At 42.6% G+C, this 72,089-nt stretch overlaps 1 protein-coding gene across 1 annotated transcript; it reads right to left on the bottom strand.

The window, feature by feature from the left end:
• Positions 1 to 29,592: 29,592 nt before the first annotated feature.
• Positions 29,593 to 43,953, bottom strand: LOC116522045. The gene is made up of 7 exons (XM_032236631.1): positions 43,800 to 43,953; positions 42,080 to 42,400; positions 36,308 to 36,334; positions 32,056 to 32,385; positions 31,674 to 31,787; positions 31,352 to 31,461; positions 29,593 to 29,876 (listed from the first exon to the last, which is right to left on the bottom strand). The coding sequence occupies exons 1-7, from the start codon at positions 43,951 to 43,953 to the stop codon at positions 29,721 to 29,723; spliced, it is 1,212 nt and encodes a 403-aa protein (XP_032092522.1). The 3' UTR covers positions 29,593 to 29,720.
• Positions 43,954 to 72,089: the final 28,136 nt, after the last annotated feature.

Raw genomic sequence — 72,089 nt, 5'->3', positions numbered from 1 at the left:
CCTTCCTCCCCTTTCTCCTCCTCCTTTCTCCCTTCCCTCTCCTTCCCCTCATCTCCTTTCTCCTCCTCCTCCAAATTATGATTACTGTTAATTTTAATTTGAATTCTTTTTAAAAAAAATGTCATTGTCAATTTTAATTGGGTTTGGATATCTATTTAATTTCTTTTTAACTTTTGTATTATATGTGTTTCTTTTAATGTTGTACGTTGCCCTGAGTCCTTGGGAGAAGGGCGGCATATAAACCTAAACCTAGACCTCCTCCTTCCCTTCCTTCTCTCTCTTCTTCTTCTTCCCCTCATCCCCTTTCTTCCTCCTCCTTTTTCTTCTCTTTCCCCTCTTCCTTTTTCTTCCTTCCTTCTTTCCTTCCTCCTCCTCCTCCTCTTCCCTCTCCCTCTCCTTCCCCACATCCCCTTTCTCCTCCTCCTCCTTCCCTTCCCCCTCTCTCTTTTCCCCATCCCCTTTTCTACTCCTACTCCTTCTTCCTTTCCCTCTTCCTTTCCTTTCCTCCTCCCCTTTCTCTTCCTCTTCCCTTTCCCTCTTCCTTTCCTTCCCTCCTCCCCTTTCTCCTCCTCCTCCTCCTCCTCCTCCTCCTCCTGACTCCTAACAACTAACTAGCCATGCTTCTGTAGTTTTCTTGACATGAATTTTGGGGTTCCCATTGCTTTCTTTCCAGGGCTGGGAGAGAGTGACTGGCCCAAGGTCACCCACTCGGTTTTGCACCTAGGACTCAAACTCACAGGCTTCCATTCTAGCTTGACACCCTAACCACTAAACTAAACCGATTCCCTTCTTTTCTCTTATACCGATCTCTTTTTATAGGGTCATTTTAATGGGATGGGAGGATGGAGCGAGGAACGCTATACCTGCATTTCCCCCACCAAATTACTCTGAGTCACGCTCGGCTGGATTCAAAGTATATTTGTCCTTTTGAACAATGGCATTTCTCTAAAACTGGCCAAGTCCCTAAACACCTTTTGCAAAAAAAAAAATGAAGAAGAAAAGTTGCCTATCAAAGTCACATATCGTTGCCTTTGGATGCAATCAGTATGCTGTGGGTTTCCTAGCTGTTTGTGGAAAGAGAAGATCGCTGTATAAGAGTGTCCCTTCTTCCTCTGGTGGGAGGTAGTCCTCTATCACTGGCCCAGGCAAAGATGGACTGGAGGAGATCCGACAGAGGCTGTAGATGACCTCTGATTCCTGGGGAAAAGAGAGAAAAACAGAGGGAGTTGCTTACAAATGTGCCTGTGGGGTCCTTAGGGCAATCTTGAGAGACCGCCTACTGCCAATTACCTCCACTAGGCCAATAAAATCCCATAGATTAGGCCTCCTCCGAATTCCATCAGCCGGCCAATGTCGGCTGGCAACTACCTGGAGGAGAGCCTTCTCGGTGGCTGCTCCGACCCTCTGGAATGAACTCCCCGTGGAGATTCGTACCCTCACCACCCTCCAGACCTTCTGCGTATCCCTTAAGTCCTGGCTGTCCCGACAGGCCTGGGGCTAAAGATTTTAACCCCACTCGAATAGTATGACTGTTGTGCTCTTTTAATGATGTATTGTTTTCGTGTTTGTAACTTGTTTGTCCTCCCTCCCCTGAATTGTGAGCCGCCCTGAGTCCCCTCAGGGAAAAGGGCAGCATACAAATAAAGTATCTATCTAAATCTAAATCTTCTAAAGAAAATTAAAAAAAACAAAACCTCACCAGATGGAACACTTTCGCTTCTCTTTCTGGAGCCGTCTCCAACTATGTCAGCCCGGGGCGGGCTGCCTGTTTGCTGCCGGTTGGAAGCGCTTCCCTTGAGTCAATCAGGGACTTTGCGATGTCCCTGTGACCAGCAAGGTCTTGTCTTCCCAATCACCGTCTCTTCGGGATGGTTTAGGTCCTGCCGGACCGTCCAGGGACAAAAGTGTCATCGGCGGATTCGGACCGTCGAGTCCGCACGATGTAACGTTGCGACGTTGGCTCCTCCTTCTCTGCCTGTGGGGTCCTTGGTGCTCTCTGAGCTTGGTGGTTTTCTTGCAGACGTTTCATAACCCCACTAGGGAATTTCATCAGTGCTAGAAATGCAAAGCCCACTCCCTTCTAGCATTGATGGTATTATCTAATTGGGTAGTGAAATGTCTGCAAGAAAACCACCAAGCTCAGAGAGCAACATGGACCCCGCAGTTGTCGTCATCGTCGTCGTCGTCCTCCTCCTCCTCCACTGGCTGTCCACACCCTTCCCTCCCTTATAACTGATAAGGTTCCCTCGCTGGGTCGTGAAATGTCTGCAAGAAAACTACCAAGCGCAGGGGGCACCAAGGATCGCACAGTCATCATCGCCCTCTTCCCCTTCCACAAACACCACTCCTTTCTAGCACTAGGACTGAATTACGCCTCTATGAATCTCATGAATGGTACCTTGGCAGGTGTTGTAACTGCTTGACGGTGCTTCCTCCCATGGTCCTTTCCTTCTTCTTCGCGTTCCTTGGCTCCCAGACCTTGGAAGGGCAATTAGCAACGGCAAATCGGATGGCAATTAGCAAGACAGCCATGGAAAGAGGAAAGAAAAAAGGAAGAGGAAGATGGTGAGGCTTCATCCCATCGTTTCTGCCCCATCATTTCAAACCCAGCACCCCAAAAGATCTCTCAGTCGAGGACTCCAGGCACAAGAAGCCACCTCTGAGTCCAGGTAAGATGGCTCAAGGTAAGAGAGTTAAACTAACTCTCTAACTCTCTTTTTACATAGTTTCCAAAACACCCGAAGGCAGGACGAGAAACAACAGATGGGAACTCATCCAGGAGAGAAGCAATTAAGGAGAAACTTCCTGAAGGTGAGGACAATTAACCAGTGGAACAGCTTGCCACCAGACGTTGCGGGTGCTCCAACAGTGGAGGTTTTGAAGAAGAGACTGGATATCTATTTGTCCGGAATGGTATATACCGTATTTCCCTGAAAATAAGACAGGTGTCAGGCCTGCAATTATATTCCTTTTAGAATTTTGGCCTGCCACATTTTCTCATATTTCATTATGCTGTTTCATTAGTATAGTTGATGGGAGGGGGGAATAGAAAGGAGTAGGATTGTGGAATGTGTTGTTTTCATTCTTTACTAGAAGCCAAGGTTGTCTTTTGTCTCCACACTTTTACACCTGACTGGAAGCAGCTGGGTGTGGATGCCAGCGTGGAAGAAGAAGATTAGACCATGTGATGGATTGTGGGTGTGGGGACAAGATCATGAACTTTTAACTGGGTGGGATTCTCATGTCATTTCCAGAATTGGGATTAACACAGATGTGCTAAGTTGTCTGCTTTATTAAATTGGAACTTTAAGGATCGTTTTGCCTTGGACTCTGATTAATTCTACATGATACTTGGAACGCTGACAACAGGGTCTTATTTTCTTCTGATGCACGAAATAAGTGCTTGGCCTCATTTTGGGGGAGGGTCTCATTATTTTTGGGCTGCAGGAGGCCCCTTAACCTTGGCTCGCAGATCAGCTGATCCAGAGAGGGCCAGAAGTTCTGTCCCTGTTTCTGGCACATTCTTGCCAGCCCTAGCATCACTGGGCCCGCCGCTCTGTTTTGCGGCCGCCACTAAGAGATGGGCGCAGTAGCTAGGGTTTGTGGGAGCGGCCTCTGCATGGATGGCAGGTGCTTGTGGGGTGCGTGGCGCATGTTTCCCCCCTTCACCCCGCCAGGAAATGGTGGTGACTGGCTGCGCATGCGTTTAAATATTTTAGGAGGGGGCTTATTTTAGCACATGCACTCAAAAGCCCGATTGGGCTTCTTATCCAGGGAGGTCTTATTTTTGAGAAAACAGGGTAGGCTCTCCTGCTGAAGCAGGGGGCTTGACTAGAAGACCTCCAAGGTCCCTTTCAGCTCTATTCTGACTGGCATCAATCTATTTTACAAAGTCATATCAATTGTGGGGTGAGTGAGTGGAGGAAGGAATGTTAGACACACACTTGTTCCAGCAAAATACAGGTGCTTCTTGATTTAACAGACATTCATTTAGTGCTGGTGAAGTTACAGCAGCACTGAAAAAAGTGACTTATGTCTGTTTTCACACTTACGACCATTGCAGAATCCCCATAGTCACGGGATCAAAATTTGGATACCACGAATGGCAGAAGACATGAGACTGTTTTGCTACTGGAAAGATACAGGTTGATAGATGGAAGTGTACAATTTAAAACTAGTTAAACTTAGGGAAATTTAGCGACAATAGATATAGTCAAATTAATAATTGATAATGATAATAATGTATACAATGTGTATTGTTATGATAAGTAATAATTGGGTATGAATATTGAATGGTACCCATCAAAGGAAGATTAGAAATCCTTTGGATTATATATAAAGTTTAATAAAAAATAATTAAGTTAGATTCAGTTAAATCTTGATTATTAGGGGGGGAAAATGTTATGATACAGGATACAGTCAAATAAAGAAGGGATAATGATAATAACGTGTGTGTGTGTGTGTGTGTGTGTGTGTGAGAGAGAGAGAGAGACAACATAAGGAAACTGGACGTAAATTGTAAACAGTGATTTGGAAAGGAGGATTAGACATTTTTGTTACTAAATATTATGGATGTTTAGCTAGAAGAGGCCATAAGGATTCAGTGTTATTGGAGGATTTTAGAAATATTAAATGAAATGCCAGTATGTGGTTATGTATTAAATTTCTGTATATTTTATGATGAAGGACGTTTAAATAATTATAATCAAATATAAGTGGAGGTATAAGGGTAACATGTATAAATATTTGAGTTAAAATACTTGAATTGATATGAATTATGCTTGATGACTGTGGAAGAGACGCACGGAAGTCTTTTGTAACCAACTGATACACTTTCTACAGTATGTAAGGAAGGAGGATTCTCTGTTTTGAAAATTGAAAATAAAAAAAAACTTTTTACAAAAAAAGATTTGGATGCTTGGCAATGGACTCACATTTATGACGGTTGACAGGTGATCCCCCTTTGCGGCCTTCTGAGGAGCAAAGTCAACGGGGAATAGCAATAGCAATAGCAGTTAGACTTATATACCGCTTCATAAGCGGTTTACAGAGTCAGCACATCGCCCCCACAGTCTGGGTCCTCATTTCACCCACCTCGGAAGGATGGAAGGCTGAGTCAACCTTGAGCCGGTGAGATTAGAACCGCTGAACTGCAGATAACAGTCAGCTGAAGTGGCCTGCAGTACTGCACCCTAACCACTGCGCCACCTCGGGAAGCTGGATTTATTGAAAAGCCGTGTTACTTACTTAACAACTGCGGTGATTCACTTAACCATGGTGGCCAGGAAGATCGTCAAATGGGGGCAGAACTCACTGAACCACTGTCTTGCTTAGCAACTGAAATTCTGGCGGTTGTAAGTCAAGAACTGCCTGTAGCCTTAGTCCCATGTGCCTGGATTATTTCACTTACTGTTCCTCTTCGTCTTCTTCCAGCAATAAACGGCAAACGGAACCAGCAGGATGACCAAAAGAATCGCACTCCAGGCATATCGTCCCACAAGATGTGAATCTTTGGTCCAAGCTGGCTCAACAAATGAAGAAAAAGGATGATTAGGTATTTCTGGACAGAACATCTTAGCCTGCTTTTTTCTTCAAGATTTAGATCCTTAGATTTTAGAAAATTAGCTGTTAACCGAATTTTGGGAAGCTTCTTCTTGGCTAACATTGCATTGCAAGCTAGGCCATACAAAACCTTTGCCAGACCAATTCTCGAATACAGCTCGTCTGCGATTGTGGGTGCACCCCGGTACACCCACATTACACCTATCCTCCGCGAGCTGCACTGGCTGCCTATTGGACTCCGGATGCGTTTCAAGGTGCTAGTCGTTACTTTTAAAGCCCTACATGGTATCGGACCTGGGTACTTGAGAGACCACCTCCTGCCAATTACCTCCCTTCGACCAATCAGATCCCACAGATTAGGCCTCCTCCGGATACCATCAGCCAGCCAATGTCGACTGGCAACTCCCCGGGGGAGGGCCTTTTCTATGGCTGCTCCAGCCCTTTGGAACGATCTCCCCATGGAGATTCGGACCCTCACCACCCTTCAGGCTTTCCGCAAAGCCGTTAAGACCTGGCTGTTCCGGGGACTGATGAGTTCCCAGCCCCACTCGAATTGCTGATTGTTGTGTAGTTTTAACTTGTCTTTGTATCCTGTCTTGTTCCGTTGTTTTTGTATCCCCCCCTTCCCCATATGTCTGTTTGCCACCCTGAGTCCCTCCGGGAATAGTCTAATTAATGGAATGGAATGCTTGAAATCCACACCGCATATCAGATATTAATACAATTAAACAGGTCCAGAACCGTGGTGAAATTCAAATTAGTTACTGTGGGCGAAGCTTGGTGGGCATGGCAGGGGAAGGATATTGCGAAATCTCCATTCCCACCCCACTCTGGGGCCAGCCAGAGTTGGCATTTGCCGGTGTTCTGAACTACCGTATTTTTGGGAGTATAAGACGCACCTTTTCCCCTCAAAAAAGAGGCTGGAAATCTGGGTGCGTCTTATACACCGAATACAGCATTTTTGGCCTCCCGAAGCCCTGCCCCCTTCACCAAAATGGCCGTGCATAGCCTTATGGAGGCTTTCAGAGAGCTTCTGGGGGCTGGGGAGGGCAGAAATGAACAAAAAAAGGCTGTTTTTTGCCGCCCCAGCCCCCAGCAGCACTCTATAAGCCTCCATAAGGCTATGCATGCAATTCTTTTGACAAAAAACAGTCCCGTTTTCTGCTTGTCTTTGGCTCCCCCCACCCCCCCAGGAGCACTCTGCAAGACCTCCCCCCCCCCAAGGGTATTCATGCCTTTTTTTAAAAAAAAATGGGCACATTTTCCCGAAAAACGGGCCATTTTTGGGAGGTTTGCAGAGTGGAAAAACTTTTTTTTTCCTTTTGGGAAGCTCTTTAACTGCTTGATGAGAATTAGATTGATCAAGTGCTGTGCCAGGAGAAACAAAGTCTTAGGTGCTGCAGATTGTCAGCGATTTCCTTCTCCAGCACATGGATAAATACACCTGGAAACATCTACCTACCTTCCTACTCTCTCTCCCTACCTACTTACTGTATTTCTCTCCCTCTATCTACCTATGTACCTACCTAGTCTCCCTTTCCCTAACTATCTACTGTATTTCTCTCTTTTTTTCTATTTCTCTCACTATCCCTCTACATATCTACTTACCTACACACACTCTCTCTCCCTCCCTACCTACTGTATTTCTCTCTCTCTCTATTTCTCTCTCTATATATATCCCTTTATCTACCGACCTACCGAACTGCTCTCTTTCTCTCCCTACCTTCCTACTGTACTTCTCTCCCTTTCTCTCCCTCTCTATCCCTCTATCTATCTACCTACTTTTTAAAAAAATGCCTCTTCAAAACCTTGGTGTGTCTTATACTCCAGTGCGTCTTATACTCTGAAAAATACGGTGCTCACAATTTCCACTACTGGTTCTCTGAATTACTCAAAATTTCATCTACTGGTTCCCCAGAACCTGTCAGAACCTGCTGGATTTCACCCCAGGTCCAGAGGTATTTCACGAGAAGAGTACTCCACTCCTCTGCTCACGATAGAATCCCTTATGCCACCAGGGTGGACAACTGCGCTGCTCCAAGCCACATAAGTTCTGTGACTGTAAATTCTCCCTGGAAAGGATGTGAAATGAGCAGAAATCGCAGTCAATTCATAAAAGGGTTTTTTTGTCGGGAACTAGGAGTTTTCTTCCTGCTCTCGGGAAGCCTTGGTCAGAACATTCTTGGTCCAAGAATTAAACACACCCAAATGTCCCCCAACTGGCTCACCTGTGACATTCAGACCATGGCTCCAAGAAGACATGATCCATCGGTTGCTTCTCTTTTCTTCATAACTGCAAGCAAATCCCCCACTGTGGTTGAACGAGGCAAGTAGGATTCTCAGAGAGCCACTTTGAAGAAGATCTGCACGTTCACTGGAACTCTTCAGAAGACACTCCTGGCTGGAGTGAATCTCCACCCCATTCTTGTAGAAATGGAACTTCTTCTCGGTGAGGCTTCCTTCAGCTGAGCAAAGGAGGACCAAGCAGTCTTCTTCCTTCACCCTCTGGGACAAAGGATCCAATTTTAGCAGTGGGGGCGGAGGGATATCTGCAGGGAAGATTCACAAGGATAAGGGACCAAGGAACATCATGAGTGATGAAGCAGCGTAGATTTTGTTCAAATAGATCTATGTCGTGGTCAAGAACAGATATGTGGATGTCAACAGAATTAATAGCCCAAAACACACGAGATTGATATAGAAATGAGTACATGGGCAGATCACGATCCAATAATAACGACATGGAAGGGGCAGAGAAAAAGAATGAGATGGACTTTAAGCCAAACATTATTAGATGAAAAGAACTCTCAGCAGTATAAGGAAAAATGATTGACCTTTTTTTCTTTAAAGGAAACAAGAAAGAGGATGCAGCGTTACAAAATGTGTGGGACACTAGCAAATATACATTAGAGGCCTGGCAATGACACATTTAGGGAAATGGAACAAACAGAATAGACAAACACGAAAGAAACTGGAGGAGGAAGACAAGAAGTTAGAGACAGAGTCGAAAATCGGCCCTACGGACAAACTGGAAGTCACCATTCCCGAACTTCCAGGTTCCCCAGAGGTCCATATTTCACCCTCCGGAGCCTTCAGGGGCCTTCAGGAGGTTTCCCTGAAGGCTCCGGAGGGCGAGAAATGGCCTCAAAAGAAGGCCAAATTCAGCTGGCCAGAACTGTAGGGGTGTTCCATAGGTTGGCCATCACAGATATAGGGTCTCCTGCCTGAGCAGGGAATTGGACTAGAAGACCTCCAAGGTCCCTTCTAGCTCTGTTATTCATTTTACTCTGTTTTGGACTGGACTTCACAACTAACAACTACAACAAGAATAGAATGGAATGGAATGGAATGGAATGGAATGGAATGGAACGGAATAGAATAGAATAGAATAGAATGGAATGGAATGGAATGGAGTAGAGTAGAATAGAATAGAATAGCCTTTGAACGATGATGCTGGAGAAGACTCCCGGAGTCCTACGGGATTGGGTGGCATATAAATCTATTAAAAGTTAAAGTTAAAGTTAAAGACTCCTGCGAGTCCCTTGGACTGCAAGGCGAGCCAATTGGCCAGTCCTAGAAGAGATCAACCCTGACTGCTCTTTAGAAAGCCAGATCCTGAAGTGGAAACTCAAATACTTTGGCCACCTAACGAGAAGGAGGGACTCACTGGAGAAGACCCTAATACTGGGAACGATGGAGGGGAGAAGAAGAGGAGGAGGACAGAGAAGAAGGTGGCACGATGGAGTCACCGAAGCAGTCGGCGTGAGCTTCAATGGACTCCGCAGGATGGTAGAGGACAGGAAGGCCTGGAGGAACGTTGTCCGTAGGGTTGCGATGGGTCGGACCCGACTTTGCAACTGACAACAACAACAAGAATAGAATAGAATAGACTAGACTAGAATATAGGGAAGGGAAGGGAAGAGAAGAGAAGAGAAGATGGAAGGGACCTTGGAGGTCTTCTAGTCCAGCCCCCTGCTCAAGCAGGAGAACCTATACCATCTCAGACAAGTGACTGTCCAGTCTCTTGTTAAAAACCTCTAGTGATGGAGGCCCCACGATTTCTGAAGGCCAGCTGTTCCACTGGTTAGTGATAGCATGTTCATGATGTATTAAACAATGAATTCTAGCTATAACTCTCTTACCGACAACCAAGAACTCCATGGAATTACTTTGCGGAGAAAAGGACAATGTTCTCCCAATGACGGTTTTTGACCAGCAGCTGCAAACAACTTTCCGGGTTTCATTCAGATGTGCAGTGTTGATATTCAAAGTATTTCTTTCCTGCGCTTTTTCCAGGATGGGAAAACCTGACTCATTTTTACAATGGAAAATGAAAATTTGTGGCTGATATCTGTCTGGGACCAAACAATTCAAGGTCACCTCCTCTCCTTGGGAAAAAATGCTGTGTGGGGGAGACAAGGAGAGTCTTGAAGATGCATCTGTCTGTGAACCTGCGATGGAGATAGAAATCGTTTAAACCAGAGGTGAAATGCTACCGGTTCCACCCAGTTTGGCTGAGCCGGTAGTAAAACAAATGCTTTAAAAAGTAAAAAAAAATAGTTCTGACGATCATCTGTGCGATAATCAGCTGTGACTTTAAAAGTTTTTAAACTTTTTTTTAGCATTTTTTTACTATCTATTCTCCCGAACCGGTAGTTTAAAAAATAGTTTTAAAAGTTCTTTAAAAGTTGTGCGACAATCAGCTGTGCCTGATTGTCTGTGAAGTTCCTGCTTGTTGTGTGAAGTCCAGCTGCTTTTACATTGTGTGTGAGTCACTTATGCAGCCACACTGCCCACCCGGTCACATGACCACCAAGCCACGCCCACCAAGCCCCGCCCACAGAAGCGGTAGGGAAACTTTTTTTAATTCCGCCACTAGTTTAGACCTCCTTTTTCATCCTCTCCTGGAATCCGTTTTCCACATTTTCACTCAAACCTTCTGGAGACTTCTTAGAAATACTGTCCTTGACTTGCGACCGTTCGTTCAGGGACCGTTCGAAGTGACGACAGCACTGAAAAAGGTGACTTACGACCATTTTTCACACTTACGCCTGTTGCAGCATCCCCACCGTCACCTGATCAAAATCCGGACTGCCGGGTTCTTCTGCTACCTGTGAAGCCGGAGCTCTTGGCCTCCTCCTCACCCCCATCTCCCTTTTCCCTTCTCTTGTGGACAGAAGCCGTTGTGCAAGGCTTGTGCAGATGCCTCTCTGCCCCCAAGGACTGGAGGGCCTGAGGGGGATTTCCTTTCTTTTGGGTCTTTAGTGATGGGCCTCCATAACGGAAAGCACCTCCAAAGGGTGGACTTTCAAGATGTTCAAATGCATCTGTAATCTCCAGCAGTGGTCTATTTCTCTGTCTCTCTGTCTCTGTCTCTCTCTCTCTATTTCTGTGTCTATCTATCCGTCTCTGTCTGTGACCCTGCCTGCCTCCATCCATCCATCCATCTATCCATCCATCCATCCATCCATCCATCCATCCATCCATCCATCCCCTTCTCCTCTACCTACCTACCTACCTACCTACCAATCAATCTATCCCTCCCTCCCCTCCCCTCTATCTATCTATTTGTCTATCATCTATCTATCTATCTATCTATCTATCTATCTATCTATCTATCTATCTATCTATCTATCTATCTATCCCATCTATCTATCTATCTATCTATCTATCTATCTATCTATCTATCTCTGTCATCTATCTATCCATCCATCTATCCCCTTTCCTGTATCTATCAATCTATCTATGATCTATCTATCTATCTATCTATCTATCTATCTATCTATCTATCTATCTATCTATCTATCTATCTATCCCTTCCCTCCTCTATCAATCTATCATCTGACTATCTATCTATCTTCTATCTATCATATTATCTATCATATTATCTGTCTGCCAATCTACTTGACTGTCTGTCTATCATATCATATCATATCATTTATTTGTTTGTTTGTTTATTATTTTTACAAATAACTCAAGAAGGTAAACACACCCGTCTTCCTCCTCCTATTTTTTCTGCAACAACAACCTTGTGAGGTGGACTGGACAGAGAGGGGGGGAGGGGGGAGGAAGAGAGAGACACACAGAGAGAGAGAGACTGGTCCAAAGTCACCCAGATGGCTTTTGAACCGAAGGTGGGATTAGAACTCACCGTCTCCTGGTGATTGGCCCAAAGTCACCCAGCCAGCTTTCATGGCTAAGGCACAGCTAGAACTCCCCATCTTCCACTTTCTAACCTAGTCCCTAAACCACCGGACAAAATGGCTTTCTGGAGACTATGGGACTATGCCCACAACAAGCAATAACAAAAGAGATCCCAAATGCAGAAGGGGACAAGTTTCCCCTTGTGCGTTTATATTTTGGCTTTGGGTACGGCAATATTTTGTGTAAAGCATTAGAAACAGGTCTATATTAAACTATAGCAATAGCAGTTAGATTTATATAGCAATAGCAGTTAGATTTATATACCGCTTCATAGGGCTTTCAGCCCTCTCTAAGCGGTTTACAGAGTCAGCATATTGCCCCCAACAACAATCCAGGTCCTCATTTTACCCACCTCGGAAGGATGGAAGGCTGAGTCTACCCTGAGCCGGTGAGATTTGAACAGCCGAACTGCAGAACTGCAGTCAGCTGAAGTAGCCTGCAGTGCTGCATTTAACCACTGCGCCACCTCGGCTCTAAACTGATTTGTTGCTAAAAACCCCTGCATGAGAATCTTCTCAACTAACTGCCAGGCCTGCAGCCATCTTTTCTTTTGGATCTTTGGCCTGCCACACTTTCTATTATTCCATTATGCATCTTCTATGGTAGGAAAATGGATTGTACGGAGTTAGATGATATGTAGCCATAACAACATTCTTTCTAGAAAGCCAAGGTCATCCTTTGTCTCTGCACCTGACCGGAACTGGATGGGTGGAATCTGCAGCAGTGGGAGATTGGACCATGGGATGGACTTGTGGGTGTGGGGGAAAGATCTTGAACTTCCAACTAGGTGGGAAAACTGGGAAGTTTTCCTATTCAGGTTTTCCCAAATGTGCCAATGTGGCTCTCTGAATAAATGGGAACTTTAAGGAATACTTTGCCTTGGACTCGGATTTAATTTTGGGTGCTATTTGGAAACCTGACCCTAAGAGACAGCACTCGGTTAGAGTTAGATAAGGGCCAACAGCACTCAAGGAAGGTTGGGATTAGTTTGCTTGTAGCTATGTAGGGATTCTAGTCCAGTAGCCTTTTTAACTCCCCTTCCAGGTTCTGCCATTCCTTCTCCTACATTTTCACCTCTCCTTCACACACAGGTGGCAACCCTCACAATCCAGCATTGTGTGGTTGCAGAGGAAGTCTTACCTGCTCCCAGGTTCATCCACAAAAGAACTGAAAGAGAAACAAAACGAAAGTGGTTTCAACGGAATACAAAAAAAAAAAAAAAATCCCCAACCCCTCAGATCTCTGCGCAAAACTGGTAGTTTCTATTTCTGTAAGAGCGTAGAAGAAACAACAACAGGAAGAAGAAATTTAAAAAGCCAAAAGGAAGATTGAAGGGGAAGACATGATGCAGGGAGACCTTGAAAACAGGACTAAAAGCCAGTAAATTTTGAAGGAAAAGAAGATAGGTTTTACATTTCCTATAAATGCGACACTTTTTAAAAGGAAACCCTCCACTTTCAAAACTGGGGAAAAATATTTTCATACCCCATACATTAAATTCATGTAAATTAAAGAAGTCCCTTTGAGAGACAACCAGCTTTGGTTCTCGATGCAATTACATAACAAGGAGATCCACTTTCCCCCAGTAAGTTGCAATTTGTCTGAATTTGTCTGAAAAAGTATAGGGTCTCCTGCTTGAGCAGGGGGTGGACTACAAGACCTCCAAGGCCCTTCCAATTCTATTTTTCTGCATTCTGTAGGAGCAGAAGGTGGAAATAGGACAACTCCTACCCACAATACTATATTCACTGCAAGAGATAGGATGATGGCTTTCTTGATGGGTCCTTGGTGCTCTCTGAGCTCGGTTGTTTTCTTGCATTATTCATCGTTTTCTTGCATCATTTCATCATCCAAATTAAGCAACATCATCTGTGCTCGAGGCTTCCTCAAACTCCACTCCCATCCACCACTGATAATGTTCCCGAATTGGGTTATGAAATGCCTGGAAGAAAACCAACAAGCTCAGGGAGCACCAAGGAGCTCTCCTTTCAATCCCGAGCTACAAATATTCTCCTTTATAGATAGAATTCAGCTTCATCTAAGAAGGAGGCTGTTAGTGGTAAAAGGAAACCGGGCCACCAAAAAAACAGCAATGGCTGGACACCATCAAACTACGGACCAACTCAAAAGAAACAGAGCAATATTGAAAGATGTGGAGAGACCCGGTCCATAAAACCACCAAAAGTCGGACAGGAGTGAATGGATAACATCACCAACGTCATCATCGTAATAGAAAGCTACAGAAGGTTATCATCAAGATAACTTTCCTTGCTTGCAGAAAAGCTGCATCTAACCCTATTTTCCTTGTGACTTCTACCTAGGAGGAGATGATTGATCCAAGCAATAACTCTGAAGGAAGGGCTGAATTTTTGAGGAGCGTCTACAAGAAGAAAAGGATGTGAGTGGAGCATGACCTTGGGCGCAGGAAAGAAGAATGGTTGGATTTAGATGGGAGTGAGGAAGAAGGAGAAGGAGGAGGAGGCCCCAAACCTGTCATCCAAGGGATGGTCCCCATCTTCACTTCAGGATTCCTGGGAAGCTGGTCTTGGACTCTCCGTCGCTGTCTTCTACCTTCCCCAGAGAGACGAAGAGCGGCAACTTCTCTTGAGTCAGTCCTCCACCTCAACGGCCAGAGGAGGAACTGCGTCATCCCCACCAAGGACAACACACCCACGCCTTCCAGCTCAAGACGCAGCTTGGCTCCCCAGCCTTATTCACCACACCAAAATCTTTTTCTCTGCAGCAGCTCAGTGTGCCCACCTCCCTGGCCTCTCTTTACCCAAAGAGAATGAAAAAAAAAGTAGCTATCCGGTGAGGTGGAGGTGTGAAAGCCATATCGTTCTTCCCTTTTGCAAGGCCTAAACCCCTCTCTGGGTGCCCGACCTGATCAGCTGCGTTATTCCTCTTAAACCACACATTTCCATAGTGGAGCCGCAGACGGATAGAATGAAAGAACATGTAATCGATTACTTATGAAAAGTTTAATTCTGGGGGGGGGGGGGGGAAATCAGTGACTTCTCCTAAAACAGTTCTGAAAATTACTGGCTGCGTCTCAAACACCAGAATGATTATCCTAATGGTGATGTGTTTGAAGTGTACCCAAACCACCATCCCAATTCAATAAAGAATTAAAGTTTGTTCCTATTATCTCTATATTATGTATCTCTACGAACTTTGGAATTGGAGGACAAAAATATCCCGGACTACTAAATAAAAAGCAAGTAAATGCAACATTAACCTGAGACAAGTATATTCGCCTTCGTTCGTGAGTCTTTAAAATGATTTTTGTTGGAGGAATGGGGTGTTCCCAAAACCGTTCTGGATTAAATCCGTGAATCTGCTCTTGAGTTACTCTTTGGATTTATATTAATATGAAGAAAGGACCCAACAAACCATTTTGAGCAGAATACAGGCAGTCCTCATTTAAGGACCGCGATTAGGGCTCAGCCGCTGAGCAAGGCAAAGTGAAAATTTGTTTAAGGTGTAACTTCTGCTTTGCTTTGTGGAAGGTTTTAAATGAGGGGATTGGTTGCAAAGTTCCTTTTTTTCACCGTCGTAAGTGTGAACCATTGCTATCCGAGTCAGGTACTGAACAAGTATATTATTACTCTATTCCTCCAGAGTAACGGACGGTCCAATTTGCGTTGTGGCCCCCTCTTTCTTCCAACTGGGTGGCCATGAGGCAGTGCCTCGAGATGATACAGCTCATACTTCCATTTCCCCAGGAATTGGCCCCTCCCCACAGTTCATGGCAGTCGGCCCCAGATAGTAGTGAAGTCTAAGTATAAGATGGCTGCTCACACAGACAAAGCAGTTGAGATTACTTTTCCCCAGTATATTAAAGTATCAGTTCTGAAGGAGACTAAACCATGTTTTGTCTTTGGCTTCTATTAGGGGTTTTTGGCTGGAACAAGGATGGAATGGAAAGATCCCAGCGGTTGAGATACAAACAAACCACTCAATCAAGATCCATTGGACCACGTAGGGGAATGATTAGATTTCCCCTAGAGATGAAAACACCAATTATGAAGATTTTTTAAATGTATGTTATGAAGAGAAGACATTGTAACAGAAATCTTGCCAGCAGGTTCAAGTCTACACCGAGATAGAAGTGAGATTCTGTTAAGATATTTAAATTAATAGCTGGAGCTGTGCGGTTGGGTAGGGAGCCAAAGACCTGGTTGTAGCTGATTGGTTAAAGAATGCTGGCTCCTGCATGAGGCAATCTGTGCTGTGATTGGTTCCTGGGATATTTTTTTTGTCGGGGGGGGGGAGGTTCCATTTTCCCGCCTTTTTCTTCTATGAGCTCTGTGATTTACCTCACGAAGATCCTGTTGAGCCTGACTAAATTTTTTGCTCTATATATTCAGGGAGTCCTCAACTTTCAACCACACATTTCTGTTGCTAGGTGAGACATTTGTCAAGTGAATTTTGCCCTGTTTTACGACCGCTCTTGCCACATTTGTTAAGGGAATGGCTTCAGTTGTTAATTTAGTGACAGGGAAGTTAAGTGAATCTGGCTTCCCCATTGGCTTTGCTTGTCAGAAGGTCGCAAAAGGGGGGTCATATGACCTCGGGACACTGCAACTGTCATAAGTATGAGTCAGTTGCCAAGAGTCTGAATTTTGATCAGGTGACCATGGGAATGACCAACGGTTATAAGCGTGGAAAATGGTCATGAATCTATTTTTCAGAGCTGTTGTGGCTGCAAACGGTCACTAAATAACCTGTTGTAAGTCAAGTACTACCAGTAGTTGTAAAAGATATTTATTTATATAAAACTACAAGTTTGTGTCAGCGTCTCTGACTCCATTTGGACACCAGCTGCGCAATTCCCTGGCAGACTGCTAGAATAATGTTATGCCCAGGATTTCCCCCTATTTGATGTGTTTTCTCTTCTGCCCTAAACTGAAGCTCAGCTGCACCTCATCATTTCTTCACCACTTGCTTCAATCAGGGATGACTTTGTTGTCTCCTTTTGGGTTGGAACACAATATCACTGTACAATATCCTCTCCTCTTCCTGTCGTGGAAGAAGGTTCTTCCTTGTTGGTCCAGGAGGAGACAGAGTGAAGGAGACCTGGATGGAGCTGTAGGTGACCTCAGAGTCCTGGGAAAGAGAGCGAAACAGGGGACGTTGCTCAAACATTCAATCTCCGTACAACTCAGGAATCTTCGGAGAACAAGGGATTTCTCCATCTTTTTGCAACATTTTTAGAAATAAGTAAGTTTAACGTGTCTGCTGCTGCCTAGGAAGATTGCCAAGCCACCACGTCAAAGAAGAAGGATTGACCTTCGGCATCAGATCTGACCAAGCCAAATTTCCCATCTCAGATTCCTGAGGATGATGAGATGCTTCTAAGAAGAAACTCAGAGGAACCTTCCCTAAAACTTTGTCTCCAGCACTTATTTAGAGGAATGTTGAATACCTACTAAGGTACTTCTTATTCTCAACTACATCTTTCATTTTGTAGGTTTGTGTGAGATTTAAGGCCAATAAAATATCTTGGGCAACCCATGGTTTGTTAAATTGAAAGCAAAAAAGAGAAATACCCTTCCCCATCTTTGAAAGAAATATCTAGGGGTACAACAGTGCCTACAGTAAATTCTCTGGTTGAAACCCAAAAAGCAAAGAAACAAAGAGTAGATGTTAACAGAGATCAAGGCAAGTGGATCTTCAGAAGCTAAATTCTTCTTGAATTGAAGGGCTGGAGTTCAGCTGTCTACTAACATTACACCAATATGTCTCAGGCACTCTAAGATACAACTGCATCACGCTTGTCTCTACACAATGAGAGTTGGATGACTCCAGAGGACACAAAAAGTCATCAGAGGGGATTCCATGAACCTGGTTTCACTCTCCAGTGTAAACAGAACTCTCATGTGGACGCTGATCAAAGTCACCCATGAATCCCACCAGCTACCTTGACAGACGAAGACGTAGCTGCTGCTGTTGCTTGAGGTTCCATCATTCCAAGAACTTCCTCTTCCACCAGCTGAAGTGGCTCATGGGATGGAGATACTTCCAAGACGGCAATAAAAGTAAAAAAGAAAGATTAATCATTCCACCCTCCTCCCAGATTGTCTGCCCATGTCTCTCAAATCCAGATCTGGCTCCCCTTTGCTGCCTCCCCAGAGGGTCTCTCTGTCCACATCTCCAACCACATCAGGAGCCACATCTAGGACTCCAGGTAAGGGAACCCTTGAACCAAAACCCTTCACTTACTTCTCTTCCTCTTCCAGCAATAAAAGGCAAGTGGAACCAGCAGGATTATAAGCATTATTACAGGAATCGCCATCCAGGAATATCTCCAAATAGGATTTGTATCTTGGGTATCAACTGGTTTGAGTAACAAAAAAAAATGATTTAGTATTTCTCGTCGGAACATTTTTACTTTGCCTGTTCTTGAAGGTTTAAATTCTATTAAATCTATAAATGAAATAGATCCCCCTTTTTTTATCAAGTTGAGTTCTGGATTTTTCATGGACCTCTCTGTGGAGTTTACTTAAAAGCCCCACAGAAACCATTTGCCTTTCTCCACATCTTCCTTTGCCCTTCCTAGTCCGGCCTGTGGTGCAGTGGTGGGATTCAAATTTTTTTACTACTGGTTCTGTGGGCATGACTCGGTGGACGTGGCCTGGTGCGTGTGGCAGGGGAAGGATACTGCAAAATCCCCATTCCCTCCCGATCAGCTGGGATTTGGGAGGTAGAGAATAGATGGGGGCGGGGCCAGCCAAAGGTAGTATTTACCAGTTCTCTGAACTACTCAAAATTTCCGCTCCTGATTCTCCAGAACTGGTCAGAACCTGCTGAAAACCACCTCTGCTGTGGTGGTAGGATTTCCTGATAGTCTCACATCCAAGAATTCATCCCATCCATCCTTCTCCCAATGGGCTCACCTGTGACCTTCACTCCCTGACTCCAAGAAGTCATGACCCAGCGCCCATTTATATTTTCCTCATAATTGCAAGCAAATTCCCCACTGTGCTTGAAGGTGGCATGCAGGATTCTCAGAGAGCCATTTTGAAGAGGATCTGAGAGATCGCTGGAATCCTTCCTCAGACTTTCATAGCTGCTGGTGATCTCCACCCCATCTTTGTAGAAATGGAACTTCTTCTCTGCGTTTTCTCCTTCCGTTGAGCAGAGGAAGATCAAGGGGTCACCTTCCTTCACCCTCTGGGACAACGGATCCACTCTCAGCACAGGGGAAGGGAGGCTACCTGCGCAAAATGTTCACAAGGGAGATAAATTAATGTCTACTGTGAAGCAGATAAATTTCCTGCAATCATCCACATCCTTGAAACTATGACACCATTTCCCCCAACTTTTATTTATACATACATACATACATACGTACGTACATACATATGTTTGTGTGTTGTATTTGTGCTTCAACAAAGGCAACAGTAAAAATATTGGGTTTCTGTCTGGATGGTCTCTTGTGACGAGCCGATGAACAAGGAATGGAAGTAGTAAAGTTCCTCCCATATTTGGCCATACCAGGGGTTGTGACTTTACTTATATATATCTTACTCGCCCTCGTCCAAAAAGCCAAAAACACCAGCCTGAAGATGGTGAGTGAGATTATATATATATGTGTGTGTGTGTGTGTGTGTGTGTGTGTGTATGTGTGTGTGTGTGTGTGTGTATACTTATTTTAATACAAGTACTTAAATCTTCACATATCTATGAGTATAACATTTCTCTTTTTAATTTATTAAATGTTATAATACATTATTTTCATCTTTATTCTCTAACCATTGGTAAAATAGCTCCTATATATTATAATAATCAGATTCTTCCTTTCCTTTAATTGCAAGTGTTAATCTATTCATTTCTGCACATTTTAATATTATAAAATATAATTTTATGTTATAAAATATGACACCATTTTTATGAGGCAAAGCAGTGATAATTTTTTAAAAAAAAATGGAATTTAAAATGGAAAATAAGAGAATTTTACTTTAGTGTAAAGTGAAAATAGTTCCAAAAACTCCCTGCCTCTTTTCATGCAAGAGAGACTGGACTGAACAATCATTACCTCTATCTACCCTCAACTGATGTTTTTCAGTATTCAAATCTTTAAATTAAAGAAAAGCAAATATCTTTAATGTGGTGCCAAGAAGATGAAGTAGCTAAGTATTTAGGAAAGTATATGAGAGATGAAGATAATGTTGTTTTTGTAAATGCTCTCACAATGTTGTCCCAAGCACAGTATTTTACTACTGGCTCACTCATGTGCACGTGCACATATGCGCTCGTGTGACATTTCTGTGCATGCGCAGAAGCGTCCAGGTGGGTGGGCGGAGCCTCCCACCGCTGCGACTACTGCCACACCCAATCTGAGGCAAACCAGCAGAAACCCACCTCTATCCCAAGCACAATATCCTATTTGGAAGATATATTTACCATTAAAAGAAGGTTCTTGAATTATCTGTTCACCAATAGATTTGCTTGTTTGGGGTTTTGTTGGCTGAATTAATTTTTGAAAGGTGTAATGTGCATTTTCATATTTTAAGCACTAGCGCTGCCTTTGACGTTAATCCTTCCAGGTAATGAATATTCATCTTACCATTGACGGAGAAGACCAGCTGGTTACTTTTAAGAGAAAGAATGAATCCTCCAGGTGATTCACGGAACCAGCAGATACATTTTATCTCTGTTTGATCTGAATCCAGATCTGCAGTCCTGAATTCGAAAGTATTGTTATTGAGCTGTTCATACGTGACTGTTAAATTGGATTGATCCTTGCAGTAGAAAATGAAAGAATCTGCCCAAAATTTTTTTGGGAGGGTGCATTTCAAAGCTATCTCTTCTCCTTTAATAATGACGGTGTGTGAAAGTGACGAAGAGAGTATGGGAGCTGGAACCCATGAATCTGTCCATGAACCCAAAGGAAAAAAGAGAAGTCATTCAGCTCTTCCTTCTGATCAACTCTTGGAACCAAATATTTACACCAGAAACCGCAACCAGAAGTGGTATTCAGCCGGAAAACCGGTACCTCCGACAATCAGCTGGCCCCTGCCCACCTGCCCCTGCCCCAGCCTGTCCTTTATTTCCTGCTTTCTAGCTCATCTCAATCTCAAATATTCATCTTACCAACAAAGGTGAAGACCAGTTGGTTACTTTGAGGTGAAGTGTCCCATCCTCCAACTCTTTCAATGAACCTACATGTACATTTTATGAGGTTTGGGTTGAGATCTGCAGTTCTGAGATTGAGGGTATTTTTATCGAGATTTTCATTCGTGATTGTTAAATTGGATTGATCTTTGCAATAGAAAACGAAGGATTCTGCCTGAGATTCTTCTGGGGGAGAGCATTTCAAGGGGATCTCCTCCCCTTTAATAATGGCACGATGTTGAAGATCTGAGGACAGGCTGGGGGCCGATAGCCTTGAATCTGCCTGTGAACCTAAGGAAAGAAAGAGAAGCCACTGAGTTCTTCCTTCTGATCAACTCCTGGAACCAGATCTCTGCACCAGAACATCCACCACCGATCCCCAGAATGGCTCCCATGATCCATAAACTGCTTTGGGAATCCTTGCAAGGAGAGAACATGGAGAAAAAGGAACCAACGCTATAAATGAAATTGTCTCCAACATTTGATTGAACAGCCAGAAGAAGGAGCCCTGTTTGACCTTCAACCTGGATATACCCATGTTTCACTCCGACAGGACGTGACTCTTTTCTCCAATATCCACTGTCAAGGTCACAAATAATACATCCGCAACATTGAGAACTCCGAGCATATTCCTCAAAGAACATTTTATTGGGACATATCAAGTTGGCACAAACTTGGTGGAAAACTGGCTCTAAGTTCTCACCGGTGTTACACCCCACTGAAAATAAAACTTTGTCACTTCCCTCCAGAGTCACCAGTTACGTGGTCCAATCAGCATAGAGTCCAGTTGCTAAGTGACTTCAGTCTCCATCTTTCGAACACCTGCACAAACGTCCTTGATTCCCCGGGGAAATTTTATTTTGGCTACGACACCCCAGTTATCTCCACACCCCCATCCCTGCCCCTTAGCTGCACGTTGTGTCAGCCCTGAAGCAATGTGAAAAGAAAGCTTCTTTGAGGAAAGCTACAGAAAAGAAAATGGCTACAGCTGGGCCCTCTTCAGCGTTGACATCCACTTGATGATTGGGTGCTCAATGTCCTTAGTGTTGGATGGTTTTTTTCTTGCATTGCAAGATCTGATCAGAGCCAGCATGACAAGCTGCTGTGCTTCAAGAACCAGCACTGACGATGGGACCAAGTAATGCAAGAAAACCATCAATTTTGGAGAACACCAGCCACCTGACACTCCAGCTCCAACTGAGCTACACGCTTTCTCTGCAATCCCGTTATTAAGCACACCAAGACTCACCAATGCTTCTCTGGTGTCATTTCCCCTTTTACCTCCCAATTTATATCATTCCTCTGCTCCTTAATTCAGATTTTTTTTCCTCATCTGCCTGGAAAAACGAATGCTGTTCTTCTCAATATCTGAACCGATCCTCTCCTGCGCTGTAATATTTATTGGTTTGCTTATTTACTTACTTATTTATCTATTTATTAGAATTTGTCAAACAAAAACGAAAACAAGAATAAAAGAAAAAAAATACAATGACAGGGACGATAGTCACGATTGTGCACTTATGCACAACCCCCTCTACTGACCACTTAAGTATGAAGTAAGGTCGACGGAATTCAATTTGCAACTGAAACTGTGAAAATTTGTAGCTGAGACAATTGGATCAGGTAGAGCATTCCAGACATTGAAAACTCTATTGCAGAAATCATATTTTTGACAGTCAAGTTTCGAATGATATATATTGAGTTTAAAGTGGTTGTTTGTACATGTATTATTGCGATTAAAAGAAAACATGTTGTTCACCGGTAAAGCATTATTACATATAATTTTGTATGCAGTGCCACAGTTCTACGTTATCCAAACCGAGGATTTTGAGCCTAGTAGTAGCCTAGGGAATTCTATTGTGTACAAAAGAGGGCAAAACTTTTCCCTCGAAGTACTGCTGAGCCCGCTCGATTGTACTGATGTCGATATATGGTGAGATTCCAAACAGTTGAGCAATACTCTAAGATTGGTCTAGCATAGGTTCTATGAGCTTTAATTAGCAATATGATGCTTTGAACTTCTATAAGGGCTGCAATCTCTACAGCTTCTCCTCAAGATACATTTTGCAATTCCTAAGAGCGATTACATTCCTCTTTCCATCAAACCTTCAGCCTCCTCTCAACCATTTTAAAAAATTAAACCACTAGTTTGTCAGTCCTCTCTTAGAAGCATCTTGGGTTGACCTTGTTGTCTTGGGCTTCCAGCTGTTGGCTTGGATGAAGGTCCATCCAAATTTCATCCCTCCCTGGTCCTTCAGGACTACTTTTCTGTTTGCTCTCTGGGGTTGGTGGACCATGCTTCATGTTATACCAGGGAGGAGAAGAAATGGAGGTGGCCCTTTTTGCACAAGGCAACTTCTTAGATTCACCAGGATCATGGCCATCCGCAGATCCCTTCTGAAGAAGCAATGAGAATTGGATTCACCCTTTGCACCAACTCAAGTGGGAAAGAACGGCCAATCAGCTACATGAACAGAGATGGGTTTTTCTCCTTCAGCATCTCTCCATGGGCTTTCGGTTTCATTTGACCTTCTCTCTCCTCCCGATACCATAACACAGTCTATCTTTTTATGAACACAAAGCAAAGTCTGCGTGAGGGTCTCTTACCTGCTCCCAGGAGGATCCATGAAAGGACTGAAAGAGAGAAGGAGGGAAGGTGGAGTTAAGAGAAGGAGAGATGATCCCAGGCTCTGCAAGACTTTCATCCCCACCATCTCAATGGACTCTTCTTTCCTGATTGGATGCAGCAGGTGGGATGCTGCCCTGAAGGAGGAGGAGGAGAAAGGGGTCTTTTCCCACCCCTGTTCTAGCTATTGGTGGGTTGGATCATAAGAGTTCCCAAACCTTATTAAGACTGGAATGAAGAGCTGATAGGGAGACCTTCGAGGCCCAGACATGATTTTTTCTCCAAAGTCCAGCTGTTCTGATGTCCTCAGTTCTCAACCATTTCAGAGCATCAGGATGGAGAAAAGGGAGGCTCCTTGTACTCAACACGGTTCACTGCAACTCACAGAATGACCCCTTTCCTTGCTTATCCATTCATCTCTCTATTTCATTCACAGTGAAACTGCGGTTTTGGGTCTCCTTCTGGGTGTTTCTAATGGGAGGAAGAGAGACTGCTCTGTGTCCCCCCCAAACCCCCTTCAGTTGAGATGGGCTCTGAATCATGAGCCCTGGGGGCAGATGAAATGAGGAGGAGGGGCAGGAATAGTGCCCCATTGCACAAATGAGTCCACACCGAGGAAGAAGAAAACTCACATTTCCCGAGAAAGATCTAGAATAAGAAAAGAGGAAAGCAAAAATGTCTTTGGGGAGGAGAAGAGTCAGATTGAGATGGGAAGGAGAAGGGGAAGGAGGTCCCAAACCTATCATCCAAGCTATGGTTTCCATCTTCAGGATTCTTGGAAAGCTGGTCTTGGCCTCTCCGTCACTCTCTTCTTCCTTCCCCCAAAGAGATTAAAAGCTGCAACGTCTTTTGAGTCTGTCCCCTTAACACAATGACCAAGGCAGGAACTGCGTCATTCTTCCAGCCCATCTCACCTCCCAGGCCTTCTTTACCACACCAAAGCCTTCCTCTCTGCAGTTGCTCACAGTGCCCATCCTCCTGGCCTCTCTTGCACCCAAAGAGAATTTAAAATAAAATATAAAATGTTCTGCTATTTTCGGAGGCCTAAACGTCATCTCTGTGTTTCTGGCTTGATCAGCTCCACTTCTCGTCCTAAGCCACGCATAGTGGATCCACCGGCAGATAGAATAAAATAAAAGGCAGAAGCGTTAATTACAGGGAAAAAACAGATTTGCAAAGAGCAGTATGCCCTGAAAAAACATTAAGACTGTGGTTTGTGTCGAAAACACCAGAATTATTATCCTCTTTGTGATGAGTCTGAAGGGCACCCAAACTACCATCTCATTTCATCAAATTTGTTCCCAGGAGGTATATTATATATATCTCCAAGAGCTTTGGAGTTGAGGCACAAAATATCCTAGACTAGTAAATCAAAAGGATTATAGTTTTTAAAAATGGTTTTACCCAGAGTAGAGGGAATGTGGGGATCAGAAACTATGCTGGATTAAAAAAAAAAAAACAACCTCTGAATCTGCTCTTGAATTAGATTCTAGATTTTACAATGATGGGAAGAAGGGAGCCCCTGGAGACCCTCCTTCTCCATCATGGACTCATCCACAACCAGACCAGGAAGTGGACTCAGAAATGCAGAAATTGAGGCTTTCCCCCAGTGCATCTCTACTTTCGTTTTTAATTTGCTTCTTTCTCTGACATTTAGCTCCACTGGAGATCCCAACTCCATGCAACGTGGAGTCATTGAAAGTATTTATAGGGAGAAAAAAGGGATTGTGGACTTTGTGAAAGGAAATGTGTTGGTGGCGTCATCAGTTAGGAGAAACACCCCACAAGCAAAGAGCCTGGATCTTCCCTCCCTATTCAGAGAGTCCGATGTGAAACCTCCACAGGACGAAGTCTTTCCTATGAGTAAGAGATGCTTCAGGGCAGAATATGGTCCTTGGTCTAATCCTCCCTGCATTTGTCTGATGCATCAGATCTCTCTCTCTCTCTCTGTCCACATTAAAGTCTCTTTCTTTGGCTGTTTCTATTAGGGGTTTTCTGACTGAAACATGGACCAGGATGGCACTCAAAGACCTCAACAGCCAAGATCCAGACAAATCAATCAATCAAGATCCGTTGGACCGTATGATAAATTAGATTTCCCTTTATAGATTAAAATAGCCATTATGAGGAAGATCAAAAAAAAGTATGTTATGAACAGAAGAAATGATAATTGAAATCTTCCCAGCAGGCTCAATTCTATCCTGAGATACAAGAGACTTTGTTCAGATATTAAAATTTCATAGCTGGAGCTGTGGGGTTATGCAGAGAGAAGGTGCCGTTATGGCTTTGAGTGGAGATGGCTGGCACTTGCGTGAGGCAATCTGTGCTGTGATTGGTTCCTGGAGTGTGGAGGGGGAGGTCCCCCTTTTTTCCCGCCTTTTTCTTCTGTGTGCTCTGGAATTTACCTCACGATGCTCCTGTTGAGCCTGACTGACTTTTTTGCTGTGTATATTCAGGGAGGCCTCAAGTTTTGAGCACAATGGAGCCCGGAATTTCTGTTGCTAAGCGAGGCACCCGTAAAAGGGAATTTTTCCGGGGTCACGGCAGGGGTCTTATCACAGCCTGATTGGTCTGTTACACTGAGCGAAAACTTCTTCGCCTTCAGCTATCCCATTGTGTCCCAGTTTCCTCCCAGCCTTTCAGGTCCTAGGACTGTTGATTTGGCGCTCTAGGCAGGAAACGTTTTTACTAGCGAGATTTCTACATTTCCTTGCTTTAATTCGTGTTATTGGCTATTCTAAATTGTCTAAATTGAGCCAATTCGGCTGCGCCCAGATAGGCCAGTCCTTGCTGGCCTAAAACGGCGGGGAAGGCCCGTAGGGCAGCTCCTCTTTCCCTCCGTGGGCCAGGCTCCCTGTGCTGATCCCCGGGGCCGTTTGCAGCCACGGAAGAGGCCACAGCACGGGCTGGATTTGGAGGCTTTTTGGCGCGAAAGAGGCGAGGGGGCGCCGAGCGCATGGCGCGCGCTGAGGCGACCTCCTGGAGCTTACCAGCAACCCAGCCGAGCCTAAGAGAGAATTTCCAGGCACTCGTTCGTTGCAGGCTCCCTCCGAGTCTCAGAAGCTCGTGGAGGCTTTATTGAGCCACCAGCGGCTATCTCTTTCAAGCAGCAGTGAAGCAGAGCATTTTAAAAAATGGAGGTCCGTCGGCCATTTTGAAACGGACACATGGCCTAGGCCAAAGGCGCCTTGCAGGTCCTGGTCTACTGTACCAGGCCGACTTAGGTCCCGGTCTACTGCGCCGAAGCCGCTGACTAAATGCATAATCAAGCCTCTCAGAGAGGCCCCGGTCTACTGAGGATTTGAAGGTCCTGGTCTACTGTACCTGACCGTCCTAAAGAAGAACCGTCTGGAGACTGTGGATGTTGGAGCAGCTCTTCAGGAAGGGTGAGTGCCACAAAATGGCTGCCAGGCCCGACTCTCTGCTAGCGGAGGCCACCCCAACCTCTGTGGGCATTGAGAGCCTCCCACACCAACATACGCCCCGGTCTACTGCGCTAGACCAACCCAGGTCCCGGTCTACTGCAACTAAGCCACTGGCTAGCACAAGACCATCCAGAGCGGCTGAAAAGGATGAAGGTTAGTAGGCAAAAGGCCTTGGAGAAGACAAGAGAAGGAGAGGAGGGAAGAAGAGAGAAAAAGAGAAGGAGAGAGCGTAGGAAGGAGAAGAAAGAGGGTAGGAGTAGGGGAGAGGTAAGGGAAGGAAGAAGGGGAAGGAGAGGAGGAAGGAAGGAAGTAGAGAAGGAAGGGAGGGAGAAAAGAAAAGAAAGAGAAAATAAGGTGGTGTTACAACAGGTGCTAGGGATGGTAAACAAAGCAATCCAAACTATATAACCTTTTAAATGGAATAACAATAGTATAAGAATGGCAAAGAAAAAGAATAACTATGTGAATGTATATCTATAATTGTATGTAAGAGAATAAATGAGAGTAAGAATATAAAGCACGATATAGGTAAACAATATTTGGTTATAAATAGCTAAGTATAAATAAATATAGAATTGTACATAAAAATGGATAACGAATAAGGAGATTATGAATGCAAGACAGAAATGTATAGAAGGGAAAACACTAACTGCAAAGAAACCGATACGGAACTGCTGTATGATATACGATCAGCAGTTCAGCGGTTCAAATCTCACCGGCTCAGGGTTGACTCAGCCTTCCATCCTTCCGAGGTGGGTAAAATGAGGACCCAGATTGTTGGGGGCAATATGCTGACGCTCTGTAAACCGCTTAGAGAGGGCTGAAAGCCCTATGAAGCGGTATATAAGTCTACTGCTATTGCTATTATTGTTCCTATGTTGTTTTAAGTCATGTGTCTATTTCTGTTGATGTGTTTATGTGTTTAAAATAAAAATTAAAAAAAAAGGCCTTGGAGAAGACAATTGCTAGGGCAGAGAAACAGGCCCAATCCAGCAGGCCCTGATCCAGGTCTAGGTCCCCAGTAGAGCCCGATCCACGACACTCACCTTCTCCTCGGGGTCGCTTCAGTCCTTCCTCCCCATCAGTTTCCCCCTCCAGATTCTACATCAGTTGTAGGAGGGAGGAGTCCCCTTACTCCCTGCCAGGGTCCCCCCTACCTCAGGTAAATGCACCTGAAGATCCCTTGGAGGGTTCCTCTAGAGTAAAGTGACCAGATTTTAACATTGGTAAAGAGGGACACCATTGGGGGGGGGGGTGTTCTGGATTTAAAAAAAATTTAAAAAGGGACTTTTTTAAAATGCCGCGGGACACGGGACAAATTGTTCATGTGTGCATGCTCACATTTGTAACATTCACCACTGGTCCTAAGTCACTTTTTTTTAGTGCTATTGTAAATTGATTAGTCATTAAATGAACTCTTGTAAGTCAAGGACTACCTGTACTGTTCTAAACAAAAAACCTGTAACCATATATCCCCGTAACCATTAGTCTGATCAGCCCTTGTAACATATATCACAGCCTACAAGATGGGGACATCGGCAATAGGAGATCAAAAAAGATATACATATAGCATTGTAAAAGTGAAATTTCCACCTATTGTCACTCATATACTGGGTTCCTAATTTTATCTAAGTTCCTGTTAATTTTAATGGTTTTATATTGCTGCTTTATTGTATTGTAAGCTTCTCAGTATCACTTTGGATAGTAAGATGAGTGGCATATAAATTTAATAAATAATACTCATTAACTTATCATACCTATCTATAGATAAGCGCAAAAAGCAATTAAACAAGCATTTTCAAGAGGAGAAAAGCACCTTGAGTCTAAAAGATAACCTCTTGGGATTAGGGGGCATGATTTTGTTCCTTGATTTGGCAGATATGCCATCTGAGCAAAACGTTTCAGAATCCAATCCTTAAACCTAAATCATAGTTTGCCGGTTGCCTGAAAAAATATCATCTGTTACTGAGATGGATTAGAACTAGTTAAACGCCAATCCTTCCTTGAAAGATAGGGAAACCAAGTTTCTTAAGCGTTTTGAAGCAAATATCATTTAAAGATCTTACTTAACTCCAAATGATCTTTTGCATATTGGGGAAGTAAGTAGGCTAAAAACAATTCAGCCTTTTGTTTCCTATCAATATATTCATGGAGTCCTCAACTTTTGAGCACAATGCAGCCCAGAATTTCTGTTGCTAAGCAAGACACCTGTAAAAGGGAATTTTGCCCTATTTTGTGACCTTTCTGCCCACAGTTCTTAAGTGAATGGCTTCAGTTGTCCATTTAGTGACACGGTTGTTAACTGAATTTGGCCTCCCCATTGACTTTGCTTGTCAGACAGTCAATGAGCAAAAGGGGATCAGGTGACCCCCCCACGACACTGCAACCGTCATAAGTATGAGTCAGTTGCCAAGCGTCTGAATTTTGATTAGAGTGGTGCAATGGTCATAAGTTTGGGAAACGGTCATAAGTCACTTTTTCCAGTGGCGTTATAATATCAAACGGTCACTAAATAGCCTGATGTAAAACAAAGGACTACCTCTAGTTATAAAATGCATTTATTGGCAAGTTTGTATCAGCATCTCTGGCTCCATTTGGACACCAACTGTGCAATTCCTTGATAGATTCATAGAATGAGATTATGCCCAGGGTTTTTCCCCTGTTTGTTGGGTTTTCTCTTCTGCCATAAATCAAAACTGAGCTGCATCGTCATCTCTTCAAGGGTGACATCCATGTCTAGGAGAAATAAGGGACTGGACCAAGAGGGACACACGTTCCTGCAATCAGGGATGGTTTTGATTCCTCCTTTTGGGGGGAAACACAATATCACTGTACAATATCCCTTCTTCTCCCCGCTGTGTAAGAAGATTCCTCCTTGTTGGTCCAGGAGGAGATGGGCTGAAGGAGACCTGGATGCAGCTGTAGGTGACCTCAGAGTCCTGGGGAAAGTGAGGGAATGAGAAGACATCGTTCAATCTGCCTGCAGCTAAGGAACCCATTGAGAACATGGGATTCCTCCATCATTTTGCAGCATTTTTAGAAATAAATAAGCTTAACACAACTACAAAGATTCTCAGCCTGTCAAGGAAAAGAAGGATTGACTTTTGGCATCAGATCTAACCCAGTCTAGTCTCCTGTCTCAGATTCCCGATGATGATGAGACGCTTCTGAGAAACCCAGAGGGGCAATCCCCTAAAACTTTGCCCCAACACTTAATAGTAGGAATCTTTAATGCCTTCTAAGATACTTTGAAAATATTTCTTTCTGTTTGTGTGGGCTTCAAGGCCATTCAATTTCTTGGCCAGCACATGATTTGTTAGCCATAAAGAGAATTATTTGGCTTTCCCATTTTCTAAAGAAAGATTTGGTACTTCCAAAATTCCAAAATTCTTTGTTGGAAACTAAGCAAGTCAAGAAAATTAGAGCAGATGTTTAGAGAGCTCCAGACAAATGGTCTTTATGGAAGGAAAAATCATGTTTGCATTTAAGGGTTAAAGTTCAGACGCTCTGAATCCTATCTACATCATTCCTGTTTCTTCATGGCAGTTGGGAGACTCCAGAGGACACCATCAATAGTGGGGATAAAACTTTTTTTCATAGACTTGGTAAATAGACCTCCTGCAGGCCCTGATTAAAGTCACCTGTGAATCCCGGGGGTTTCAAGCCTTCACAAGGTACGCAGTGAAATATAAGTTGCCAAGAGATGTCCATACAAGATCTACTAAAAAAGTAATTAGAATACAAATACTTCAAATGGCAAGGGAAAAAAAAATTCACTACTATTGGATGGATAAAAGATGATGTAATGAAATGTTGTAATAAAAATTAATTTGAATTTATTTAAAGTTACCATATTTTGTATAAAATGAAGTAATAATAGTTATAGTCAAATAAATGATTAATAATGATAATACTGTATACATATACATATAATATGAGCTTTTATATAATTTGTAAGTGAGGACTATGGAGAGGATGTAGAAAAGTTTGGTAACCAAAGATAAACAATTTTATAAAACATGGGATTTATTTTATCAATGGTTTAGATAAAGAAGTTTATAAAGATGTATTATTACTGGACGGATTTAGGAAGATGTAATGAAATGTTATAATATAAATTTACCTAAAATGTAGCATATCTTATATAAAATGAAGTAATGACAATTATAGTCAAATAAATGTATAATAATGATAACAGTTATATACATATATACCAGATTGATAATATGAGATTCTATATAAAGTGTAAGTGAAGACTATGGTGAGAATGTACAAAAAAGTTTTGTAACCAATCGACACACTGAATGGAATTGGAAGGTGTTTTTATGATTTATGTGTGTTTGTACTTTTCTGTTTAAAAATAAAAAAAAATGTTTTTAATAAAAAAAGGTCATCCATGAATCCCACCAGTTACCTTGACAGGTGAGGAAGTAGCTGCTGTTGCTGCTGGAGGCTCCATCACTGCAAGTTCATTTCTTTCCTCTTTCTTTTCCATGGGCTGAAATGGTTCCTGGGATGCTGATGCTTCCGAGGGAGAAATAATAATAATCATCGTAAAAAAAGAAAGATAAAATGACTTCTTTCCATCAATTGTTCCATATTGTTTGCCCTTCTCTCTCAGGCCTGGCTCTCCTTTCCTGCCTCCCCAGAGAATCTCTCCGTCAACATCTCCAAGCCCATCAGGAGCCACATCTAGGACAGGTGAGGGAACTCTTGAACCCAAACCCTTCACTTACTGCTCTTCTTCTTCCAGCAATAAAAGGCAAGTGGAACCAGCAGGATTATCAGGATTATAAGAGGAATCGCCATCCAGGAATATCTCCATATAGGATCTGAATCTTGGGTCAAAACTGGTTTGAGTAACAAAAAAGAAAAATGATTTAGTATTTCTTGTCAGAACATTTTTACTCTGCCTGTAATGGAAGGTTTAAAATCCATTACAAATGAAAGAGACCTCCCCCACTTTTTTTTATCAAGCTCAGTTCTGGATTTTTCATGGACCTCTCTGTGGAACTAGTTAACAACCCCACAAAACTCATTGACTTTTCTCCAAGACTCTCTTGTTCCTTCGTGCCTTTCATGGTGGCCTCAAGATTGAACCAAATCCAAATCTCCTACCTGGTTCAACTGTGATGTTTACTGCCTGGCTCAAAGAAGACTTGACCCATCGGTTGCTTCTCTTTTCTTCATAACTGCAAGCAAATTCTCCATTGTGGTTGAAGGAGGCATGAGGGATTCTCAGAGAGGCATTTTGAAGAGGATTTGTGGGTTCAGTGGAGGGATCCAGAAGACCTTCTTCCCTGGAGGTGATCTCCACCCCATCCTTGTAGAAATGGAACTTCTTCTCTGCATTGTCTCCTTCCGTTGAGCAGAGGAAGAGCAAGGGGTCACCTTCCTTCATCCTCTGGGACAACGGTTCCACTTTCAGCACTGGGGAACGGAGGCCATCTGTACAAAATGTTCACAAGGAAAATATAGACATTAATGTCTACTTTGAAGCAGAGGAGTTTCCTCAAATCATCCAGGCCACCTCCTTGAATCTAAGGTACCATTTGAGGCAAAGCAGTGATATTTCAGATAATGGAGGTTAAAAAGGAAAATAAGAAAGGAGAATGAATTTGACTTTAGTTTAGAGTGAAAGTAACACAAAGTCTATCTATTAGATATCCCCCCCCCCTTGCTGACAGACTGCTAGAGGTTTCCACCAAGGTCCTCTGTTCCGACGTGAACAGAGGTTGAATCGCTTTGGCTGAGAGATCTGACAGATCTCTTTAAAAAGGATGCTGTCCGACCATTCCTCAGCCGGATGTTTACTTGACTTGCAATAAAGAGCTGTTGTTTATTGAAGCCTTTTGTGCCTCCTTTACCCGATCAAACACCATCCCTTTTCACACAAGAGAGACTGGACCAAGAAATCATGACCTCTATCTTCCCATCAACTGAATCTTCCAATTGAAGAAAAGCAAATTTCTGTAATAGGCAGTAAAGTACATAAATTATATCGCTACCGTAGGTAGGTATGAAGCATACAAGAGTAGAAAAGGATTCGTTGTTTCTGTAATTGTTCTCCCCTGCGGTCTGACCTAAGCATCGTACACAAAATTGTCTGCTACAACGTCCTACCTGTCAATGACTGCTTCAGCTTCAACCACAATAATACATGCACAAATAATTGATACAAACTCAAACTCGATTGCAGAAAATAGGACTTCAGCAACAGAGTGGTCAATGTATACATTTTTGTCAAACTAATAAATAAAATAAAATAAAATAAACCATAAAATCCCTTTGGGGGAATATTTTTCCCATGGAAAGAATGTCCTGCTAACCAGGTGTTATTTATTTAGCGATTTATTTGATTTTTCATATTCTGTTTACTCGGTTTATTTTTGAAAGGTCTATTGTGCACTTCCGTAGCTTGAGCATTGTGTTATCTTCTGGTATGAATATTTGGGGGTAATAAATATTCATCTTACCAATCACTGAGAAGACCAGTTGGTTACTTTCAGGAGAAAAAGTCCATCCTTTAGAGTTTTCCCTGATCTCACAGGTGCATATTATCTTTATTTGGCTAGAGTTCAGATGTCCAGTCCTGAAGTTGAAGATATTGTTAGTGTGATGTTGATCTCCAATAGGTAAGTAGGATTGATCGCTACAGTAGAAAAAGAACTTGATTCTAGTAGGTCCCTCTGGTCTCCCTGATTCGACTCCCTTGGGGAGGGAGCAATTCAAGGAAATCTCTTCTCCTTTAATAACAAAGTCCTGTTGAATAGACGAGGACAGCCTGGGAGCTGATAGAGATAAATATTTCTGTGAACCTGAAGAAAGAAAGAGAAACCATTGAGTCCTTCCTTCTGATCGTCTCCTGGAAACAAGTCTCTACACCAGAACATCCACCCTGACTCCCAGGATGATTCCCATCCATCATCTGCTCCGAGGATCCTTGACCCATTGCTTCCTCTTGCCAGGACAATACGCTGCAAATGAAAAGTTCTCCTCCCCTTGATGGCTTGCATGAAGGTCCATCCAAGTGTGGGAAGCCCTCCCACCTTATCAAGAATGAAATATTTTGTGGAATATTAAAAGAGGTAGAATATTATATTTTCCCAAAGGGGAAATGGAGAAAACACGTTCTTAAAGGCGACCCCACTCTTCCTGCATAGTAAAACAGCCTCCAGAATATGCCTGAAGTCTTGAGAGATGGAGATTTTGTGCCCATTAAGAAATCCTTCGGGATGTTCAATCTCCAGCAGTGGCCTATGTTATCTCTCTATGTCTGTCTGTCTGTCTGTCTGTCTGTCTGTCTGTCTGTCAGTCTGTCTGTCTCTCTCTATTTCTGTGTCTATCTATCCGTCTCTGTCTGTGACCCTGCTGCCTCCCTCCCTCCCTCCATCCATCCATCTATCTATCTATCTATACACCCCCTCTCTCATCTGTCTGTCTGTCTATCATCTATCTATCTATCCCCTCTCATCTATCTCTATCTATCCATCCCCTTTCTCCTCTGTCTATCATCTATCTATCTATCCATCCATCCATCCATCCCCTCTCTCCTCTGTCTGTCTGTCTATCATCTATCTATCATCTATCTATCTATCTCCTCTACCTACTTACCTACCTACCTACCTACCTACTACCCACCCACCTACCTACCTATCTATCTATCCCTCCCCCATCTATTTATTTGTCTGTCTATCATCTATCTATCTATCCCATCTATCTGTCTGTCTGTCTATCATCTATCCATCCATACATCTATCTATCTATCCCCTCTCCTGTATCTATCAATCTATCTATGATCTATCATCTATCTATCTATCCCTTTCCTCCTCTATCAATCTATCATCTGCCTATCTGTCTGTCTGTCTGTCTGTCTATTTATCATATTATCTATCATATTATCTATCTGTCTGCCAATCTACTTGACTGTCTGTCTATCATATCATATTATTTGTTTGTTTGTTTATTGTTTTTACAAATAAGAAGGTAAACACACCCGTCTTCCTCCTCCTATTTTTTCTCCAACAACAACCTTGTGAGGTGGACTGGACAGAGAGGGCAGGAGGGAGGGGGAGGGAGGAAGAGAGAGACAGAGAGAGAGAGAGTCTGGTCCAAAGTCACCCAGATGGCTTTTGAACCGAAGGTGGGACTAGAACTCACCGTCTCCTGGTGATTGGCCCAAAGTCACCCAGCTGGCTTTCATGGCTAAGGCACAGCTAGAACTCCCCATCTTCCACTTTCTAACCTAGTTCCTAAACCACCGGACAAAATGGCTTTCTGGAGACTATGGGACTATGCCCACAACAAGCAATAACAAAAGAGATCCCAAATGCAGAAGGGGACAAGTTTCCCCTTGTGCGTTTATATTTTGGCTTTGGGTACGGCAATATTTTGTGTCAGGCATTAGAAACAGGTCTATATTAAACTATAGCAATAGCAGTTAGATTTATATAGCAATAGCAATAGCAGTTAGACTTATATACCGCTTCATAGGGCTTTCAGCCCTCTCTAAGCGGTTTACAGAGTCAGCATATTGCCCCCAACAACAATCCAGGTCCTCATTTTACCCACCTTGGAAGGATGGAAGGCTGAGTCTACCCTGAGCCGGTGAGATTTGAACAGCCGAACTGCAGAACTGCAGTCAGCTGAAGTAGCCTGCAGTGCTGCATTTAACCACTGCGCCACCTCGGCTCTAAACTGATTTGTTGCTAAAAACCCCTACATGAGAATCTTCTCAACTAACTGCCAGGCCTGCAGCCATCTTTTTTTTGGATCTTTGGCCTGCCACACTTTCTATTATTACATTATGCATCTTCTATGGTGGGAAAATGGATTGTACGGAGTTAGATGATATGTAGCCATAACAACATTCTTTCTAGAAAGCCAAGGTCATCCTTTGTCTCTGCACCTTTGCACCTGACCAGAACTGGATGGGTGGAAGCTGCAGCAGTGGAAGATTGGACCATGGGATGGACTTGTGGGTGTGGGGGAAAGACATTGAACTTCCAACTAGGTGGGAAAACTGGGAAGTTTTCCTATTCAGGTTTTCCCAAATGTGCCAACGTGGCTCTCTGAATAAATGGGAACTTTAAGGAATACTTTGCCTTGGACTCGGATTTAATTTTGGGTGCTATTTGGAAACCTGACCCTAAGAGACAGCATTCGGTTAGAGTTAGATAAGGGTCAACAGCATTCAAGGAAGGTTGGGATTAGTTTGCTTGTAGCTATGTAGGGATTCTAGTCCAGTAGCCTTTTTAACTCCCCTTCCAGGTTCTGCCATTCCTTCTCCTACATTTTCACCTCTCTCTCCTTCACACACAGGTGGCAACCCTCACAATCCAGGATTGTGTGGTTGCAGAGGAAGTCTTACCTGCTCCCAGGTTCATCCACAAAAGAACTGAAAGAGAAACAAAACGAAAGTGGTTTCAACGGAATACAAAAAAAAAAAAAAATCCCCAACCCCTCAGATCTCTGCGCAAAACTGGTAGTTTCTATTTCTGTAAGAGCATAGAAGAAACAACAACAGGAAGAAGAAATTTAAAAAGCCAAAAGGAAGATTGAAGGGGAAGACATGATGCAGGGAGACCTTGAAAACAGGACTAAAAGCCAGTAAATTTTGAAGGAAAAGAAGATAGGTTTTACATTTCCTATAAATGCGACACTTTTTAAAAGGAAACCCTCCACTTTCAAAACTGGGGAAAAATATTTTCATACCCCATACATTAAATTCATGTAAATTAAAGAAGTCCCTTTGAGAGACAACCGGCTTTGGTTCTCGATGCAATTACATAACGAGGAGATCCACTTTCCCCCAGTAAGTTGCAATTTGTCTGAATTTGTCTGAAAAAGTATAGGGTCTCCTGCTTGAGCAGGGGGTGGACTACAAGACCTCCAAGGCCCTTCCAATTCTATTTTTCTGCATTCTGTAGGAGCAGAAGGTGGAAATAGGACAACTCCTACCCACAATACTATATTCACTGCAAGAGATAGGATGATGGCTTTCTTGATGGGTCCTTGGTGCTCTCTGAGCTCGGTTGTTTTCTTGCATTATTCATCGTTTTCTTGCATCATTTCATCATCCAAATTAAGCAACATCATCTGTGCTCGAGGCTTCCTCAAACTCCACTCCCATCCACCACTGATAATGTTCCCGAATTGGGTTATGAAATGCCTGGAAGAAAACCAACAAGCTCAGGGAGCACCAAGGAGCCCTCCTTTCAATCCCGAGCTACAAATATTCTCCTTTATAGATAGAATTCAGCTTCATCTAAGAAGGAGGCTGTTAGTGGTAAAAGGAAACCGGGCCACCAAAAAAACAGCAATGGCTGGACACCATCAAACTACGGACCAACTCAAAAGAAACAGAGCAATATTGAAAGATGTGGAGAGACCCGGTCCATAAAACCACCAAAAGTCGGACAGGAGTGAATGGATAACATCACCAACGTCATCATCGTAATAGAAAGCTACAGAAGGTTATCATCAAGATAACTTTCCTTGCTTGCAGAAAAGCTGCATCTAACCCTATTTTCCTTGTGACTTCTACCTAGGAGGAGATGATTGATCCAAGCAATAACTCTGAAGGAAGGGCTGAATTTTTGAGGAGTGTCTACAAGAAGAAAAGGATGCGAGTGGAGCATGACCTTGGGCGCAGGAAAGAAGAATGGTTGGATTTAGATGGGAGTGAGGAAGAAGGAGAAGGAGGAGGAGGCCCCAAACCTGTCATCCAAGGGATGGTCCCCATCTTCACTTCAGGATTCCTGGGAAGCTGGTCTTGGACTCTCCGTCGCTGTCTTCTACCTTCCCCAGAGAGACGAAGAGCGGCAACTTCTCTTGAGTCAGTCCTCCACCTCAACGGCCAGAGGAGGAACTGCGTCATCCCCACCAAGGACAACACACCCACGCCTTCCAGCTCAAGACGCAGCTTGGCTCCCCAGCCTTATTCACCACACCAAAATCTTTTTCTCTGCAGCAGCTCAGTGTGCCCACCTCCCTGGCCTCTCTTTACCCAAAGAGAATGAAAAAAAAAGTAGCTATCCGGTGAGGTGGAGGTGTGAAAGCCATATCGTTCTTCCCTTTTGCAAGGCCTAAACCCCTCTCTGGGTGCCCGACCTGATCAGCTGCGTTATTCCTCTTAAACCACACATTTCCATAGTGGAGCCGCAGACGGATAGAATGAAAGAACATGTAATCGATTACTTATGAAAAGTTTAATTCTGGGGGGGGGGGAAAAATCAGTGACTTCTCCTAAAACAGTTCTGAAAATTACTGGCTGCGTCTCAAACACCAGAATGATTATCCTAATGGTGATGTGTTTGAAGTGTACCCAAACCACCATCCCAATTCAATAAAGAATTAAAGTTTGTTCCTATTATCTCTATATTATGTATCTCTACGAACTTTGGAATTGGAGGACAAAAATATCCCGGACTACTAAATAAAAAGCAAGTAAATGCAACATTAACCTGAGACAAGTATATTCGCCTTCGTTCGTGAGTCTTTAAAATGATTTTTGTTGGAGGAATGGGGTGTTCCCAAAACCGTTCTGGATTAAATCCGTGAATCTGCTCTTGAGTTACTCTTTGGATTTATATTAATATGAAGAAAGGACCCAACAAACCATTTTGAGCAGAATACAGGCAGTCCTCATTTAAGGACCGCGATTAGGGCTCAGCCGCTGAGCAAGGCAAAGTGAAAATTTGTTTAAGGTGTAACTTCTGCTTTGCTTTGTGGAAGGTTTTAAATGAGGGGATTGGTTGCAAAGTTCCTTTTTTTCACCGTCGTAAGTGTGAACCATTGCTATCCGAGTCAGGTACTGAACAAGTATATTATTACTCTATTCCTCCAGAGTAACGGACGGTCCAATTTGCGTTGTGGCCCCCTCTTTCTTCCAACTGGGTGGCCATGAGGCAGTGCCTCGAGATGATACAGCTCATACTTCCATTTCCCCAGGCATTGGCCCCTCCCCACAGTTCATGGCAGTCGGCCCCAGATAGTAGTGAAGTCTAAGTATAAGATGGCTGCTCACACAGACAAAGCAGTTGAGATTACTTTTCCCCAGTATATTAAAGTATCAGTTCTGAAGGAGACTAAACCATGTTTTGTCTTTGGCTTCTATTAGGGGTTTTTGGCTGGAACAAGGATGGAATGGAAAGATCCCAGCGGTTGAGATACAAACAAACCACTCAATCAAGATCCATTGGACCACGTAGGGGAATGATTAGATTTCCCCTAGAGATGAAAACACCAATTATGAAGATTTTTTAAATGTATGTTATGAAGAGAAGAAATTGTAACAGAAATCTTGCCAGCAGGTTCAAGTCTAAACCGAGATAGAAGTGAGATTCTGTTAAGATATTTAAATTAATAGCTGGAGCTGTGCGGTTGGGTAGGGAGCCAAAGACCTGGTTGTAGCTGATTGGTTAAAGAATGCTGGCTCCTGCATGAGGCAATCTGTGCTGTGATTGGTTCCTGGGATTTTTTTTTGTCGGGGGGGGGGAGGTTCCATTTTCCCGCCTTTTTCTTCTATGAGCTCTGTGATTTACCTCACGAAGATCCTGTTGAGCCTCACTAACTTTTTTGCTCTATATATTCAGGAAGTCCTCAACTTTCGACCACACATTTCTGTTGCTAGGTGAGACATTTGTCAAGTGAATTTTGCCCTGTTTTACGACCGCTCTTGCCACATTTGTTAAGGGAATGGCTTCAGTTGTTAATTTAGTGACAGGGAAGTTAAGTGAATCTGGCTTCCCCATTGGCTTTGCTTGTCAGAAGGTCGCAAAAGGGGGGGGTCATATGACCTCGGGACACTGCAACTGTCATAAGTATGAGTCAGTTGCCAAGAGTCTGAATTTTGATCAGGTGACCATGGGAATGAGCAATGGTTATAAGCGTGGAAAATGGTCATGAATCTATTTTTCAGAGCTGTTGTGGCTGCAAACGGTCACTAAACAACCTGTTGTAAGTCAAGTACTACCAGTAGTTGTAAAAGATATTTATTTATATAAAACTACAAGTTTGTGTCAGCGTCTCTGACTCCATTTGGACACCAGCTGCGCAATTCCCTGGCAGACTGCTAGAATAATGTTATCCCCAGGATTTCCCCCTATTTGATGTGTTTTCTCTTCTGCCCTAAACTGAAGCTCAGCTGCACCTCATCATTTCTTCACCACCTGCTTCAATCAGGGATGACTTTGTTGTCTCCTTTTGGGTTGGAACACAATATCACTGTACAATATCCCCTCCTCTTCCTGTTGTGGAAGAAAGTTCTTCCTTGTTGGTCCAGGAGGAGACAGAGTGAAGGAGACCTGGATGGAGCTGTAGGTGACCTCAGAGTCCTGGGAAAGAGAGCGAAACAGAGGATGTTGCTCAAACATTCAATCTCCGTACAACTCAGGAACCTTCGGAGAACAAGGGATTTCTCCATCTTTTTGCAACATTTTTAGAAATAAGTAAGTTTAACGCGTCTGCTGCAGCCTAGGAAGATTGCCAAGCCACCACGTCAAAGAAGAAGGATTGACCTTCGGCATCAGATCTGACCAAGCCAAATTTCCCGTCTCAGATTCCTGAGGGTGATGAGATGCTTCTAAGAAGAAACTCATAGCAACCTTTCCTAAAACTTTGTCTCCAGCACTTATTTAGAGGAATGTTGAATACCTACTAAGGTACTTCGTATTCTCAACTACATCTTTCATTTTGTAGGTTTGTGTGAGATTTAAGGCCAATAAAATATCTTGGGCAACCCATGGTTTGTTGAATTGAAAACAAAAAAGAGAAATACCCTTCCCCATCTTTGAAAGAAATATCTAGGGGTAACAGTGCCTACAGTAAATTCTTTGGTTGAAACCCAAAAAGCAAAGAAAGAAAGAGCAAATGTTAACAGGGATCAAGACAAGTGGACCTTCAGAAGCTAAATTCTTCTTGAATTGAAGGGCTGGAGTTCAGCTGCCTACTAACATTACCCCAATATGTCTCAGGCACTCTAAAATACAACTGCGTCACGCTTGCCTCTACACAATGAGAGTTGGATGACTCCAGAGGACACAAAAAGTCATCAGAGGGGATTCCATGAACCTGGTTTCACTCTCCAGTGTAAACAGAACTCTCATGTGGACGCTGATCAAAGTCACCCATGAATCCCACCAGCTACCTTGACAGACAAAGATGTAGCTGCTGCTGTTGCTTGAGGTTCCATCATTCCAAGAACATCTCCTTCCTCTTTCTTTTCCGCCAGCTGAAATGGCTCATGGGATGGAGATACTTCCAAGACGGCAATAAAAGTAAAAAAGAAGGATGAATCATTCCACCCTCCTCCCAGATTGTCTGCCCATGTCTCTCAAATCCAGATCTGGCTCCCCTTTGCTGCCTCCCCAGAGGGTCTCTCTGTCCACATCTCCAACCACATCAGGAGCCACATCTAGGATTCCAGGTAAGGGAAGCCTTGAACCCAAACCCTTCACTTACTTCTCTTCCTCTTCCAGCAATAAAAGGCAAGTGGAACCAGCAGGATTATAAGGATTATAAAAGGAATCGCCATCCAGTAATATCTCCAAATAGGATTTGTATCTTGGGTACCAACTGGTTTGAGTAACAAACAAAAAAGATGATTTAGTATTTCTTGTCAAAACATTTTTACTCTGCCTGCCTGTTATGGAAGGTTTAAATTCTATAAAGTCTATAAATGAAATAGATCCCACTTTTTCTCAAGTTCAGTTCTGGATTTTTCATGGACCTCTCTGTGGAGTTTACTTAAAAGCCCCACAGAAACCATTTGCCTTTCTCCACATCTTCCTTTGCCCTTCCTAGTCTGGCCTGTGGTGCAGTGGTGGGATTCAAATTTTTTTACTACTGGTTCTGTGGACATGACTCGGTGGATGTGGCCTGGTGGGCGTGGCAGGGGAAGGATACTGCAAAATCCCCATTCCCTCCTGATCAGCTGGGATTTGGGAGGCAGAGAATAGATGGGGGCGGGGCCAGCCAAAGGTGGTATTTACCAGTTCTCCGAACTACTCAAAATTTCCGCTCCTGATTCTCCAGAACTGGTCAGAACCTGCTGAAAACCACCTCTGCTGTGGTGGTAGGATTCCCTGATAGTCTCACATCCAAGAATTCATCCCATCCATCCTTCCCCCGACGGGCTCACCTGTGACATTCACTTCCTGACTCCAAGGAGACAGTATCCAGCGCCCATTTATATTTTCCTCATAACTGCAAGCAAATTCTCCACTGTGATTGAAGGTGGCATGCGGGATTCTCAGAGAGCCATTTTGAAGAGGATCTGAGAGATCGCTGGAATCCTTCCTCAGAGCTTCATAGCTGCTGGTGATCTCCACCCCATCCTTGTAGAAATGGAACTTCTTCTCTGCGTTTTCTCCTTCCGTTGAGCAGAGGAAGATCAAGGGGTCACCTTCCTTCACCCTCTGGGACAATGGATCCACCCTCAGCACAGGGGAAGGAAGGCTACCTGTGCAAAATGTTCACAAGGGAGATAAATTAATGTCTACTGTGAAGCAGATAAATTTCCTGCAATCATCCACATCCTTGAAACTATGACACCATTTCCCCCAATTTATATATATCTATACATGTACATGTACATACACACACACACACACACACACACACATATATATATATATATTTTTTTTTTTTCTCACCCGCCCTCGTCCAAAAAGCCAAAAGCACCAGCCTAAAGATGGTGATATATATATATATGTATGTATGTGTGTATGTGTATGTATATGTATATGTATGTATGTATATGTATGTATGTATATGTATATGTGGGTCTTTGGTTATTCAGGTTTCCTCCCCCGTAAAATTGGAAGTGGGAGAAAACCTGAATAACCAAAGACCTACATACTAACACCCGCGGAAACCTCAGAATATATATATATATATACATACATACATACATACATATTTATCAGCACAAACACTACATACATGCATACATACATACATACATACATATGTACTTATTTTAATACAAGTACTTAAATCTTCACATATCTATTAGTATAACATTTTTTAATTTATTAAACGTTATAATACATTATTTTCAACTTTATTCTCTAACCATTGGTAAACTAGCTCCCATATATTATAATAATCAGATTCTTCCTTTCCTTTAATTGCAAGTGTTAATCTATTCATTTCTCCACCTTTTAATATTATAAAATATAATGTTATGTTATAAAATATGACACCATTTTTATGAGGCAAAGCAGTGATAGTTTTTTTTTAAAAAAATGAAATTTAAAATGGAAAATAAGAGAATGAATTTTACTTTAGTGTAAAGTGAAAATAGTTCCAAAAACTCCCTACCTACCCCTTTTCATGCAACTGATGTTTTTCAGTATTCAAATCTTCAGAATTAAAGAAAAGCAAATATCTCTAACAGGGAGCCAAGAAAATGAAATAGGTAAGTGTTTAGGTAAGTATATGAGAGATGAAGGTATTGTTGCTTTTATAAATGCTCTCACAATGTTGTCCCAACCACAGTATTTTACTACTGGTTCACTCATGGGCACGTGTGTGCATACGCGCTCGTGCAACATTTCTGCGCATGCGCAGAAGCGTCCAGGTGGGTTGACGGAGCCTCCCACTGCTGCGACTACCAGTTCGCCCAATCTGAGGTAAACCAGCAGAAACCCACCTCTATCCCAAGAACAGTATCCTATTTGGAAGATATATTTACCATTAAAAGAAGGTTCTTGAATCATCTGTTCACCAATGGATTTGCTTGTTTGGGGTTTTCTTTGCTGAATTAATTTTTGAAAGGTGTAATGTGCATTTTTATATTTTAAGCATTAGCGCTGCCTTTGACGTTAATCCTTCCAGGTAATGAATATTCATCTTACCATTGACGGAGAAGACCAGCTGGTTACTTTTAAGAGAAAGAATGAATCCTGCAGGTGATTCCCGGAACCAGCAGATACATTTTATCTCTGTTTGATCTGAGTCCAGATCTGCAGTCCAGAATTCGAAAGTATCGTTTTTGAGCTGTTCATACATGACTGTTAAATTGGATTGATCCTTGCAGTAGAAAATGAAAGAATCTGCCCAAAAATTTTTTGGGAGGGAGCATTTCAAGGCGATCTCTTCTCCTTTAATGACGACGATGTGTGAAAGTGACGAAGAGAGTGTGGGAGCTGGAACCCATGAATCTGTCCATGAACCCAAAGAAAGAAAGAGAAGGCATTCAGCTCTTCCTTCTGATCAACTCCTGGAACCAAATATTTACACCAGAAACCGCAACCAGAAGTGGTATTCAGCCGGAAAACCGGTACCTCCGACAATCAGCTGGCCCCTGCCCACCTGCCCCTGCCCCAGCCTGTCCTTTATTTCCTGCTTTCTAGCTCATCTCAATCTCAAATATTCATCTTACCAACAAAGGTAAAGACCAGTTGGTTACTTTGAGGTGAAGTGTCCCATCCTCCAACTCTTTCAATGAACCTGCATGTACATTTTATGAGGTTTGGGTTGAGATCTGCTGTTCTGAGATTGAGGGTATTTTTATCGAGATTTTCATTCGTGATTGTTAAATCGGATTGATCTTTGCAATAGAAAACGAAGGATTCTGCCTGAGATTCTTCTGGGGGAGAGCATTTCAAGGGGATCTCCTCCCCTTTAAAAATGGCACGATGTTGAAGATCTGAGGACAGCCTGGGGGCCGATAGCCTTGAATCTGCCTGTGAACCTAAGGAAAGAAAGAGAAGCCACTGAGTTCTTCCTTCTGATCAACTCCTGGAACCAGATCTCTGCACCAGAACATCCACCACCAATCCCCAGAATGGCTCCCATGATCCATAAACTGCTTTGGGAATCCTTGCAAGAAGATAACATGGAGAAAAAGGAACCAACGCTATAAATGAAATCGTCTCCAACATTTGATTGAACAGCCAGAAGAAGGAGCCCTGTTTGACCTTCAACCTGGATATACCCATCTTTCACTCCCACAGGACGTGAGTCTTTTCTCCAAAATCCACTGTCAAGGTCACAAATAATACATCCGCAACATTGAGAACTCCGAGCATATTCCTCAAAGAACATTTTATTGGGACATATCAAGTTGGCACAAACTTGGTGGAAAACTGGCTCTAAGTTCTCACCGGTGTGACACCCCATTGAAAATAAAACTTTGCCACTTCCCCCCAGTCACCAGTCACATGGTCCAATCAGCATAGAGTCCAGTTGCTAAGTGACTTCAGTCTCCACCTTTCAAACACCTGCACAAACGTCCTTGATTCCCCGGGGAAAGAATTTTATTTTGGCTACGACACCCCAGTTATCTGCACACCCCCATCCCTGCCCCTTAGCTGCAGGCTGTGTCAGCCCTGAAGCAATGTGAAAAGAAAGCTTCTTTGAGGAAAGCTACAGAAAAGAAAATGGCTACAGCTGGGCCCTCTTCAGCGTTGACATCCACTTGATGATTGGCTGCTCAATGTCCTTAGTGTTGGATGGTTTTTTCCTTGCATTGCAAGATCCGTTCAGAGCTGGCATGGCAAGCTGCTGCGCTTCAAGAACCAGCACTGACAATCGGACCAAATAATGCAAGAAAACCATCAATTTTGGAGAACACCAGCCACCCGACACTCCAGCTCCAACTGAGCTACACGCTTTCTCTGCAATCCCGTTATTAAGCACACCAAGACTCACCAATGCTTCTCTGGTGTCATTTCCCCTTTTACCTCCCAATTTATATCATTCCTCTGCTCCTTAATTCAGATTTTTTTTCCTCATCTGCCTGGAAAAACGAATGCTGTTCTTCTCAATATCTGAACCGATCCTCTCCTGCGCTTTAATATTTATTGGTTTGCTTATTTACTTATTTATCTATTTATTAGAATTTGTCAAACAAAAACGAAAACAAGAATAAAAGAAAAAAAATACAATGACAGGGACGATAGTCACGATTGTGCACTTATGCACAACCCCCTCTACTGACCACTTAAGTATGAAGTAAGGTTGACGGAAGTCAATTTGCAACTGAAATTGTGAAAATTTGTAGCTGAGACAATTGGATCAGGTAGAGCATTCCAGACATTGAAAACTCTATTGCAGAAATCATATTTTTGACAGTCAAGTTTCGAATGATATATATTGAGTTTAAAGTGGTTGTTTGCACATGTATTATTGCGATTAAAAGAAAACATGTTGTTCACCGGTAAAGCATTATTACATATAATTTTGTATGCAGTGCCACAGTTCTACGTTCTCCAAACCGAGGATTTTGAGCCTAGTAGTAGCCTAGGGAATTCTATTGTGTACAAAAGAGGGCAAAACTTTTCCCTCGAAGTACTGCTGAGCCCACTCGATTGTACTGATGTCAGATATATGGTGAGATTCCAAACAGTTGAGCAATACTCTAAGATTGGTCTAGCATAGGTTCTATGAGCTTTAATTAGCAATATGATGCTTTGAACTTCTATAAGGGCTGCAATCTCTACAGCTTCTCCTCAAGATACATTTTGCTATTCCTAAGAGCGATTACATTCCTCTTTCCATCAAACCTTCAGCCTCCTCTCAACCATTAAAAAAAATTAAACCCCTAGTTTGTCAGTCCTCTCTTAGAAGCATCTTGGGTTGACCTTGTTGTCTTGGGCTTCCAGCTGTTGGCTTGGATGAAGGTCCATCCAAGTATTCATCCCTCCCTGGTCCTTCAGGACTACTTTTCTGTTTGCTCTCTGGGGTTGGTGGACCATGCTTCATGTTATACCAGGGAGGAGAAGAAATGGAGGTGGACATTTTTCACAAGGCAACTTCTTAGATTCACAAGGATCATGGCCATCCGCAGATCCCTTCTGAAGAAGCAATGAGAATTGGATTCACCCTTTGCACCAACCCAAGTGGGAAAGAACGGCCAATCAGCTACATGAACAGAGATGGGTTTTTCTCCTTCAGCATCTCTCCATGGGCTTTCAGTTTCATTTGACCTTCTCTCTCCTCCCGATACCATAACACAGTCTATCTTTTTATGAACACAAAGCAAAGTCTGCGTGAGGGTTTCTTACCTGCTCCCAGGAGGATCCATGAAAGGACTGAAAGAGAGAAGGAGGGAAGGTGGAGTTAAGAGAAGGAGAGATCATCCCAGGCTCTGCAAGACTTTCATCCCCACCATCTCAATGGACTCTTCTTTCCTGATTGGATGAAGCAGGTGGGATGCTGCCCTGAAGGAGGAGGAGGAGGAGGAAGGGGTCTTTTCCCACCCCTGTTCTAGCTATTGGTGGGTTGGATCATAAGAGTTCCCAAACCTTATTAAGACTGGAATGAAGAGCTGATAGGGAGACCTTCGAGGCCGAGACATGATTTTTTCTCCAAAGTTCAGCTGTTCTGATGTCCTCAGTTCTCAGCCATTTCAGAGCATCAGGATGGAGAAAAGGGAGGCTCCTTATACTCAACACCCTTCACTGCAACTCACAGAATGACCCCTTTCCTTGCTTATCCATTCATCTATCTATTTCATTCACAGTGAAACTGCAGTTTTGGGTCTCCTTCTGGGTGTTTCTAATGGGAGGAAGAGAAACTGCTCTGCGTCCCCCCCAAACCTCCTTTAGTTGAGATGACTTTGAATCATGAGCCCTGGGGGCAGATGAAATGAGGAAGAGGGGCAGGAATAGTGCCCCATTGCACAAATGAGTCCTCACCGAGGAAGAAGAAAACTCACATTTCCTGAGAAAGATCTAGAATAAGAAAAGAGGAAAGCAAAAATGTATTTGGGGAGGAGAAGAGTCAGATTGAGATGGGAAGTAGAAGGGGAAGGAGGTCCCAAACCTATCATCCAAGCTATGGTTTCCATCTTCAGGATTCTTGGAAAGCTGGTCTTGGCCTCTCCGTCACTCTCTTCTTCCTTCCCCAAGAGAGATTAAAAGCTGCAACGTCTTTTGAGTCTGTCCCCTTAACACAATGACCAAGGCAGGAACTGCGTCATTCTCCCAGCCCATCTCACCTCCCAGGCCTTCTTTACCACACCAAAACCTTCCTCTCTGCAGTTGCTCACAGTGCCCATCCTCCTGGCCTCTCTTGTACCCAAAGAGAATTTAAAATAAAATAAAAAATGTTCTGCTATTTTTGGAGGCCTAAACGTCATCTCTGTGTTTCTGGCTTGATCAGCTCCACTTCTCGTCCTAAGCCACGCATAGTGGATCCACCGGCAGATAGAATAAAATAAAAGGCAGAAGCATTAATTACAGGGAAAAAACAGATTTGCAAAGAGCAGTATGCCCTGAAAAAACATTAAGACTGTGGTTTGTGTCGAAAACACCAGAATTATTATCCTCTTTGTGATGAGTCTGAAGGGCACCCAAACTACCATCTCATTTCATCAAATTTGTTCCCAGGAGGTTTATTATATATATCTCCAAGAGCTTTGGAGTTGAGGCACAAAATATCCTAGACTAGTAAATCAAAAGGATTATAGTTTTTAAAAATGGTTTTACCCAGAGTAGAGAGAATGTGGGGATCCAGAAACTATGCTGGATTAAAAAAAAAAAAACAACCTCTGAATCTGCTCTTGAATTAGATTCTGGATTTTACAATGATATGAAGAAGGGACCTCCCACCCACCTTTCATCTGCACTGGAGACCCTCCTTCTCCATCATGGACTCATCCACAACCAGACTAGAAAGTGGACTCAGAAACTCAGAAATGGAGGCTTTCCCCCAGTGCATCTCTACTTTCGTTTTTATTTTGCTTTTTCTCTGACATTTAGCTCCACTGGAGATCCCAACTCCATGCAACGTGCAGTCATCAAAAGTATTTATAGGCCACACAAACAAATAGACTTTAAACCAGAGGTCTTTTTATTGGGGATCATACCAGAAATCTACAACAAAGACTTAAAATATTTGATTGTAAATGTGTTAACAGCAGCCAGAATTGTATTTGCAAAAAACTGGAAAAACGAAACAATACCAAAACAGGAAGAAGTTATCCGAAAAATAATGGACTCTGCTGAAATGAGTAAATTGACACTTGAAATTAGAGAACAAGAGGATGAGCAATTTTATAAGATATGGGATTTGTTTTATCGGTGGCTAGGGGGAAAAAAAAAACACCTTGGAAATGAAAAATGATATACTTATGCTTTAATTGAAGAAGTTAAATGATGATACAACTATGCTGTGAAATAATCTAACAATGATACAATGAAAAATTAATATATCAATGAATTGAATATTTTAGAATTTTTTGCTTTAAAAAGGATAAGGATAATAATGATTTTATGTATATTTAATAGAGGTCTGGTGATATAATGTATGTTAAGAACGTATTATAATGATATTTCGCTGCTGATAAACAATTTTAATAAGGGAATAATTGAAAATTGGTATATATATGTAGTGACGTTTTGTTGAAAAATGAAGGAATAAGATCTCTGTTTGAAGGTATGAAGTACAAGGATAATAATGAACATAAGTATATTTTCTGGAAAAAAATAATTAATAATAATGGTAACTGAATATATATTGTAGAATGAAAATGAGGTTTTTAGTTATACTAGATGAAAAGTCTGAGATGGTAAATATTATTCGAAGATGTGGATGTTAAAACACTTGTAACCAAACGACATACTGTATGTGATGATGGTTCTTTTTTTCCTTTTGTGTATGTGTTTTTTTTTTAATTGTTGTGTGTATTAAATATATAACAAAGAGATACGGTGTGTGTGTGGGGGGGAAATGTAGTTGGGATGGATTGCCACAGGTAGGGGAATAAGAAATGATATTAAATTATAACCTATTAAATGAAATAATAAATGTATAAGAATGATAAATGTTAAAACACCTGTAACCAAACGACATGCTGTATGTGATGATGGGCTTTGTTTTTTTTTTCTTTTGTGTGTTTTTTTTTCTTTTCTTTTTTCTTTTTTGTTTTTCTTTTTCTATTGTTGTGTGTATATGTTGTCTATGTAACAAAAATTAAAAAAGTTTTATAAAAAAAAAATTTATAGGGAGAAAAAAGGGATTGTGGACTTCGTGGAAGGAAATGTGTTGGTGGCGTCATCAGTTAGGAGAAACACCCCACAAGCAAAGAGCCTGGATCTTCCCTCCCTATTCAGAGAGTCCTATGTGAAACCTCCACAGGACGAAGTCTTTCCTATGAGTAAGAGATGCTTCAGGGTAGAATATGGTCCTTGGTCTAATCCTCCCTGCATTTGTCTGATGCATCCGATATCTCTCTCTCTCTCTCTCTCTGTGTCCACATTAAAGTCTCTTTCTTTGGCTGTTTCTATTAGGGGTTTTCTGACTGAAACATGGACCAGGATGGCACTCAAAGACCTCAACAGTCAAGATCCAGACAAAACAATCAATCAAGATCCGTTGGACCATATGGTGAATTAGATTTCCCCTTATAGATTAAAATACCCATTATGAGGAAGATCAAAAAAAAGTATGTTATGAAGAGAAGAAATGATAATTGAAATCTTCCCAGCAGGCTCAATTCTATCCTGAGATAGAAAGGACTTTGTTAAGATATTAAAATTTCATAGCTGGAGCTGTGGGGTTATGCAGAGAGAATGTGCCGTTATGGCTTTGAGTGGAGATGGCTGGCACTTGCGTGAGGCAGCCTTCGCTGTGATTGGTTCTTGGGGTGTGGAGGGGGAGGTTCCCCTTTTCCCCGCCTTTTTCTTCTGTGTGCTCTGTGATTTACCTCACGATGCTCCTGTTGAGCCTGACTAACTTTTTTGCTCTGTATATTCAGGGAGTCCTCAACTTTTGAGCACAATGGAGCCCAGAATTTCTGTTGCTAAGCGAGGCACCCGTAAAAGGGTCACGGCAGGGGTCTTATCACAGCCTGATTGGTCCGCTAGACTGAGGGAAAACTTCTTCGCCTTCAGCTATCCCATTGTGTCCCAGTTTCCTCCCAGCCTTTCCGGTCCTAGGACTGTTGATTTGGCTCTCTAGGCAGGAAACGTTTTTACTAGCGAGATTTCTACAATTCCTTGCTTTAATTCGTGTTATTGGCTATTCTAGATTGTCTAAATTGAGCCAATTCGGCTGCGCCCAGATAGGCCAGTCCTTGCTGGCCTAAAACGGCGGGGAAGGCCCGTAGGGCAGCTCATCTTTCCCTCCGTGGGCCAGGCTCCCTGTGCTGATCCCCGGGGCCGTTTGCAGCCGCGGAAGAGGCCACAGCACGGGCGGCTGGATTTGGAGGCTTTTGGGCGCGAAAGAGGCGAGGGGGCGCCGAGCGCATGGCAGGCGCTGAGGTGACCTCCTGGAGCTTACCAGCAACCCAGCCGAGCGTAAGGGAGAATTTCCAGGCACTCGTTCGTTGCAGGCTCCCTCCGAGTCTCAGAAGCTCGTGGAGGCTTTATTGAGCCACCAGCGGTTATCTCTTTCAAGCGGCAGCGAAGCGGAGCATTTAAAAAAACGGAGGTCCGTCGGCCATTTTGAAACACGTGGCCTAGGCCAAAGGCGCCTCGTAGGTCCCGGTCTACTGCGCCCAAGCGCCCGCCTAAACGCACAGTCAAGCCTCGCAGAGAGGCCCCGGTCTACTGAGGATTTGAAGGTCCCGGTCTACTGTACCAGACCGTCCTAAAGAAGAACCGTCTGGAGACTGTGGATGTTGGAGCAGCTCTTCAGGACGGGTGAGTGCCACAAAATGGCTGCGAGGGCCGACTCTCTGCTAGCGGAGGCCACCCCAACCTCTGTGGGCATTGAGAGCCTCCCACACCAACATAGGCCCCGGTCTACTGCGCTAGACCAACCCAGGTCCCGGTCTACTGCAACTAAGCCACTGGCTAGCACAAGACCATCCAGAGCGGCTGAAAAGGATGAAGGTTAGTAGGCAAAAGGCCTTGGAGAAGACAAGAGAAAGAGAAGGAGAGGAGGGAAGAAGAGAGAGAAGGAGAGAGCGTAGGAAGGAGAAGAAAGAGGGTAGGAGTGGGGGAGAGGTAAGGGAAGGAAGAAGGGGAAGGAGAGGAGGAAGGAAGGAAGTAGAGAAGGAAGGGAGGGAGAAAAGAAAAGAAAGAGAAAATAAGGTGGTGTTACAACAGGTCCTAGGGATGGTAAACAAAGCAATCCAAACTATACCTTATAACCTTTTAAATGGAATAACAATAGTATAAGAATGGCAAAGAAAAAGAATATCTGTGAATGTATACCTATAGTTGTATGTAAGAGAATAAATGACAGTAAGAATATAAAGCACAATATAGGTAAACAATATTTGGTTATAAACAGCTGCTATTGCTATTGCAACAGGAGATCAAAAAAGATTTTTAATTGTAGGCTGGAACTAGCATCTTGACTATTCTGACTCCCCACAACCCTATTTCATGTTAATATAAAGAAATTAGGTGGATACAATTCGATATTGAATTCAAATTGACTTACAATTGCTTGTGTGTGTGTGTGTGTACACAGTATACCATATACATATAGCATTGTAAAAGTGAAATTTCCACCTATTGTCACTCATATACTGGGTTCCTAATTTTATCTAAGTTCCTGTTAATTTTAATGGTTTTATATTGCTGTTTTATTGTATTGTAAGCTTCTCAGTATCACTTTGGATAGTAAGATGAGTGGCATATAAATTTAATAAATAAATAATACTCATTAACTTATCATACCTATCTATAGATAAGCGCAAAAAGCAATTAAACAAGCATTTTCAAGAGGAGAAAAGCACCTTGAGTCTAAAAGATAACCTCTTGGGATTAGGGGGCATGATTTTGTTCCTTGATTTGGCAGATATGCCATCTGAGCAAAACGTTTCAGAATCCAATCCTTAAACCTAAATCATAGTTTGCCGGTTGCCTGAAGAAATATCATCTGTTACTGAGATGGATTAGAACTAGTTAAACGCCAATCCTTCCTTGAAAGATAGGGAAACCAAGTTTCTTAAGCGTTTTGAAGCAAATATCATTTAAAGATCTTACTTAACTCCAAATGATCTTTTGCATATTGGGGAAGTAAGTAGGCTAAAAACAATTCAGCGTTTTATTTCCTATCAATATATTCATGGAGTCCTCAACTTTTGAGCACAATGCAGCCCAGAATTTCTGTTGCTAAGCAAGACACCTGTAAAAGGGAATTTTGCCCTATTTTGTGACCTTTCTGCCCACAGTTCTTAAGTGAATGGCTTCAGTTGTCCATTTAGTGACACGGTTGTTAACTGAATCTGGCCTCCCCATTGACTTTGCTTGTCAGACGGTCAATGAGCAAAAGGGGATCAGGTGACCCCCCCACAACACTGCAACCGTCATAAGTATGAGTCAGTTGCCAAGCGTCTGAATTTTGATTAGAGTGGTGCAATGGTCATAAGTTTGGGAAACGGTCATAAGTCACTTTTTCCAGTGGCGTTATAATATCAAACGGTCACTAAATAGCCTGATGTAAAACAAAGGACTACCTCTAGTTATAAAATGCATTTATTGGCAAGTTTGTATCAGCATCTCTGGCTCCATTTGGACACCAGCTGTGCAATTCTTGACAGATTCATAGAATGAGATTATGCCCAGGGTTTTTCCCCTGTTTGTTGGGTTTTCTCTTCTGCCATAAATCAAAACTGAGCTGCATCGTCATCTCTTCAAGGGTGACATCCATGTCTAGGAAAAATAAGGGACTGGACCAAGAGGGACACACGTTCCTGCAATCAGGGATGGTTTTGATTCCTCCTTTTGGCGGGAAACACAATATCACTGTACAATATTCCTTCTTCTCCCCGCTGTGTAAGAAGATTCCTCCTTGTTGGTCCAGGAGGAGATGGGCTGAAGGAGACCTGGATGCAGCTGTAGGTGACCTCAGAGTCCTGGGGAAAGTGAGGGAATGAGAAGACATCGTTCAATCTGCCTGCAGCTAAGGAACCCATTGAGAACATGGGATTCCTCCATCATTTTGCAGCATTTTTAGAAATAAATAAGCTTAACACAACTACAAAGATTCTCAGCCTGTCAAGGAAAAGAAGGATTGACTTTTGGCATCAGATCTAACCCAGTCTAGTCTCCTGTCTCAGATTCCCAATGATGATGAGACGCTTCTGAGAAACCCAGAGGGGCAATCCCCTAAAACTTTGCCCCAACACTTAATAATAGGAATCTTTAATGCCTTCTAAGATACTTTAAAAATATTTATTTCTCTTTGTGTGGGCTTCAAGGCCATTCAATTTCTTGGCCAACACATGATTTGTTAGACGGGAGGCCATAAAGAATTATTTGGCTTTCCCATTTTCTAAAGAAAGATCTGGTACTTCCAAAATTCCAAAATTCTTTGTTGGAAACTAAGCAAGTCAAGAAAATTAGAGCAGATGTTTAGAGAGCTCCAGACAAATGGTCTTTATGGAAGGAAAAATCATGTTTGCATTTAAGGGTTAAAGTTCAGACGCTCTGAATCCTATCCACATCATTCCTGTTTCTTCATGGCAGTTGGGAGACTCCAGAGGACACCATCAATAGTGGGGATAAAACTTCTTTTCATAGACTTGGTAAATAGACCTCCTGCAGGCCCTGATTAAAGTCACCCGTGAATCGCAGGGGTTTCAAGCCTTCACAAGATACGCAGTGAAATATAAGTTGCCAAGAGATGTCCATACAAGATCTACTAAAAAAGCAATTAGAATACAAATACTACAAATGGCAAGGGGAAAAAAAGATTGCACTACTATTGGATGGATGATGTAATGAAATGTTGTAATAAAAATTAATTTGAATTTATTTAAAGTTACCATATTTTGTATAAAATGAAGTAATAATAGTTATAGTCAAATAAATGATTAATAATGATAATACTGCATATACATATACATATACATACATACATACATACATACATACATACATACATACATATATATATATATATATATATATGGATGGACTCTTGTGACGAGCCTAATGACAGAGAGTGGAAGTGTGACCTTCCTCCCACACTTGGGCATACCAGGGGTTGTGACTTTAAGTATATATATATATATATATATATATATATATATATATATATATATATATATATATATATATATATATATATAATATGAGCTTTTATATAATTTGTAAGTGAGGACTATGAAGAGGATGTAGAAAAGTTTGGTAACCAAAGATAAACAATTTTATAAAACATGGGATTTATTTTATCAATGGTTTAGATAAAGAAGTTTATAAAGATGTATTATTACTGGACCGATTTAGGAAGATGTAATGAAATGTTATAATATAAATTTACCTAAAATGTAGAATATCTTATATAAAATGAAGTAGTGACAATCATAGTCAAATAAATGTATAATAATGATAACAATTATATACATATATACCCGATTGATAATACGAGATTCTATATAAAGTGTAAGTGAAGACTGTGGTGAGAATGTACAAAAAAGTTTTGTAACCAATCGACACACTGAATGGAATTGGAAGGTGTTTTTATGATTTATGTGTGTTTGTACTTTTCTGTTTAAAAATAAAAAAATGTTTTTAATAAAAAAAAGTCATCCATGAATCCCACCAGTTACCTTGACAGGTGAGGAAGTAGCTGCTGTTGCTGCTGGAGGCTCCATCACTGCAATATCATTTCTTTCCTCTTTCTTTTCCATGAGCTGAAATTGTTCCTGGGATGCTGATGCTTCCGAGGGAGAAATAATAATAATAATAATCATAAAAAAAGAAAGATAAAATGAGTTTTTTCCATCAATTGTTCCATATTGTTTGCCCTTCTCTCTCAGGCCTGGCTCTCCTTTCCTGCCTCCCCAGAGAATATCTCAGTCAACATCTCCAAGCCCATAAGGAGCCACATCTAGGACAGGTGAGGGAACTCTTGAACCCAGACCCTTCACTTACTGCTCTTCTTCTTCCAGCAATAAAAGGCAAGTGGAACCAGCAGGATTATCAGGATTATAAGTGGAATCGCCATCCAGGAATATCTCCATATAGGATCTGAATCTTGGGTCAAAACTGGTTTGAGTAACAAAAAAGAAAAATGATTTAGTATTTTATGCAGAACATTTTTACTCTGCCTGTTATGGAAGGTTTAAAATCCATTAAATCTACAAATGAAAGAGACCTCCCCCACTTTTTTTTATCAAGCTCAGTTCTGGATTTTTCATGGACCTCTCTGTGGAACTAGTTAACAACCCCACAAAACTCATTGACCTTTCTCCAAGACTCTCTTGTTCCTTCATGCCTTTCATGGTGGCCTCAAGATTGAACCAAATCCAAATCTCCTACCTGGCTCAACTGTGATGTTTACTGCCTGGCTCAAAGAAGACTTGACCCATCGGTTGCTTCTCTTTTCTTCATAACTGCAAGCAAATTCTCCATTGTGGTTGAAGGAGGCATGAGGGATTCTCAGAGAGGCATTTTGAAGAGGATTTGTGGGTTCAGTGGAGGGATCCAGAAGACCTTCTTCCCTGGAGGTGATCTCCACCCCATCCTTGTAGAAATGGATCTTCTTCTCTGCATTGTCTCCTTCCGTTGAGCAGAGGAAGAGCAAGGGGTCACCTTCCTTCACCCTCTGGGACAACGGTTCCACTTTCAGCACTGGGGAACGGAGGCCATCTGCACAAAATGTTCACAAGGAAAATATATACATTAATGTCTACTTTGAAGCAGAGGAGTTTCCTCAAATCATCCAGGCCACCTCCTTGAATCTAAGGTACCATTTGAGGCAAAGCAGTGATATTTCAGATAATGGAGGTTAAAAAGGAAAATAAGAAAGGAGAATGAATTTGACTCTAGTTTAGAGTGAAAGTAACACAAAGTCTTATCTGTTAGATATCCCACCCCCACACTGACAGATTGCAAGAGGTTTCCACCAAGGTGTTCTGTTCCGGCGGGAACAGAGGTTGAATCGCCTTGGCTGAGAGATCTGACAGATCCCTTTAAAAGGGGAAGCTGTCCGACCATTCCTCAGCCGGATGTTTACTTGACTTGCAATAAAGAGCTGTTGTTTACCGAAGCCTTTTGTGCCTCCTTTACCCGATCAAACACCATCCCTTTTCACACAAGAGAGACTGGACCAAGAAATCATGACCTCTGTCTTCCCATCAACTGAATCTTCCAATTGAAGAAAAGCAAACTTCTGTATTTGGCAGTAAAGAACATAAATTATATCGCTACCGTAGGTAGGTATGAAGCATACAAGAGTAGAAAAGGATTCGTTGTTTCTGTAATTGTTCTCCCCTGCGGTCTGACCTAAGCATCGTACACAAAATTGTCTGCTACAACGCCCTACCTGTCAATGACTGCTTCAGCTTCAACCACAATAATACATGCACAAATAATTGATACAAACTCAAACTCGGTTGCAGAAAATGCGACTTCAGTAACAGAGTGGTCAATGTATACATTTTTGTCAATCTAATAAATAAAACAAAATAAACCATAAAATCCCATTGGGGGAATATTTTTCCCATGGAAAGAATGTCCTGCTAACTAGGTGTTATTTATTTAGCGGTTTATTTGACTTTTCATATTCTGTTTACTTGGTTTATTTTTGAAAGGTCTATTGTGCACTTCCATAGCTTGAGCATTGTGTTACTTTCTGGTATGAATATTTGGGGGTAATAAATATTCATCTTACCAATCACTGAGAAGACCAGTTGGTTACTTTCGGGAGAAAAAGTCCATCCTTTAGAGTTTTCCCTGATCTCACAGGTGCATATTATCTTTATTTGGCTAGAGTTCAGATGTCCAGTCCTGAAGTTGAAGGTATTGTTAGTGAGAAATTGATCTCCAATAGATAAGTAGGATTGATCCCTACAGTAGAAAAAGAACTTGATTCTAGTAGGTCCCTCTGGTCTCCCTGATTCGACTCCCTTGGGGAGGGAGCAATTCAAGGAAATCTCTTCTCCTTTAATAACAAAGTCGTGTTGAATAGACGAGGACAGCCTGGGAGCTGGTAGAGATAAATATTTCTGTGAACCTGAGGAAAGAAAGAGAAACCATTTAGTCCTTCCTTCTGATCGCCTCCTGGAACCAAATCTCTACACCAGAACATCCACCCCGATTCCCAGGATGATTCCCATCCATCATCTGCTCTGAGGATCCTTGACCCATTGCTTCCTCTTGCCTGGACAGAACGCTGCAAATGAAAAGTTCTCCTCCCCTTGGTGGCTTACATGAAGGTCCATCCAAGTGTCGGAAGCCCTCCCACCTTATAGAGAAAGAAATATTTTGGGGAATATTAAAAGAGGTAGAATATTATATTTCCCCAAAGGGGAAATGGAGAAAACACGTTCTTAAAGGCAACCCCACTCTTCCTGCATAGTAATACAGCCTCCAGAATATGCCTGAAGTCCTTAGAGATGGAGATTTTGTGCCCATTAAGAAATCCTGGCCAATCTATTCATAAACCAAACATCTTCAGCTCCAGGGTGATGGGATTAAGAAGGACAGGACATTTCTTTTAGGACATAATATGATGAAACCCACCACCATTAGAATAGCAAAAGACGCAGAGCTCACTACATAGCAAAAACCCCTAGTGATATTTCAAACATTGCACAATCCCCAGCAGCATCTCAGAAACTATAAAAATCCATGCACTCATCAAGCTAATTTTTCAGCTCTCCCAGAACCACATGCTGTTTCTGCTTATCCATAATGGAATCCTTCTTTCCCATCAGCCTCCCTTTTATTTCCAAGCACCATTCTCCCAGTTTGGAACTAAACCAGATGGATTTTCCTTCCTATGCAAAATTTCAGTCCATCCCGATCTTTTAGGATCCTCTTCCTTTCTGCTCTCCTTACTTTGCAGATCCTTCTTCAATTTATATATCGGAAGAAGACGTTGTTGAGTGGACATATTTTAGAAGGGTCCATCTTAGACTCACCAGGGACATGAACAGAAGGATTTTCAGGGTTATCTGGTAAAAACAGCTATTAATTCTTCAGGTTGGCAAAGTTCACCAAACCAAAGATTAGATGACCTTGCATTGACTCTTCAGGGAGACTCAACAGGGTGGATCGTGGCCATCTGGAGATGCCTCCTGAAGAAGCAACAAGGACTGGATTTGCCCATTGCACCAACCCAAGTGGAAAAGAACAGTAGAGCAGCTGCACCCGCAGAGATGGACATGTCTCCTTCTGAATCACTCTTTGGGCTTTCAGTTTCATTTGACCTTCTCCCACTTTCAGAGGCTGCAACAATCACAGTTTAAGTGTTTGTGAAGAGAAGCAAAGTCTGCATGAGGGTCTCTTACCTGCTCCCAGAAGGATCCAATGAAGAACTGAAAGAGAGAAGGAAGGAGGGTGGAGTTAAGAGAAAGAGAGATGATCCCAGGCTGGGTAAGACTTTCATCCCTACCATCTTCTTCTTCTTCTTCCCTGATTGGATGCAGCAGATGAGATGCTGCCCTGAAGGACAAGGAAGAAAGGGTCTTTTCCCACCCATGTTGTGTGTTGGATCATAAGAGTCCCCAAACCTTATTTATGGTGGAATTAAGAGCCAACACTGAGACCTTCAGGGGCCGAGACACAATTTTTTCTCCAAAGTTCAGCTGTTCTGATGTCCTCAGTTCTCAGTCAATTGAGAGTAGCGGGAAGGAGAAAAGGGAGCCTCCTTATACTCAACGCCCTTCAGTGTGACCCACAAAATGTCCCCTTTCTTTGCTCATACATTGCCCCAGCATCCTATCTTTTTTTGGACTGTGAAGCTGTAGTGTTGGGTCTCCTTCTGGGTATTTCTGATGGGAGGAAGAGAGAGAGTGGTCTGCATCCTCCCCAAACCCCCTTCAGTTGAGATGGCTCTGAATCATGAGCCCTGGGGGCAGACGAAATGGGGGAGGAGGGGCGTGAATAGTGCCCCATTGCTCAAAAGATTCCTCACCGAGGAAGGAGAAAACTCAGATTTCCTGAGAAAGATCTAGAAGAAGGAAAGTATGTGTGAGGAAAGCAATCATCTCTTCGGGGAGGGGAAGAATCAGATTGAGATGGAAAGTTGAAGAAGAACATTCCAAACCTGTCACCAAAGGGATGGTCTCCATCTCCTCTTCAGGATTCCTTGGAAGCTGCTCTCAACCTCCGTCACCCTCTTCTTCCTTCCCCAGAGAGACAAAGAGCTGCAACTTCTCTCGAGACAGTCCTCCAACTCAACGCCCAAGGGAGGAACTGCGTCATCCCCACCTAGGACATCACACCCACGCCCCCCTAGACCAGGACAGAGCTCATCTCCCCGGCCTTCTTCACCACACCAAAGCCTTTCTCTCTTCAGCAGAGAAGTGCCCGCATCCTCCCGGCCTCTCTTGTGCCCCAAGAGAATGGAAAATAAAATAAAGACAACTATCCGGTGTGGTCAAAGGTGAAAAAGCAAAAAAAAAAGAAAAAAGAAAAGAAAAAAAAACCCAAACCAAATTGTTCAGCTCTTTTGGAAGGCCTAAATTGCTTGCTGTGTTTCTGGCTCCAGGTCTTATCCTAAGCGACAGACGAATTGGAGCCACATAGTTATATTCCTGCAGTTATATTCCTTTTTAGGATCTTTGGCCTGCCACACACTCTATTATTTCATTATGCTGTTTCATTAGTGTAGTAGTTGGGAGGGGGAATGGTAAGGAGTAGAATTGTGGGACGTGTTGTTGTCATTCTTTTCTAGAAGCCCAAGGTGATCTTTTGTCTCCACATCTCTGCACCTGACCAGAACCAGCTGGGTGGAGATGTCAGCATGGCCGAAGAAGATTGGACCATGTGATGGATTTATCGGGTGTGGGGATAAGATCATGAACTTTCAACTGGGGTGGAATCCCAGGAAGCTTTTAGATTTGGGATTCCACAGTTTGGGCCAACATGTCTGTCTTATTAAATTGGAACTTTAAGGATAGCTCTGCCTTGGACTCTGATTTAATTCTGCACGAAATTTGGAACTCTGACACATTCATTATGAGGAATTTAGATTGCAAAAGAGCAGCAGGTTCTGCTGAAACAGTTCTGAAGATGGCAGGCTGGGCCTTTAAAACAGCAGAACGATGATCCTCATTGTGATGTGTTTGAAGGACATCCCAAACCATCATCTTATTTCAATACAGAGTTCAAATTAGATTATATGTTATACGTTTTCCAGTATTTTGGAATTGGCACAAATAATATCCTGGACTTGAAAACTAACAGCCAAAAGTTTTCTTTTTAAAAAAAATAAAATCTGCTACAGAGTTTATTTTGGTTTGATTTTCATGGTAGAATGAATGTGGTATTCTCCAAAAGCACTCTTGCTTAAATCTATGACACTGGTCTTGATTTGCACCCCTAAATTTACAATTTTATGAAGAAGGGGCTCAACCCACTGTTAAAATCATGACTTCAGCCAGCCTTTTTTGTTGAAAGTCAATGGACATATGTGTTTCTTCTTGCGCGTGTCACAAAGCCTTTTGTGAGTCTGCTGGCTAAGAAATACTGGAAAAGAAAATCCACAAGATGCATTTCTTTTTAAGCTTTTATTTTGCTTTTTTTTTTTCTCTTACATGAAGCACCCCGAAGAACATGCAGCTTTTCCTGTGGCTTCAGACAAACATGGACAGGAACTTCCAAGAAGGGGGCAAAAACCCCATGGTCTTCCCTCTCGCACTTCAGAGTCAGATGTGAAACCCCCCAAAGCATGAAGATTCACCTATGACCAGGTAGGTCCAAGGAATAGTTAGTGTGGAAAAGATCCCCTCAACTAGGCTTCACGGTGGCTGTTTGAGGCTTCAGGCCTACATCTCTCTATCCAAATCAAGGCCTCTTTCTTAAACCTTTTATAAAGGCCAAAACACATCCAAGGTTGGAGCTGAAAGACCTCAGAAATCAAAATCCTGGCCAATCAATCAACCTAGATCCACTGGAGCACAAATTCTCCCTTAAAGATTTGCTTTCTCCAATATATTAAAGTACCAATTCTGGAGAAGGAAGGAGAAGGAGAAGGAGAAGAAGGAGAAGAAGAAGAAGAAGAAGAAGAAGAAGAAGAAGAAGAAGAAGAAGAAGAAGAAGAAGAAGAAGAAGAAGAAGAAGAAGAAGAAATAATAATCAAAAAAGGAAATTGCAAACACAACAAGTCAACTCTTCCCAGCAGGCTTAAGTCGAGAGATAACTAAGATCCACAGAATAGCATGGTGTTGAAGATTTCCCCATTTTTTATGGGCTTTCTCTTCTGCCCTTTATGACTTTATTTATTTATTGGAGCTGAGCTGCATCTCATCATTTCAGAATACAGAAGAGCAGAGGTGGAGGGGACCTTGAAGGTCTTCCAGTCCAACCCCCTGCTCAGGCATCAAAAGTATACCATTTCAGACAAATGTTGTACAATCTCTTCTTAAAAACTTCTAGTTGTGGAACATTCACAACTTTTGGGGACAATTTGTGTCCAGTGATTAATTGTTCTAAATGTCAGGAAATTTCTCCTTAGTTCTAGCTTGCTTTCCAATTCCTGCCAAATTCCCTCTCCAGAGACTGAGCCATGAATTAACCTCTGGTTAAAGGAGGAAGGAACCAAGAACTCTTCATTTCTGGAAGGCTGATGTCCATATCTACACCTAATAAGAAGAGGTTGGGCCACGAGAGGTACATTTTGCTGCAATCAGAGATGATTTTGCTACTTCTATTAGGATTAAAAGGCAGAGTTATAGTAGATGATCTCCTCCTCTTCCTCTTGTCTAAGATGGCTCTTCATTGTTGGACCAGGAGGAGACGCAGTGAAGACATTCTGGGTGTCGCTGTAGGTGACTTCAGGTTCTGGGGAAAGAGGGACATTGTTCACTCATTCAATCTACCTGCAGCTGAGGAACTTCTTGAGAACATGGGATTTCTACATCATTTTACATCATTTTTCAAAATAAATAAGGTCGACCCATCTGCTGTAGCCCAGGAAGATTTCTAGCCCATCAAGGAAAAGAAGAATTGACCTTTGGCATCAGATTTGACCCAGTCTACATAGTTTCCTGCCTCAGATTCCTTGATGGTGATGAGATGCTCCTGAGAAACCCATTGGGACCTTCCCCTAAAACTTTGCCTCCAACACCTGATTAGAGAAATCTTTCGTGGTTTCTAAGATACTTAGTTTTAACTATTTCTTTATATTCGTTCGGGCTTAAAGTCAATTTAATTTCTTCACCAACGTATGATTTGTGAAACTGAAGGCCATAAAGAGAATTATTCTTCTCCATTTTTAAAAGAAATATATAGGGATACTACAAGGCTTCAATTCTTTGGTTGAAACCAAACAAATGAAGAAATGTAGAAGAAGGTGTTCAGAGAGATCAAGGCAAAAGGACTTATGGAAGGGAAATCCTTGAATTGAACTCCTAACATTACACCAAGATATAGTGTAGAATGTTTACCATATACAATATAAATTTTTGTATACTGCGTATACAATATACTATATATTGTGTAGAATGTGAAGGATGTGTTGTTTGATTTTTTTATAGTTTAATATGTATGATGTACACTGAAGATGGCATTTAATTTTGTTGTACGAGGTACAATGACAATAAAGTAAACTAAACTCAAAAAAACTAACATTGTTCCTCATGTCATATCTGTCCATTCCTCTCAACTCCTGACCTGACTCTCCCTGGAGGATCTCTCAGTCAACATCCCCAACCACTTCAGGAGCCACACCTAGGACTCCAAGTAAGGGAACCCTTGAACCCAGATCCCTTCACTTACTGCTCTTCTTCTTCCAGCAATGAAAGGCCAAAGGAACCAGAAGGATTATAAGAGGAAGCGCCATCCGGGCATAACTCCAAATCAAATTGAAATCTCGGTTCCAAACTGGTTCAACTACAAAAAAAAGAAGGCTTTTAAAATGTATTTCTTTTTTTTAAATTAACAAACATGTAAAATACACACTCACAAAACTTAGACCTACACCACATTTACACAATACAATACGAACAGGAGCTTCCTGTTCTTTCTAAATAGCAATTGCCAATCGATATCACTCACCTTATATTATTTCCCCTTCTATTGTATTTCATTTGGATTTCACCATTCTTAACCCTCTTATTTTACTCATAAGTATTATTTTTTGAGTTTTGTTACATTCCTTCATTGATGCTTGTTTCTTTCCTCCATCCACCTATACCATTTATCCCATATCTGGTAGAATTCTGATCCAGGGAAAAGAAGAATCAGAATTTAAAATGTATTTCTTGGGGGAACATTTTTACTGTGCCCTGCAATTGAAAGTTCAGATGCTTTTTCATCTACAATTGAAAGGGCTTTTCAATTGTAGATGAAATTAGTCTCACTTCTAGACGTTCTGTGGGACCTCATAGAAGCCGTTTGTCTAGATCTTTCTTTGTTCTGCCTAACCTTTGCTCCAGCACAAGGCCAGTTACATAAAGAGCATAATAGTTAAATCAGGTGTTGCAAAGCACCAGAAGCCTCCACCCCCTGAAAAGACCCACCTGTGATAGTCTCACTCCAAGGAGAGATGACCCAGCGCCCATTGATGTTCTCCTCATATCTGCAAGCAAATCGCAGACTTTCATTATCTTTGGCATATAGGAAAGCTACCAACATATTTAGGGTGAGGAGCCCGGAGTTTCTGCTGCTCTTCACAGGCTCTTCATGGCTACAGGTCATCTCCACACCATCCTTGGAGAAATGGAACCTTTTGGAGTTGTTGCTCTCGCTGGACACACACAGGATGGACAGGACTTTTCCTTTCCCTGGGGATTCAGAGGAAAGGTGCAGCTTCAGCACTGGGGGAGGCAGAGGATCTGGAGCAGAGAAGAAAAGAAAATGAGCTTGGACGTTCTTGACACCACTGTCAATCAACCAGAACAGAGCTGGAAGGGACCTTGGAGGTCTTCTGCTTCAACTCCCTGCTCAAGCAGGAGACGTCCCACAAGATCTGAATCTTTGGTCCAAGCTGGTTCAACAAATGAAGAAAAAGGATGATTAGGTATTTCTTGACAGAACATCTTAGCCTGCTCTTTTCTTGAAGGCTTAAAGTCTATTAAATCTACAAATGAAACAGACCCCCCCCCCTTCTTTATCAAGCTCAGTTCTGGATTTTTCATGGAGCTCTCTGTAGAACTAGTTAACAATCCTGGAAAAGCTATTTGTTTTTCTCCAGGACTCTCTTGTTCCTTCGTGCCTTTCATGGTGGTCTCAAGATTGAGCCAAATCCAAATCTCCTACCTGGTTCAACTGTGATGTTTACTGCCTGGCTCAAAGAAGACATGAACCATCGGTTGCTTCTCTTTTCTTCATAACTGCAAACAAATTCTCCATTGTGGTTGAACGAGGCATGAGGGATTCTCAGAGAGGCATTTTGAAGAGGATTTGTGGGTTCAGTGGAGGGATCCAGAAGACCTTCTTCCATGGAGGTGATCTCCACCCCATCCTTGTAGAAATGGAACTTCTTCTCTGCATTGTCTCCTTCCGTTGAGCAGAGGAAGACGAAGGGGTCACCTTTCTTCACCCTCTGGGACAACGGTTCCACTCTCAGCACTGGGGAAGGGAGGCCATCTGTACAAAATGTTCACAAGGAAAATATAGACATTAATGTCTACCTTGAAGCAGAGGAGTTTCCTCAAATCATCCAGGCCACCTCCTTGAATCTAAGGTACCATTTCAATGAGGCAAAGCAGTGATATTTCAGATAATGGAGGTTAAAAAGGAAAATAAGAAAGGAGAATGAATTTGACTTTAGCTTAGAGTGAAAACAACACAAAGTCTACCCCTTTTCACACAAGAGAGACTGGACCACGAAATCATGACCTCTATCTTCCCATCAAGTGAATCTTCCAATTGAAGAAATGCAAATTTCTCTAATAGGCAGTACAGTACACAAAATGTATAAGTAGGTGGATATGAAGCATTCAAAGCCAAATACTACTCACTCATCACGAGATCTTGAGAACTGTAAAGCCTACAAACTTGAAATTTGGCATGTATGTTCCTCTTGGCTTCTGGGTGCTTACTAAGAAAGGATCATTTCTTATACAGTAATTAACATGTTCTGATGTTAAGGCATTCTACTCCCCCATCTCACTTGAAAAGAATTCTGTTCCAACTGCCAGTTGCCTTATATTAACACGCTCTGATGCTAAGGAATTAGACATTCTACTCCCCCTCCCCACCTGAAAAGAACTCTGTTCCAACTGCCACTTGCCTCACATTCCGTTACCTCGGTTCAAACTGGCAGGCGTTCCACTCCTTCACTCAGGCCCAGTCTGGGGCTCCTTACAGTACTAAAGTTGGTACCTCACTAAAATGTCTACGTGTTCCACCTATGGAATTGCTTCCTGACTCAAGATGGCGGGAGTGATATTCCTTTATCTATTTCAGTCACTGATCACCACTGAGCCAACAGATTAAATCGGGGTGAATCGCATTTCTCCTAAATTGCCCGATCACATAGTTTCGTCACAAAGCACGGGTATTCAGCTAGTGATGTCATAACCATATTATCCCATTGTGGAGATATTTTTCCCGTGGAAAGAACGTCCTGCCAACCATTTTCTTACAGGAGGCGTTATTTATTTAGCGATGGGTTTGCTTGTTTTGTATTTCGTTTACCAGATTTATTTTTGAAAGATCTATTGTTCACTTTCATAGCTTGAGCTTTGGGTTACCCTCTGGTATGAATATTTGGGGATAATAAATATTCATCTTACCGACCACTGAGAAGACCAGCTGGTTACTTTCAGGAGAATAAGTCCATCTTCCAGATGTTTCCACAATCTTACATATACATATTATCTTTATTTGGCCAGAGCTCAGATTTTCAGTCCGGACGTTGAGGTTATTGTTAGGGAGATGTTGATCGTTGATTGGTAAGTGGGATTGATCCTTACAGAAGAAAAGGAACCTTCCTCTATGACTTCCTGTCTTGACTCCCTTGGGGAGGGAGCAATTCAAGGGAATCTCTTCTCCTTTAACAACAAAGTTGTTTGGGAGAGATGAGGACAGCCTGGGGGCTGATAGAGATGAATCTGCCTGTGAACCTGAGGAAAGAAAGAGAAGCCATTGAGTCCTTCCTTCTGATCTCCTCCAGGAACCAAATCTCTACACCAGAACATCCACCCCGATTCCCAGGATGGCTCCCATCCATCATCTTTTCTGAGGAGCCTTGAACCATTGCTTCCTCTTGCCAGGACAGAAGTTGGAGCAAAAGGACCAACACTGCAAATGAAAGATTCTCCCATCCTTGATACCGTAGCTTGCACCCAAGATTTCAACCCTCCCTGATCTTTTAGGATCCACTTCCTTTCTGCTCTCCTTACTTTGCAGACCCTTCTTCAATTTATATATCGGGAGAAGACGTTGTTGAGGTGGACATATTTTAGAAGGGTCCATCTTAGACTCACCAGGGACATGAACAGAAGGATTTTCAGGGTTATCTGGTAAAAACAGCTATTAATTCTTCAGTTTGGCAAAGTTTACCAAACCAAAGATTAGATGACCTTGCATTGACTCTTCAGGGAGACTCAACAGGGTGGATCGTGGCCATCTGCAGATGCCTCTTGAAGAAGCCACAAGGACTGGATTTGCCCATTGCACCAACCCAAGTGGAAAAGAACAGCAGAGCAGCTGCACTCATAGAGATGGACTTTTCTCCTTCTGAATCACTCTTTGGGCTTTCGGTTTCATTTGACCTTCTCCCACTTTCAGAGGCCGCAACAATCACAGTTTAAGTGTTTGTGAAGAGAAGCCAAGTCTGCATGAGGGTCTCTTACCTGCTCCCAGGAGGATCCAATGAAGAACTGAAAGAGAGAAGGAAGGAGGGTGGAGTTAAGAGAAGGAGAGATGATCCCAGGCTGGGTAAGACTTTCATCCCTACCATCTTCTTCTTCTTCTTCCCTGATTGGATGCAGCAGATGGGATGCTGCCCTGAAGGAGGAGGAGGAGGAAGGGGTCTTCTCCCACCCCTGTTCTGGCTATTGGTGGGTTGGATTATAAGAGTCCCCAAACCTTATTATGGCTGGAATGAAGAGCAGATATGGAGACCTTCAGGGCCCCAGATATGTTTCTTCTCCAAAGTTCAGCTGTTCTGATATCCTCAGTTCTCAGTTATTTGAGAAGAGCAGGAGGGAGAAAAGGGAGCCTCCTTATACTCAACACCCTTCACTGTGACCCACAAAATGACCCCTTTCTTTGCTCATCCATTGCCCCAACTTCCTATCTCTCTTATGGCAGCGAAACTGCAGTTTTGGGTCTCCTTCTGGGTGTTTCTGATGGGAGGAAGAGAGAGAATGCTCTGCATTGCTTTAAGCTCCCTGTAGTTGAGATGGCTCTGAATCATGAGACCTGGGGGGGGCAGACAGAATGGGGAGGAGAGGCAGTGAAGTGCCCCATTGCTCAAAAGATTCCTTGCCAGGGAGGAAGGAAACAAAGATGTCCTAAGAAGCATTAGAAGAAGAAAAGGAGCTGGGAGGAAAGCAATCATCTCTTTGGGGAGAAGAGTCAGATTGAGATGGGAGGTAGAAGAAGGAGGAGGTCTCAAACCTATCATCCAAGAGATGGTCTCCATCTTCTCTTCAGGATTCTGGCGTAGCTCTTCTTGGCCTCCGTTGCTCTCTTCTTCCTTCCCCAGAGAGGTTGAGAGATGCAACTTATCTTGAGACAGTCCTCCAACTCAACAGCCAAGAGAGGAACTGCGTCATCCCCACCTTGGACATCACACCCACGCCCCTCCAGACCAGAACAGAGCTCATCTCCCTGGCCGCCTTTACCACACCAAAGCCTTTCTCTCTGCAGCAGAGAACTACCCGCATCCTTCCGGCCTCTCTTGTGCCCCAAGAGAATGGAAAATAAAATAAAGACAACCATCCGGTGCGGTGCAAGATGAAAGAGCAAAACAAAAAACAACCCAAATAGTTCAGCTCTTTTGGAAGGCCTAAACTCCTACCTGTGTTTCTGGCTCCAGGTCTTATCCTAAGCAATACATGAATTGGAGCTACAGAGAAATTGATGAAGCATTCTGTCAGGCCTACAGTTATATTCCTTTTTAGGATCTTTGGCCTGCCACACACTCTTATTTCATTATGCTGTTTCATTAGTGTAGTATTTGGGAGGGGGAATAGTAAGGAGTAGAATTGTGGGACGTGTTGTTGTCATTCTTTTCTAGAAGCCCAAGGTCATCTTTTGTCTCCGCACCTCTGCACCTGACTGGAACCAGCTGGGTGGAGATGCCAGCGTGGCCGAAGAAGATTGAACCATGTGATGGATTTATGGGTTTGGAGATAAGATCATGAACTTTCAACTGGGTGGAATCCCAGGAAGCTTTTAGATTTGGGATTCCACAGTTTGTGCCAACATGTCTGTCTTATTAAATTGGAACTTTAAGGATAGCTCTGCCTTGGACTCTGATTTAATTCTGCACAATATTTGGAACACTGACACATTCATTATGAGGAATTTAGATTGCAAAAGAGCAGCAGGTTCTGCTGAAACAGTTCTGAAGATGGCAGGTTGGGCCTTTAAAACAGCAGAACAATGATCCTCATTGTGATGTGTTTGACGGACATCTCAAACCATCATCTTATTTCAATAAAGAGTTAAAATTAGGTTATATGTTATACGTTTTCCAGTATTTAGGAATTGGCACAAATAATATCCTGGACTTGAAAACTAACAATCAAAAGTTTTCTTTTTTAAAAAAAAATCTGCTACAGAGTTTATTTTGGTTTGATTTTCATAGTAGAATGAATGTGGTCTTCCCCAAAACCACTCTTGCTTAAATCTATGACTTTGGTCTTGATTTGCACCCCTAAATTTACAATTTTATGAAGAAGGGACTCAACCCACTGTTAAAATTATATGACTTCAGCCAGGCTTTTTTGTTGAAAGTCAATTGACATATGAGTTTCTTTTTTTTTGTAATTAACTTTTTTTTAAAAAAGGCTTTACAAATATTTACCTCCCCTCCCCCACCCTCCCCACCTGAGCCCAATCCCCCAACAATCTCCCCCTCCCTCCAACTTCCCAGAACAAATACAGGGTATAAATCTTTAACAAAGATGTTCTAAAATAAAATTAAAGAAAGTTAGTATCATCTTTCATTTGAGCTTTAACTCCTCTTTTGTTAGGCTAACTCTAAACAGATTATATCATTCCTTGTTTCTTCAGTCATAAACTATCTGGAATTTCTTAGTCCCGAATTAATTTTGAATATAGTCAATCCATCTTCACTCTCCAGAGACTGAGCCATGAATTAGCCTCTGGTTAAATGAGGATGGAACCAAGAACTCTTCATTTCTGGAAGGCTGATGTCCATATCTACACCTAATAAGAAGAGGCTGGGCCACGAGAGATACATTTTGCTGCAATCAGGGAAAGTTTTCCTTCTTCTGTTAGGATTAAAAGGCAGAGTTATAGTAGATGATCTCCTCCTCTTCCTCTCGTCTAAGATGGCTCTTCAATGTTGGACCAGGAGGAGACGGAGTGAAGACGTTCTGGGTGTCGCTGTAGGTGACTTCAGGTTCTGGTGAAAGAGGGACATTGTTCACTCATTCAATCTACCTGCAGCTGAGGAACCTCTTGAGAACATGGGATTTCTCCATCATTTTACATCATTTTTAGAAATAAATAAGGTCGACCCATCTGCTATAGCCCAGAAAGATTGCTGGCCCATCAAGGAGAAGAAGAATCGTCCTTTGGCATCAGATTTGACCCAGTCTACATAGTTTCCTGCCTCAGATTCCTGATGGTGTTGAGATGCTCCTGAGAAACCCATTGGGACCTTCCCCTAAAACTTTGCCTCCAACACCTGATTAGAGAATCTTTCATGGTTTCTAAGATACTTAGTTTTAACTATTTCTTTATATTTGTTCGGGCTTAAAGTCAATTTAATTTCTTCACCAACATATGATTTGTGAAACTGAAGGCCATAAAGAGAATTATTCTTCTCCATTTTTGAAAGAAATATATACGAGTAATACAAGGCTTCAATTGTTTGGTTGAAACCAAACAAATGAAGAAATGTAGAAGAAGGTGTTCAGAGAGATCAAGGCAAAAGGGCTTATGGAAGGGAAATCCTTGAATTGAACTCCTAACATTATGCCAAGATATAGTATAGAATGTTTACCATATACAATATACATTTTTGTATACTGCATATACAATATACTATATATTGTGTAGAATGCGAAGGATGTGTTTTTAAATTTTTTTTATAGTTTTCTTATGTATGATGTACACTGAAGATGGCACTTAATTTCGTTGTACGAGGTGCAATGACAATAAAGTAAACTAAACTCAAAAACTAACATTGTTCCTCATGTCATATCTGTCCATTCCTCTCAACTCCTGACCTGACTCTCCCTGGAGGATCTCTCAGTCAACATCCCCAACCACTTCAGGAGCCACCTAGGACTCCAAGTAAGGGAACCCTTCAACCCAGATCCCTTCACTTACTGCTCTTCTTCTTCCAGCAATGAAAGGCCAAAGGAACCAGAAGGATTATAAGAGGAAGCGCCATCCGGGCATAACTCCAAATCAAATTGAAATCTCGGTTCCAAACTGGTTCAACTACCAAAAAAGAAGAAGAAAGATTATAATATGTATTTCTTGGTGGAACATTTTTATCCTGCTTGTACTTGAAGGCTCAGATGCTTTTTCATCTACACCAGATTCCTCTTCCCTTAGTCTCACTTCTAGACGTTCTGTGGGACCTCATAGAAGCCGTTTGTCTAGATCTTTCTTTGTCCTGCCTAACCTCTGTGGTCCAGCACAAGGCCAGTTACATAAAGAGTATAATAAATAGTTAAATCAGGTGTTGCAAAGCAGCCTCCACCCCCTGAAAAGACCCACCTGTGATAGTTTCACTCCAAGGAGAGATGACCCAGCGCCCATTGATGTTCTCCTCATATCTGCAAGCAAGTCGCAGACTTTCGTTATCTTTGGCATATAGGAAAGCTACCAACATATTTAGGGTGAGGAGCCCGGAGTTTCTGCTGCTCTTCACAGGCTCTTCATGGCTGCAGGTCATCTCCACACCATCCTTGGAGAAATGGAACCTTTTGGAGTTGTTTCTCTCACTGGCCACACACAGGATGGACAGGACTTTGCCTTCCCCCGGGGATCCAGAGGAAGGCTGCAGCTTCAGCACTGGGGGAGGCAGATCTGGAGAAGAAAAGGAAATGAGCTTGGAGGTGCTTTGACTCCACTGTCAATCAACCAGAACAGAGCTGGAAGGGACCTTGGAGGTCTTCTAGTCCAACTCCCTGCTCAAGCAGGAGACCCCATAGGTGGCTCTCCGGTCTCTTCTAAAAACTCCAGTGA

The sequence above is a fragment of the Thamnophis elegans genome, chromosome Z (genome assembly GCF_009769535.1).
Source record: "Thamnophis elegans isolate rThaEle1 chromosome Z, rThaEle1.pri, whole genome shotgun sequence".
In the NCBI taxonomy this organism is placed as follows: domain Eukaryota; kingdom Metazoa; phylum Chordata; class Lepidosauria; order Squamata; family Colubridae; genus Thamnophis; species Thamnophis elegans.
The sequence above is the reverse complement of the archived record's forward strand: the minus strand, read 5'-3'. Positions and strand labels throughout refer to the sequence as shown.

Coding starts and splice junctions, on each gene's coding strand:
- LOC116522045 (XM_032236631.1), bottom strand. CDS start 43,953: ATGTATGAACAGCTCAAAAACGATACTTTCGAATTCTGGACTGCAGAT. Junction 36,335..42,079: donor TCAGGAAGTGAATGTCACAG/GTGAGCCCGTCG, acceptor TTTCTCTTTCAG/TTCTTTTGTGGATGAACCTG. Junction 29,877..31,351: donor CTACTTCCTCACCTGTCAAG/GTAACTGGTGGG, acceptor CACTTTCCCCAG/GACTCTGAGGTCACCTACAG.